The sequence below is a fragment of the Bidens hawaiensis genome, unplaced genomic scaffold, assembly GCF_021521415.1.
Source record: "Bidens hawaiensis isolate Kalapana, Puna unplaced genomic scaffold, B.hawaiensis_p1.1 tig00005588_1, whole genome shotgun sequence".
Classification (NCBI taxonomy): Eukaryota; Viridiplantae; Streptophyta; class Magnoliopsida; order Asterales; family Asteraceae; genus Bidens; species Bidens hawaiensis.
This window is the reverse complement of record NW_027491362.1, coordinates 1317154-1381244: the sequence shown is the minus strand read 5'-3', so window position 1 is coordinate 1381244 and position 64091 is coordinate 1317154. Positions and strand designations below refer to the sequence as shown.

The window sequence follows — 64091 nt, the reverse complement described above, 5'->3', positions numbered from 1 at the left end:
AAGATGGTTAAAGAAACTCCGGTAACCACAACCCCAGCTACTGGGGGGAATACCGGCTACACAGTTTTTACAAACACTACCCCGGTTACCCAAGCCTGGGCAAGTGAAGTAAATTTTACGAACACTACCCCAGTTACCCAAGCTGGGGCAAGTGCAGTATATAATCGCTCACTGGGATTCACCGATACCCAGTTAGAGAAACGAACGAAGCTCCCCCGCCAAACACTCGATGAAATTAAAGCGTGGGCGGAAGCACGTCAAAAGGAATTCCAAGCTGAGTTGGACGAACGCTTGCGTTCCGTCCAACAGGCTGACGAATTTGGAAGCACTCAACAGCTCAACATGAGTAGTGAGTGCGAATACTCGGAGGAATCCGACACCGACGCGAACCCTCGCCATAGGGCAAAAGGGAAGCGTAAGGAAACGGACTCCCAACCGAGAAGGCGTTTTGGAGAAGCCTTCAAACCAAAAAACACAGGTGGAAGTCCACGTGACTTCTCGAAAGCATTTACACCAAATGCTGCAAAGGCGAGAACGTCCAAATTTGCAAAGGACATTGCGGAAGCAATCGTCCCGAAAAGTGCCAAACAGATGTCCAACATCGGCACTTACGATGGTATATCTGATCCAGACGATCATTTGAACAAGTTCATAGCGGGGGCAACCGTCAGTAGTTGGACGGAACCTACGTGGTGTTACATGTTCCAAATGACGCTTGTTGGGGCTGCTAGAGCATGGTTCGATCGTCTACCGGTCCACCACATCTACGGTTGGGAAGACTTCCAGCAAAAGTTTAGCCAACACTTCAGCCAGCAAAGAAAGTATACCGAGGAACAATGGACAATCCTCAAATGCATTCGAGAGGAAGATGAATCTTTGCCAAACTTCATCACTCGCTTCAACTCAAAGAAGCTAAGTTTGGGTAATATTAGCGAAGATCTTGTTCGCGCTGCCTTTATCCAGGGCGCGAACGACCCAGAGCTCATCCGCACCTTAACGGGTAAAGATGGCATGCCATCTGTCACACCCGGCCCTGAGCGGCGGAAACAGCCGGGCGCGCACGAGTGGGGATTGATAATTAAGCACGGGCCATTGCAAAACATTCAAAGATTTTTATTGCGCATGAGAAGTTTAGTACAAACACGTTACATTGTTCAAAGATTACAAAAAAAAACATCCAAGTATAAAACTGAAGATTTCCTCGCCATATCCCCTTGCGCGGCGGGTAACCGTGCGCATCGAGGGGATAAAACCAAAATCTTCCAAAAAGCTTGTTTTAGATGTTCAGCGTGTGGTGCTCTAAGTGTGACTCCATGCGCTACCTAGTTATCTCCTGAAAGACACGTAAAAACATTTGAATCAGTATAAACTGAGTGAGTTCACAAGTTTTAGTAACTTGATAAATCGTATCATAATCATTCTGAAACATAATTCTGTTAGCATCATTAAAACACATGCTTGGTAAAACATAGCTCTATCAACATATTCTGATAAAAATCGTTCCGCGGGTTACGCGCGAACATTTCTGGGAACTGTGCTCGTCTGTGTAAGTGGCGCTGCCACTACGAGCTAAAATAACGTAATACCGTCCCGCGGGTTACGCGCGGACACTTCTGGAAAACTGTGCTCGTCTGTGTAAGTGGCGCTGCCACTACGAGCGAATATATGCTGTAATACCGTCCCGCGGGTTACGCGCGGACGTTGTGCCGGAAAACAAGGCGCTCGTCTGCGTAAGAGGAGCGACCTCTACGAGCGGGCTCAAACCCATAGTACTGCCCCATGACCATACTAGGCACTCGTCTGTGTAAGAGGTGCGACCCCTACGAGTGGGCGGATCAAACCAGCAGTCCCTACCCTTAGAGTTCCAATGGTAAAGTGATCACTTACTCGAATCTGGTGCACTATCATCGAAAAACCATAGATAACTGTTCGCATTGCTCATCATGAAACATAACTTAAACACATAATCGTTTGCTTAGCTTGTAAATATACCATGATAAAACATTATTTAAATACGTGTCCCTCGCCCCGAAAACAGTTTAAAATGGTGAAAACAGTGAAAATAGGGGCTGTGAGACTCACCTGTGGTTCTTGTTAAGGGATTAATCGAGATTCAGGTTTTCTTGGTGTTGGCCTCGGAATCGAAGGTCTAGAATACGATTAAATAACAAGTATATATATTAAGATCAAGATATAGGGGTTGGAAAGTAGATCTCAAGGTTATAATCTCGGCTTACCTAGTAACAGGATCGGAGCTGGAAACAACGGATGCTTGGGAAAGGATTAGTGCAAGTTTGTAGTTCTTTGAAGTGTGTTTTGGGTGATAATTTAGGCTACAAATTTATAGGCAAACTCAAGGGAACATAATCCCTTGCTTTAGGGAATTGTAATCTTTTGAAATGATGATAAAGTATGGAAATTATTATTATTTATTAAAAAGAGTAGAAAAGTAGATTAAAGATTCTGATTTGATATGGACAGGACATGCAGGGCTGTGGCTGGTGAGAGTGGGTGGCTGGCAGTTGACTTTTACAGTTTGCTTTTTCAGTGCTTTAGACAGTGTACAGTAAAAAGTAGAAGTTTTCTGAAACACGCAACCGCCCTCTTTTGGGCGGGGACAATTTCCTTAAATCTGATCATTTTGACTAAGTGTTCTGCGCGTATAACTTGGTGCGCATAGCTTTCTGCGTGTAGAACATTTCTTTGCTGCGGGTAGGTGCGTAACCTTCTCGCAGTTAGGGACATTTGAGTTTCATTTGTAGATTCTCCAGGTGGTTTTGGTATTTCAACATAGTGATCAGTCATGTTGAAGTCAATTCCATCCTGGAGCTTCAGACAAACTAGCTCTCAACGTTCCCGCCATGCGGGTAGGTTAGTTCCCTTCCGCACGCGCATAAACGATGTAGGATGCACCCGCCTTAGCATCATGCGGGATGGTCAACCCATAGACAACATAACGTTTAAGTTACATGAAAACATAAGGCCAAAACGTTCACGCATGGCGCATATAACATATGCTCACGCTGGTTCTTAACATGGTGCGCTCGCGCAGGGCGCACATAACACATGCACGCGCTGACTAACATGGCGCGCTCGCGCAGGGCAAACATAAATGCCCGCGCTGATTCTAACATATGCTCGCGCCGGGCGCACATAATGTGCCCGCGCTGATCCTTAACATAGCGCGCTCGCGCAGGGCGCACATAACAAATGCACGCGCTGACTATCATGGCGCGCATAATATTTACAATCACCTAATTATTAGGTTGATTACTTAGTTTAAGGGGTTGGGAATTTACCGGGTGTCACATTCTCCCCTCGTTAAACGAATTTCGTCCCGAAATTTAGGAGACGTTGCTGGCAGAAGCCATGTTCTGAAAGAGGTGTGGGTATTTTATGCGCATCTGATCTTCTCTTTCCCAAGTGAATTCAGGCCCACGCCTTGAGTTCCATTGAACTTTTACCAACTTGATTCTGCTTCTGCGCAACCTTTGTTCTTTCCAATCGGTTACTGCTATAGGCTTTTCTACGAAGTGCAGCTGTTTGTCAATATGAATTTCTTCCACCGGTAAAATCAACGTTTCGTCAGATAAACATTTCTTGAGGTTGGATACATGAAACGTATCATGAACTCCACTGAGTTCGGCGGGTAGACGGAGTTTATAAGCAACTGGACCGATCCTCTCCAGGATCTCAAAAGGTCCAATGTAGCGCGGATTTAGCTTTCCTCGCTTACCGAAACGGGGGACTCCCTTCCATGGAGAGATTTTCAAAAGTACTTTATCCCCTTCTTGAAACTCCAACGGTTTCCTTCTTATATCAGCATAACTTTTCTGTCTGTCGCGTGCTGCCTTAAGGCGATCCCTTATCTGAAAAATCTTGTCTGTTGTTTCTTGGATCACTTCTGGACCAGTCATTTGCTTGTCGCCCACTTCAGCCCAACACAGTGGGGATCTACACTTGCGCCCATATAAAGCTTCGAACGGCGCAGCCTTAATGCTTGTGTGATAACTGTTATTGTAAGAAAATTCAACCAACGGGAGGTGGGTATCCCAACTACCTCCAAAATCGATCGCGCACGCGCGCAGCATATCTTCCAATGTCTGGATTGTTCGCTCGCTTTGCCCATCCGTTTGAGGATGATAAGCTGTACTCATATCAAGGCGAGTACCTAGAGCTCCTTGTAACGATCTCCAAAACCTTGATGTGAACCGACTATCTCTATCAGAAATGATGGACACTGGGACTCCATGCTTTGAAACTACTTCTCGAATATATAGTCGGGCTAGCTTTTCCATTTTATCAGTTTCTTTAATCGGCAGGAAGTGTGCTGACTTAGTTAGCCGATCTACAATAACCCATAACGTGTCATAACCCCCAGGTGTCCTTGGTAGTTTGGTGATGAAATCCATAGAGATTTGTTCCCACTTCCACATGGGAATTTCTGGCTGCTGAAGCAACCCCGATGGTTTCTGGTATTCAGCCTTTACTTTTGAACACGTCAGGCACTTACTGACATACATCGCGATGGCGCCTTTAAGATTGGGCCACCAATACAGTGTTTTAACATCTTGGTACATCTTGTCTGCGCCAGGATGTACGGAATATCGCGTCTTGTGAGCTTCGTTTAATACCTGCTCGCGCAATCCTCCCTTGAGAGGGACCCATATGCGGTTGGCAAAATATCGAGTGTTGTTCCCTTTAAGTTCCAAATTCTTAATCATACCCCCAAGGCATTCGTTTTTAACAAACTCTGGTTTCAAGGCTTCTTGCTGAGCGTCTCGGATGCGGGTAGAGAGATCTGCGTGAATGGTCAACCTTAGAGCCTTGACTCGTAGCGTTTTTATTCGTTCCTTCCTACTTATCGCGTCTGCTACCACATTCGCTTTCCCCGGATGATACTTGATCTCGCAATCATAATCATTTAACAATTCAACCCATCTTCGTTGCCTCATGTTTAAATCCTTCTGATCGAATATATGTTGAAGGCTCTTATGATCCGTAAAGATTACACATTTCGTACCGTAGAGGTAATGGCGCCAAATCTTTAGCGCGAAGACAACAGCTCCAAGTTCTAAATCATGCGTTGTGTAGTTCTTCTCATTGGTCTTAAGTTGGCGCGAGGCATACGCTATAACTTTGTCTCGCTGCATAAGGACACATCCGAGTCCCTGGTGTGAAGCGTCGCAGCAAACAACGATGTCATCTGTCCCCTCGGGCAGGGATAAGATTGGCGCACTACATAACTTCTGTTTCAACATTTGAAATGCCGCTTCCTGATTCTTGCCCCAAATAAACGCCTTGTCTTTCTGAGTTAGCGCGGTCAGAGGTAGAGCTATCTTGGAGAAGTTCTCAATGAAGCGTCGATAGTAGCCAGCTAGCCCAAGGAATTGCCTCACCTCAGTTGGGGTTTTTGGCGCTTCCCAGTTTTCGATGGCTTTAACCTTAGAAGGATCGACGTGTATTCCTTTCTCGTTTACAACGTGACCGAGAAAATGAACTTCTCTAAGCCAGAACTCGCACTTGGAAAACTTCGCATACAACTTTTCTTTCCTTAACAATTCCAAAATCATTCTCAGGTGTTGCTCATGCTCGGCTTTGGTTCGAGAGTAAATCAAAATATCGTCTATAAACACAATCACAAACTTGTCCAAGTATGGTTTGCACACACGGTTCATCAGATCCATGAATATAGCTGGCGCATTAGTTAGCCCGAAAGGCATCACTAAGAACTCATAATGGCCATATCTGGTTCGGAAGGCTGTCTTTGGTGCGTCTTCCTCATGGACCCTAAGTTGGTGGTATCCTGACCGTAGATCTATCTTCGAATAATAACTGGATCCCTGCAACTGGTCAAATAAGTCGTCAATCCTCGGTAAGGGGTACCGATTTTTGACTGTCAGCTTGTTCAGCTCCCTGTAGTCAATACACATCCGGAACGAACCATCCTTCTTCTTTACAAACAGTACTGGAGCTCCCCAAGGTGAAAAGCTTGGGCGTATGAAACCCTTATCCAATAGTTCCTGTAACTGATTGGATAGCTCTTGCATCTCAGATGGAGCTAAGCGATAAGGCGCTCGAGCTACTGGCGCAGCTCCTGGGACCAAATCAATACGAAACTCGACTTGTCGCGGCGGCGGTAACCCGGGCAAATCTTCAGGAAAAACTTCTGGAAATTCGCGTACTACTGGTAAGTCTTCAATTCTTCGCTCATCTCCTTTCTCTACTACATGCGCCAGGAAGGCGTAGCACCCTTTCCTTAGGCACTTACGCGCCTTTAGGCATGAAATCAGTTTCGTCGCAACCCCCCTTCTTTCCCCTTGAATCATCAAAGTTTCTCCGTTCATCAGTGGAATTCGAACCTGCTTCTCATGACAAACAATCTCCGCGAGATTTTCGACCAACCAATCCATACCTACCACAATATCGAAACTTCCCAAATCTATTGACAACAAGTTTATATTGAACTCATGACCTCCCATGACTAACACACATTGCTCAGTCCTTTCATTCGCGCATAACTGCCTACCATTGGCTAGTTCTATAGTATAAGGTTTGTCTAACCTACTGGTCGCTAAGCCCAGGGAGTTTTTAAACTCATGGGATATAAAACTTAGGTCAGCGCCAGTATCAAATAAGACAGATGCATAATGACCGTTAAGCAAAAACGTACTGGTTACCACATTCGGTTCTTCCTTTGCTTCACCCGCGCCGATCACAAAAGCTCTCCCGCGAGCTTGGTTTCCTTTCTGTGGGCAATCCCGACTGAAGTGTCCAGACTTCCCGCATGCGTAGCAGTTGTCATTGGCTCCAGCTTCTTTAGCACGGCAATTCACCGTCTTGTGTCCTGGTCTGCCACATTTGGCGCACGTGACGTTCGCGCATTCGCCTTCGTGGTGGTACTTGCATTTGTTGCACCATGGGTAAGGCCCGCTGTATCCTTTCCTTGATGGTTCCGCGGCCTGAATCGCGTAAACCCTTGTGCTTTCCTGCTTCTTGGGCGGTGGCTGCTTGAAGTCTGATCCTCGGTGGGAGTTCCATTTCCTCTTGGAGTCAGAGGTTCGCTGCTCGTTCAAGCGAGCAGTCAACATACCCGCACGAACCGTATCCCTTGTAAGGGTGATGGCTCGCGCAACCGCCTCGTCAAAGGTCGGAGGTGCGGCGGCGTTGAGCGGGACCCTAACGACAGGAGGTAACCCAAAGATGTACCTCTCGATTTTCTTTTCTTCTGTGTTTGCCATGTCTGGCACCAGCTGGCAAAGCTCGTTGAAACGATTGGTGTAGGCATCGATATCCGTTCCTACCATGGTGTGGTTCCAGAATTCTTGTTGCAAGCTCTGAATTTCTGCGCGAGAGCAGAACTTTCTCATCAACATTTCTTTCAATTCTTCCCAGGTCTTGTGAAGAGCAACTTCTCGCCCCAAAGTCTTTACTTGGAGCTTCCACCAAGATGAAGCTGCTTCTTGGAACATGCAGGTCGCGTAAAGGACCTTCTGGTTTTCACTACATCCGCTGATGGAGAGAACTGTCTCCATCTTGTCAATCCAATTGTAGAGCCCAATGGCTCCTTCGGTGCCTTTGAACGGCCAAGGCCTACAGGCCATGAATGTTTTATAGGAGCATCCTTTGTCCAAGGCTCCTGATTCGGGTTCTGGGGTCTCGTTCTCTTGGCGACCCTGACTAGATTCGGCCTTGCTGGCCTCATGCGTTGCAATCGCCTGCGCGATTATTTCTGCGAGCTCCTCGGGTGTCATGGTAATTCCCTTGGCTCTGGTTGGAGGCATTCTTTTCATAAAAAGAAAATATAACAAACTTAGCGCATGTACTCAGAGCACATAATGTTCTTATCTCTAGACACTGTGACCCGTGTTCCTAAGTGCGTGTGTGATTTTTCTTTTGAAAATATTCTTTGAAAAATATTTCATGCGATTCCCCAAAGGTTATAGTCTAGGTTAAAAACTTCTTTTCCTAGTTCGCTATAACCAGTGCTCTGATACCAATCTGTCACACCCGGCCCTGAGCGGCGGAAACAGCCGGGCGCGCACGAGTGGGGATTGATAATTAAGCACGGGCCATTGCAAAACATTCAAAGATTTTTATTGCGCATGAGAAGTTTAGTACAAACACGTTACATTGTTCAAAGATTACAAAAAAAAACATCCAAGTATAAAACTGAAGATTTCCTCGCCATATCCCCTTGCGCGGCGGGTAACCGTGCGCATCGAGGGGATAAAACCAAAATCTTCCAAAAAGCTTGTTTTAGATGTTCAGCGTGTGGTGCTCTAAGTGTGACTCCATGCGCTACCTAGTTATCTCCTGAAAGACACGTAAAAACATTTGAATCAGTATAAACTGAGTGAGTTCACAAGTTTTAGTAACTTGATAAATCGTATCATAATCATTCTGAAACATAATTCTGTTAGCATCATTAAAACACATGCTTGGTAAAACATAGCTCTATCAACATATTCTGATAAAAATCGTTCCGCGGGTTACGCGCGAACATTTCTGGGAACTGTGCTCGTCTGTGTAAGTGGCGCTGCCACTACGAGCTAAAATAACGTAATACCGTCCCGCGGGTTACGCGCGGACACTTCTGGAAAACTGTGCTCGTCTGTGTAAGTGGCGCTGCCACTACGAGCGAATATATGCTGTAATACCGTCCCGCGGGTTACGCGCGGACGTTGTGCCGGAAAACAAGGCGCTCGTCTGCGTAAGAGGAGCGACCTCTACGAGCGGGCTCAAACCCATAGTACTGCCCCATGACCATACTAGGCACTCGTCTGTGTAAGAGGTGCGACCCCTACGAGTGGGCGGATCAAACCAGCAGTCCCTACCCTTAGAGTTCCAATGGTAAAGTGATCACTTACTCGAATCTGGTGCACTATCATCGAAAAACCATAGATAACTGTTCGCATTGCTCATCATGAAACATAACTTAAACACATAATCGTTTGCTTAGCTTGTAAATATACCATGATAAAACATTATTTAAATACGTGTCCCTCGCCCCGAAAACAGTTTAAAATGGTGAAAACAGTGAAAATAGGGGCTGTGAGACTCACCTGTGGTTCTTGTTAAGGGATTAATCGAGATTCAGGTTTTCTTGGTGTTGGCCTCGGAATCGAAGGTCTAGAATACGATTAAATAACAAGTATATATATTAAGATCAAGATATAGGGGTTGGAAAGTAGATCTCAAGGTTATAATCTCGGCTTACCTAGTAACAGGATCGGAGCTGGAAACAACGGATGCTTGGGAAAGGATTAGTGCAAGTTTGTAGTTCTTTGAAGTGTGTTTTGGGTGATAATTTAGGCTACAAATTTATAGGCAAACTCAAGGGAACATAATCCCTTGCTTTAGGGAATTGTAATCTTTTGAAATGATGATAAAGTATGGAAATTATTATTATTTATTAAAAAGAGTAGAAAAGTAGATTAAAGATTCTGATTTGATATGGACAGGACATGCAGGGCTGTGGCTGGTGAGAGTGGGTGGCTGGCAGTTGACTTTTACAGTTTGCTTTTTCAGTGCTTTAGACAGTGTACAGTAAAAAGTAGAAGTTTTCTGAAACACGCAACCGCCCTCTTTTGGGCGGGGACAATTTCCTTAAATCTGATCATTTTGACTAAGTGTTCTGCGCGTATAACTTGGTGCGCATAGCTTTCTGCGTGTAGAACATTTCTTTGCTGCGGGTAGGTGCGTAACCTTCTCGCAGTTAGGGACATTTGAGTTTCATTTGTAGATTCTCCAGGTGGTTTTGGTATTTCAACATAGTGATCAGTCATGTTGAAGTCAATTCCATCCTGGAGCTTCAGACAAACTAGCTCTCAACGTTCCCGCCATGCGGGTAGGTTAGTTCCCTTCCGCACGCGCATAAACGATGTAGGATGCACCCGCCTTAGCATCATGCGGGATGGTCAACCCATAGACAACATAACGTTTAAGTTACATGAAAACATAAGGCCAAAACGTTCACGCATGGCGCATATAACATATGCTCACGCTGGTTCTTAACATGGTGCGCTCGCGCAGGGCGCACATAACACATGCACGCGCTGACTAACATGGCGCGCTCGCGCAGGGCAAACATAAATGCCCGCGCTGATTCTAACATATGCTCGCGCCGGGCGCACATAATGTGCCCGCGCTGATCCTTAACATAGCGCGCTCGCGCAGGGCGCACATAACAAATGCACGCGCTGACTATCATGGCGCGCATAATATTTACAATCACCTAATTATTAGGTTGATTACTTAGTTTAAGGGGTTGGGAATTTACCGGGTGTCACACCATCCACATGCGATGCCATCATGACAGCAGCTAAACGCTTTGCGGAAACGGAGAAGCAACTGGGTAGAGATCTCCCCCAGAGCACAAACCTCTACACCTAGAAAACAAGAGAAGACAACGTCCTTACCGCCCGACTAAACAAAAAGCGGAAGCTAGGCATTTGGCAGTCAAGGGTAAACTTTGACACCTCATCCGGCTTGCAACATCGGTTAGGCGGAAGGGATAACGTACAGTCAAACAAGAACTCCAGATGGACGCCACTCACCAAAAGCGTCACCGAGATATTCGCCACTGAGGAGCTCCCATGGCCAAAGGCTCCAATAATCCGACATCGTCACAATGCTGATCGGAGCAAATACTGTGACTTTCACAGGACAAAAGGCCACAACACTGAAGAATGCATAGACGTAAAGGACATGGTTGAAGCATTTGTCAGAGATGGGACGCTCGCGCACCTCGTGGCGCAATGAACGCTGAGCGGGCTGATGCGTGTAGAACCCCAGCTGGGGAAAACACGAATAAAATTGCAGCTTCAATGTGGATACTACATGCTGCGTAAAGAACGAGATCTCGAACCAGGTATCGGCTCGATGGCACTCCCATCCCAACATGGAAGGGAGCTCAATTACACAGTTTGCATGTAGATCAATTCCAAATTTGTAAAGGAAAGGCCCAGAGCCACTTCTAATGGAAATGATTCTCCTTATAACATCGACGCTGATGATTTTACATTTAATACTTTATAAACTTTCAACACTGATGCCGGTTTTCACCGCATAATTACGTGGAAAGTCGTTGCGTGGGGAAGGCGGCAAAACCCGCATAAACCCAAAAAACGACAAACCTTCACGCAGGTCAGTTGAAGGGTAAAGTTCAGTCATCCCACTAAATGAAAGTGCCGGTCTATCCGCATGAATCATGATAGAGGAAACTGAACACTAACCTATTAACAACCGCGCGTCGAACGGTTAATTTATTCAACACGGATATGCCGGTTTTCACCGCATAATTAAGTGTGAAAGTCGTTGCGTGGGGAAAGCGGCAAAACCCGCATAAACCCAAAAAACGGCAAACCTTCACGCAGGTCAGTCATAGGTAAACTTTGGTCATCCAACTAAATGAAAGTGCCGGTCTTAACCGCACAAATCATGAGAGGAAACCGAACCTATTGAAAATTGCGTGTCGAACGGTTAACTTATTCAAAATACTTTAGAAAATTTCTAACAGAGAGATGAGGAAAACCTCTACGCAGGTCAGATGTAGGTAAAGTTTAGCCATCCTACTAAGTGCAAGTGACGGTCCTACCCGCACAATCACGAAAGAGGAAGCAAAACTTCAACCTATTATCTACCACGTTCAAAGGTTAACTTATCCTAAACACTTAGAAATTTCAAAAAAGATGAGGAAAACCTCCACGCAGGTCAGATGTAGGTAAAGTTTAGCCATCCTACTAAGTGCAAGTGACGGTCCTACCCGCACAATCACGAAAGAGGAAGCAAAACTTCAACCTATTATCTACCACGTTCAAAGGTTAACTTATTCTAAACACTTGGAAAATTGCTAATTTAAACTAAAGTATGCAACTCATAACGTTTATAAAGCAAGGAATCCAGTGAAAATAGCGGTCTTAACCGCACAAAGATTTATATTTCACAATATTCATTACAAGAATGGCCGGGTAACTACCCGCCTACAAGAATATAAATCTATACAAGCTAAACCTATCCTAACAGTGGGAAGGGATCTTCAGGATCAAGCTTCAGGGCCACTTCCACTTGGACCAGCACCATCAGTAGAGCGTGGCGGTTCAAGGAAAGCTTTAAGGATAGCTAGCCCATCATCAGCAGCAGCAGCTTCGTTCACCTTCTCCACCACCGGATGCGGGAAGGCGGCATACTGATTCACTGCTTGGTCGTATACAGCTTCAGTATCCACATCAAATAAAGGGAAGTTGGAAGGCGGGATGCCTTTCTCAACGAACCCTAGACCAAGCAGGAAGCCGGCCTTTTCCCATCCTCATGAGAAGCGTTGAGGGCTGTGCTCATAGCATTATCATAAGACGTCTCCGTGAAGACCCGATGCACAACCTACAAAAAAGAAAATATACAAGTATCAGAACCTTTTCTATTTACAAAGAAAAGCGTAAAGACATGAAAAGCATACCTGAGACAACGCTTCTCGAAGAAGCCATTCCTTGGCAACCAGAGCCTCCTGGAGGGCAGCTTGAGCTTCGTTACGGGCGCGTTCGGCTTCACTCTTGTTGAGGTTGGCAAGCAACACTTCTTTAGCCGCAGCCTCTTCGACGCCCTTTAGCTTCCGCTCAGTGTGGTCAAGCACCCCCCTCTGGTCCAAGATCTCTTGGAGCTTTTTGGCGTCTTCCATCGCCAAGGCATCATGAGCCTGCTGGAGAGCCTCTAATTTGGCTTTAAGCTCCTCATTCTCCACGCGTAGAGGCTCAGCAACAGCTTCAGCCTTGGTGGCCCTCTCGGTTGCGTTCCTTGCAGTTTCCTTAGCCAGCCGAAGCTGTTCGTTAACAGCTTGGGCAGCCTTGGAACGGGCCTCGAGCCGGGCCTGAACTTCAACCTCGAGGGCCTTGAAGGCCTTCTCCTTCTCCGCAGCCACTGCGGTAAGCTTTACGTTCTCCTCCCGGACAGCCCGCGCCCGAGCTACTTCCTGAAGGCGAGCTGCTTTTAACTTGTCGTTTTCACGACAAAGAAGCTCGACGCGCGGCTGCATCCGGGCCAGGAGAACCCGAAGCTCATTGGTTAGCCTACCCTCCTGGTAGCTAGCCATGGCTTCCCCCAACGCACCACTGGGAGCTGCGTGACGAGCCCACTCCACGCACTCCACAGGTGTGCGAAGGGTTGTTCCTCGGCGGATGTTCCATCGTGGAACATACACTTCATTGGAATCCGACACTGCAAAAAACATAAAGCAGTTAGGAAAAGATGATAAAAATATGAAAAGGGCCAAAAGAACCCTACGCACCTGTAGGGTCAACAACAGGCCGATAGCCGCCAAACCCATCACCTGAACCCAAGGGAAATCCATCCAAGAGGTCAGGCAGATGGGAAGGAGGCAGAGGTTGGCGATAAGCCCCATGCATACCTAAAGGATCGGCCGTCGTTGCCGATGACGGAGGAGGCATGGTAAAAGCCGCCGCGGAATCCGCAGCAAAAGTAACCGCCGGCTCAGTGAAAGATGCGGTAAAAATGGCACTGACAGCCGGCGGTGATGTCATCACAGCTGGAACAGTCGGCTCAACGGAGTGAGCAACTGAACCAGCGGAAGCAGGCGCAGGCGCAGCCGCCTGGGTCGTCGCCTCAGGTAGGCTGACCAAGCCCACCGTCATGGGTGGAGGGGTACTCCTCTGGGTTCCACCCTGGAATGCGTCAACATCCACGCCTGCACAAAGAAGTAAAGTGTTAATGATGGAAAGTTAAGTTAAAAATAAAGGAAGTTTGTACTTACGGGTTTTCTTGAGCCTAAAAGTGCGGACAGGCGGGGATGAACCCGATGGAGCCGGCCTCTTCACGCCGCTCACCATTGTCATCTTGGGCTCTCCGGAGGTAACAGTCGTCGCAGCCTCCGGAGCGGTGGTCTTATCACCACCGGGGTTCCCCGCCACCTCCTCGCTCTCGGCCTCTGAGTCAGACCGAGGCACCGGATCGACAGTGGAGGCCACCTTCTCCTTCCCCTTCCCGCCGGCAGCCTTCTTCTTCCGCACCAACGGAGGACCATCTGCGGATTCCTCATCAGAACATAAGATTAGAGGAATTCCAGCAGAGGTTTCAACATTGAGGGGTCGAGGGTTGAATAGCGCCTTACCTGGCCGCCTGGCGCTCAGGATCTCGTGGCCTAGCGGGTAGACCTCCACGAACCGATCCGCCGTTTGTTCTAGGATGGGCAACTCGTTCTCATCTAGAGCACGAGTACCCATCCGAGCGGGACTGTCAGCCTCCCGCGGATACAGGAGCGACTGCAAGTCGTTCCCCTCTGAAATAAACAGGAAAGAAGTTAGAAGAGATTCTAAATCAACAAAAAGTAACAGAGCATACCGTAAGGAACAGAGTTCAAACCGTATTCGAGGACGATCGGGATCTTTCGCGCATCCGCATCCTTCCACACCCGGCTCATCCCGAGCATCACCATCCCGGACTCCGCAAACCGGTAAACCGGAGATTGGACTCGGGATATCTTCGAGAACCATTCCGCCTCCTGGTAGTTGGAGGCGTAAAGGCTTGGGAGAGCTTGCCCATTCTTAAATTTCATGGCAAGGGGGATGGCGCGAGCGGAGATGTAGAAGAACTCCCGCTTCCACGAACGAAGACTGCGCTCGGTTGCGCAAATCTTCAAACCCTTGATCCGGGTTATCAGAGTATACCACCCCTGGATGCACCTCCAAGAGTAGAAGGTCATCAGGCGGTCGACATAGGGCTCAATGCCCAGAATCCGGCACACCCACTCGAAGTGGCGAATCTTGGCGATCGCCATCGGGTGCACCTCGGTCAGGTGTACACCGTGCCTCTCCAGGACACGGTACACAAACTTTGTCAACGGAAACCTAAGATTCCCATAGACAAATAATGCAGCATATACCCCGATCTTGCCTCTGGGGGCATCATACACCGTCTGATGGGGTTCAGGAAACTCAGGCTCGAGAGACTCGAGCATGAACTTCCTGACGATGTACTGATACAGATCGACAGGCAGAGCACACTGGCACTCGCCAGCAGTACTCTTGTCATCGGCGAACACCCCAGCCTCCTGGGCTGTAGCTTCGAGATCGTGAGAAGACATCTTGCAGATGAAAGAAGAAAGCGATTTCAAGAGAATGCTCGACTGAAAAGATGAGTATTCGCCGGAAATCGTCTTGAAGATGAAGAGAAAAGTGAAAGTGTGGATTACAAAGAACCCTCTCCCCCTTTATATACTAATCGCAATTAATGCGATGAATTTAATGCGGAAGAGAGAGAAATCGAAGGTGCAATGAAACTATGACACGTGGCAAAAAGCAAGCTGGCAACAGCTATTGAAAGGACGCGTACCATTAATTTCGCGGCCACGCGCCCGAAAAATCGCGCCCACGCGCCTGAAAAGGCGTCTGGAATGACCATGTACTGTCACGTCACCATAATTTCCTGCACGTCCTGACACAGTCAGAAGAAACCGTCGCACGACGTTTCAGAGGTTTGGACTGTTCTTATCCTTTCACCAACCCTTCGAATTTCAAAAATTCAAAAAAATTTAAAAGTAAGCGGGAAAATACCCCTTACCTTGGCAACAAAGTAACCATAAGACGGGTGCGGGTACAGTGTTAAGGCAAAACCCTTCACATACCTAGCACCCGCAGGGAATTGAAGCCAAGAATACCTTGGCAACCAAGTAACCATAAGACGAATGCGGGTACAGTGTTAAGGCAAAACCCTTCACATACCTAGCACCCGCAGGGAATTGAAGCCAAGAATACCTTGGCAACCAAGTAACCATAAGACAGATGCGAGTACAGTGTTAAGGCAAAACCCTTCACATACCTAGCACCCGCAGGGAATTGAAGCCAAGAATACCTCGGCAACCAAGTAACTATAAGACGGGTGCGGGTACAGTGTTAAGGCAAAACCCTTCACATACCTAGCACCCGCAGGGAATGGACGCCAGGAATACCGTGGAAGTAAAGTAACCGTAAGACGAGCGCGGGTACAGTGTTAAGGCAAAACCCTTCACATACCTAGCGCTCCGCAGGGAATTGAAATCAAGAAGGATCTTCTGGGCAATGCTTGCGGAAACGGGAATAACATCCCCGCATAGCGGGAACGTCGAGAACTACATTGTTTGAAGCTCCAGGATGGAATTGGTGGTTTTAACATAATTGATCACTATGTTCAAAACTACCAAAACCTCATGGAGAATCCACACAAGTGGGACTCAACGCTCCTGACTTGCGAGGAGGTTACAGACCTACCCGCATCATACCCAAAGATCAAGCAGGAAAGTCGGGAATTTCTGCAAGTGACATAAGGACTTCCGCGGGAAGAATCCCCATGGAAAACCTTTAAACTAAACCCTTTTCAAAACCCTTTGCTTAAGTCCAAAAGTTCACCTCACTTTATTAAACATTCATGAGAAGAACATTGGACTGGGGGGACTTGAAGAGGTAGGTCCCAGCAGAGCCCAGTTGGACCCGCAAGACTCACCTTGAAGAGAGACGTCTGCGCAGAAACCAACTGGATCCGCAGGACCCACCATGCTCAGAGACGTGACGTCCTTACGCGCAGTACGCAAGCTGTTCCCGCAGGAAATGCCTCCCAATGGTGAAGTACTCTGCCTATTCCCGCAGCTGCGGATACAAGCCATCAGGGAAGGCCACCCGCGCAGCAAGGCTACACGCACAAGGCACTTAGCTCTCACTCAGTTGTCACCTGAAGGAATGAGCAAAGCCGGGAACAATCCCGCACAAAGGCGGGAGGGGGAATACTCCCGCCCAAAAGCCAGTCCGTACGATACGGGAAGATCTTTTGTACTGTACCTGACGAGGTATGGGCAAAAGATCTGACTAAAGATACGACAGCTTATTGACAACAGTATGGCGAGCAGCATGCTCTTGTACTGTATGTCACTATTAGCCGTTGCCTACTCACCAACTCCTGTCATACCACGTGCATAGCCGGCAGTTGGTGGAAAAGGAATAGTACACAGCAGGCCTGGTCACTATCAGCCGCTGCCTACCCACCAACTACTAGCAGGGCACGTGCGTAGGCCACAGTTGGTAGAACAGGAATACTATTCAGCCGGCCACACCTCCTTGGAAACCTACATTCGGCTATAAACACCCCAAATGGTATGATCATCTCATCTTATCACATTATCATCATATTATACCTGATATCTGCTCTAGCAATCTCTTAATATACATTTATATTTAAAGAGCAATCTAGTCTGATTCTCACGCCGGAGGGTGGTCACAAGGAGGAACCCCCCCCCCCTTCTCAGTGACGAGCTCACGGTGTCTGTTTTGCAGGTTATCAGAAGAACCATCTTTGCCGGGTCTAACCCATCGTGGGAAACATCTATCTAACCCCCAGGTTACCCGTAATCTGCCCGGGGTCCGGTTAGTGTTTCTTCAGTGCTGAATAAATAAGGTGGAAGAATAAGGTAACATTTATGCCATTTAATTGAAGAAGTGGTACAATGATGCAATTTAAATAAAAAAGTTGGAGTGAGTTTTCTTAGATTCTTTTCTCATTAGTGAAAAGGAGGGAGGATAGAAACCAAGAGAATCATGGAGGAAGAACAGCATGGAAAATGGTGGGGGGTTTTCTATGATTCCTATCTAATCGTATATATGTTGGAATTATTCTTATGGTGGACCATGATGTGTTATTATTAACAACTATGAGACAAAACTATATATATCATCAATAGTGGATGGATTCATCGAATAAAAGTATATCATCAACATTCAATATGAATAGAAATTGTCAGTGTAATAACCTCTTGACTAAAAGTAGAAGTTGTTGACGTTATTTTCATGATTAAGCTCGAGTAACATGACTAAGGTAGATATCCTTCACGTAGTTTAATTCCATGTACTTTGATACTTGTTTTAACTTTGTTATCAAGCGTTTTGTTTGTTTAGTAATGCAACAAGAAAGCTAACTTTTAACACATATCATATATGGATGAGTAGTTGCAAAATAAGTTATGAAGTCATGTCGTATATGTATTTTATTGTATTAAAAATAACACAGTTAAAGAATTATTCACAATATCAACGTCCCACCATGCATAGTTAGGTTGAATAGTGTCATCGGTAGATGAACGACATCGATCTAATATATTTGTAGAATCAAGAACTTGTCAAAACATGTTGATAGATCCGCATGACGCATTGCATACGTGGTAATATGTTGTTTTTCAGTTTTAACATTTGTTTAAGAGAAAAGTAATCAAACAAATTCATAAGGCATGGTATCCTCACGATATTAGAAGTTCGATGATTTGGCCGCCCACGCTTTATTGTGCATCGGATGTTTACTGAAATGTATTTTAGGATGATGGAAGATGAAGCTTAGTTGATATGTGCCTTTTGTGTTGTCTTTGCATTTTCAAATGGGTCCTCGTATCCATTGGCATCACATGTTTGATTGATGATCATCGTCATCCTACGGATACATTGTTTAAGATCCCAAAACGTTGTTGCATGCCCAAATTAATAATCGGTACATGATAAAATACTTATAAAAGCCGTCTAACAATGTTTTGACATTGATTAGTCAGTTAATATCTACTTGAATAATATATTACAGAAATTTGAAGACATGTGAAAAGATAAGGAACATGAAAAATATATGAAACATGAAAAGATAAGGAACATGAAAAATATATGGAAGAAAAACCTTAACCTTAAGATATAAAGTAGATTTATAAAAATGCAGTTACTGCATCATTTTGTGACATTTATTATTATTATATAAAGAATTTGTCTATACTACACTAGAGTGCTGCCACACTATATTGCGGTAATCACAGACACTTCACATCAGTAATCATGTAGCATGTTATTTTTTATTATCTAATCGCCTTAACATTTTTTTGTTTACATATATTTTCTTAACTACAAAAACGGTAGGACGTGCAATTCATTTAATAAGATACAAAAATAAAATAGCACTAAAAAGATTTATTTTAATAAATTAAGATGTAAGAAAGCATTTGTATACACTTTAGAACAACTTCCTAACTGGTTTATATCTACATTTTGCTCTTTCGTTTTTATTTACTTGCTTAGACGCCTCCAACGCTACGTTTGTAACCCATCTGTGGCTGATGTGGCCACTGCATCTGGGAGGGCAGTGTTAAGGGGTAGCTGCACTTGGGGTTCCGTTCATAGCTACGTGCGGTCTTAGTAATTAAGTCAGTAGAATATATAGACCAAACTAACTAGTTCTTATACTATACTAGATAACATTATACAAAACCATGTGTCAAATGGTCAATGGTATAAAAGCTGAAGGCCATACAAATTAAGTGTTGGAGATGCACGAAGTAAATGCAAGCAGAGATTACCTAACTGGTCCAGGTTCAAGCGCACAGCCGTTTTGAAGCCTGATTGCCTGACCCAAAACTATTTAGGAAACCCCTTGAGTGTAAGAGGCTTAAGACTGGTCACAGCCGGAGCTCGGTCCTGAACCACAATCGATTAGCTTTGTGGTGATGAACAATCAGGCTGCATTGTATTTGAAGTGATGACGATGAATAAAGTTTATAAGCATCAAATAACAAAATCAGCAAACAATAGCTTCAAGTCTCGGGATTTGAATAATCTCCTAGCACCATGGGATTTGAATATAGTAAATAAACACTAAAACATTCACTAAAACATTTTTTTTTCATAAATCTAGTGACAAGTTCACCTCTAGAAGTCTGCCAAGTATCTTTTATCTAATTTCCAGATGTGGCCAATTAATGTTCAAAATTTCTAGGTTCGAGCAAGCACTCAAAAACTGACTCATGATTTTGATGAAGTTCGTGAATATCTCCAGATGCAGAAAGCCAAAACAATCAGACCAGCAAATCCAAATTGAACCTGCAACCGCAAAATGAATTGCTTGTTAATAAAGTTTAAATAAATGGAGCCACAATTCAGCCCACCAAGAGGCATTTTCTGATATTTTAAGCTTGCTACCGTATTAAGCCAATATTTTTTTTTAGCTTATAGATTTCCTTAGCTAAAATATCTTTTCATTTTTACGATAAAAATAACCTCAAATTAAATAGGTTTAAATTTCCCCTTCTAGTTCTACATTATTAATAGATTAAAAAACCGAATGACTGCATACGAAGTTTAATAAAACTTGGTCTATAGACACGTAACATAGTTAGTATGGTAACATTTTATAACTGACCTTTGCATTGGAGACGATTGACTTTAGCAATGGAAAACGAGAATCCTGAGGCATCAAAATTACTACTGTGTACTGTCTTTTGCAAGGGAAGGGTAAAGTCTTCTGCAGTGCTTGCTGAGCTGTTGATGGTGTTAAGATTTTCCTAACATCTGACCGACTGACATCTTGAACCTGCATAACAAAATATCACTAATTATTAGTATAAAATCTTGATTTCAAACTACCCAAAACAGGACGGAACTTGTTTAACAAATTATTATGCCAGACACTGGATATATAATTGCAACTTTATGTTATATTCGAATATGAAAAGTTGAATCTGTAATATGCATGCAATATCTTTCGGGAACTTGTAATGAAAATTCATTCAAAACAAGACACATGCAGTCATGCGAGAACACATTCCTCAACCAACCAGGCTTAAAACTAGAAAATATAAACCTTATGAAGTAAATTCATACAGATTAATCATTTAAGTGTCAACTGCAATTCGATAAATTGCAATAAGTCATAAGCAAATTCATTTTATCTAAACATTTAAGTTCAAAATGACAACTTGTCACTTTTTAGCAAGTAGCAAGCAATGAACTTGTGGAACATTTCAGCGATAAAAATGCAGGCTTGTTTCAAATTAGATAAACAAGAAACAAACAAAATATTTCAAGCGATAAGCAACAGTGATTAGACAGTGTAAACACAAACTCACAGCAAAAGAGGCACCAACATCCCCAGAATAGATCCTAGATTGATAACTGTGCAATATCCGATCAAGCCACCAATAGTTCTCCTGAACAAACACATTATTAGCAATGCAAATATTCAGTTTTCACAACCATAATAGGAAAGTGATTTTCTGTACTTGAGGAAACAAGCAAAAGTTCTAGAACCCATGACTGCTTAGGTTTAAAATTGATAATATAGGGGTGGCAAAATGGGCGGGCCAGATTGCATACAATTTAGTACATGTCAGGGTTGGTTGGGCAGGGCAAACATCGTCTTATTATTATTATTATTATTATTATTATTATTATAATTATTATCAATTGTACAAATATATAACATGTTAAATATGATTATACAAGTTTAGAACTGTAATTTTGTATAATTTTAATCTACACATTTTACAATAAAGCATACTAAAAAATCTATGCATTTGAGATGACTTCCAATCTGTTTTGACACACGAGATCCATATCCTTTTTAGGTTGATCTTTAACCTTAACCCAATTGATTCATTACAAATAGAATATTTCCCAGCTCGACTCATCTGTTTATAATGGGTTAAAACTGGCACATCTACTAATAACCTAGTTTGTCATCCTCTTGTTTTCCTTTTAATCTACTTTTAGAAGATGAAAAACATCAAGTTTGCTTGTGGTTTTTGTTAGGTTTAATGTAAATGTCATAATGATATCTTCTATTCAAGTCAAAGGTAAATCCAGTTGACCAAAAACAGTTCTGCCATTTCTTCTTGTGAAATGAAGATAGTATCAGTAGCAGCAATTTGAATTAGAATCACCTGTAATCCGTTTTCATGGGCTCGCTGTTCAATCTCAAGTACTGTTGAAATATCCGAATCCGAGGGCCCTTCCTCTTGAAGGCGTAGTATCTCATCTAAAGAAAGATCAACCTGCAGAAAAATTTGCAGCATCTTAAAAAAAATCACAATGATTTTTAGCAACCTAGATGTCAACAAACATACCAGTGCTTGAGCGACGTCTGGATCGCAAGAAAAGTTCACACTAATATCACCACGAGCATTACCAACACGTGAAGGTTTGTTACCACCAAGAAAAACAGAAACACCAGCTGAGTATATCTGGTAGCCAGGCATCATAGCAGAAATCAATCTATGGAATTAATTTGACTATGGCCAAGGAATATTACAAATGAATCATAGGCACAAACCTGTCCATGTTTGAAACGGAGAACCTGAATTATTTTTGCTTCTATGAGTTTGCTCAAAAACCCAATGAAGTGAACGTCCTCCATCTATCATGGAAAATGATATCACAACATTTAACAACAGAAGTCAGAAGTAAGGTGTAAAGTGGGTGGGTCAAACCGTTGGGTAACGAGTCTAAAATCAAAACAGGTAAGTTTTGGACCAGATCAGGTTAGGTTGGGTTGACCTAAAACACTTTTGTCCAAATTTTTTGATTTTTTTTACTTATAACTAGTGTGTTAATTGTCAAATATAATTTTACAAAAGTGCATTATTTCAAGTAATTTTATAACTTAATGTAATCATCATCATCATCATCGTACTCAGTATATCCCACCAATAGCAATGCTATGGTAGGGTCTGAGGAGGGTAAGATGTAGACAGCCTTACCTCTATCCCATAGGGATAGAGAGGCTGCTTCCGGTGAGACCCCCGGCTCGATAGTAGTTTTGCATCAAGCCTTGGACATAAGGCACATAGCACTCAATCATCGGGACACCGGCTGATCGGTGCATGTGCCCTTGTCTTTCGGCTATCAACGCCACCACATGATGCCTGATTAACCTTCCGCCACTTTTAACGTTATTTTCACGAGATTAGTAAAATAACGTCAAAATTAGTGCAATTTTACTTTTGCCCACCCGAGGGTTCACACATATATACATTATATGCGCGCACCGCAAGCAGGGCGTGTATAACTTAATGTAATAAATGATGTAAATACTTTTGTGCATTAAAAATACACGCTAGCTTTCTTTTATGTCATTTAACCTATTTGGCCTGTTTTCTTTTAAGTTTCTCTTTAATGTCACCCGTTGGACCCATATAAGCATAACCAAAATCGACTCGTCGTAAACAAATGGGTCAAAATCGCCACAATATCTAATAAAAGGTAAATAAGGCAAGTACCATTTTCTCATTCTTTAACTCGACAGGGAAGCATAACTGGACAGAACACTGTGCTTCCACCATGGGGCTACGAACAACTTCTCTACAAACAAAACCATACACTAAATTAACATTTTGTTGTTATTAAAGGGGAAAAATAAACATTACGAGTGCATATTTTTAGAAGAAAAAAACCTAATTATGGTAGTGGGGAAAGTAAATGGCAAGCCTTTGAGGTCATCACGGTTGTATTTTAGAATTGGTTCAGATGGTCTTGGAATTCCACCCTGCATAAGAAGTCCAGAAAACATTCACATTGACATAATCATATGTTCTAAGTAAAGAATAAAAATGTTATCCAACATTTCAACTTACCAAATATTGTAATATCAATGGTCTTGCAATAGTAGGATCAATATTCCCAACTATCACAACACTGAATGTTGAAGGGTCCTTGAAACATTTGTTGAAATATTCACAGGCTTTAAACGGGTCGACTTTTCGAAGGTCACTAATTCTTGTTGGCTGTGGGAAAAGAAAGAATCATTAGATGTACTTGACAAACCATAACTTAAATAAAAACTAAAACTTACTCTGAAAAAGTAAGAATTCCCATAATTAAGCTCCCTCACACGATTTGCAAAGACTGCATATGGGTCTCTTTCCTGAGCATTAACAGACTCTTCTGACATTTGCATCACAATTTTTATGTCTTCTTCACCCGGTATTACTTCTGTTGCAAAAAGTTGGTAGACCAGCTGGCAGGAAGCATAAAGAAAAGGTTAATAATTTTTTTTTATAATGATGATCTTATTATAACAGGAGAATTCATTAACTAGTAGCATTTGTGATTATTATAACAAACCTCCAAAGCAGTTTCCAAGTCTGTCGGTGAGCAATCACCATAGAAAGTCCGCATGTATGCTCCAAGCTTTGTACCAATTTCAGCTCTCTTACCAGCAAGCATATCCATCAGTATTGATGGTCTATAACCGAATACACCAATTTCTCCAGCAATGGTGGATCCCATTGAACATGAGATGTATTCACTTTCTGGAAGTTCAGATAAACCGCCATATGCGTATCCTGTAAATAAAACCTGTTCAAATCGAACAAATCAATCACATAAACACCATCATGAATGAAGGCAGTCTAACATGTTAATCAGTGATGTAAATCTAATTTGAAGCTAAAATGTGTGAGTGTTTCAGAAAGCAGAGATTTAATAGTTGATGCATATTTTATGGATATAACTTTCATAAAGAGCTTAAGATCAACACTAGTCATTGTCCTATATTTGAAACAAGTGATCACAATACTCTAGTAGCAAGAGGCAAATCACAAAACAACTTTATAAGCACTGAAGCACTGGATATAACTTTTTGAAAATGTTGAAAACTATCATACAAATGAACATGACTATATACAATTGTTATTAACTATCATATCGTTAAGATCTGGTTATATATGGTTGGTTAATTTTAAAGAGCTAAATACAGGTGCCAGTCCATCAACAAAAGTAAACATAACAAACATGTCACAACTGACCAATATATGTCACTTGAACGGAGTAATAACAAATAGCATCCAGCTAATACAAAGTACCAACATGTAGTACCTTAAGAAAGAAAAATCTAAGACTACCGACGTGGTTCAAAAGTATAATGTATTCACTGTCTCAATTAATAACAAATGTGCAGATAGTAAGTCTTACAACTAATATTGGGAGCATGAAAACAGACCTGGTCTTCAAGGAAGTCTGTGCACTTATAGCAGACACGCATGCCATTTGACAGGATCAGCTCAGTTGCTCCAATATTAGGATATTCAGACTCTTCCACTACATTCCTGCAACAGGAAAAAGATGGAGGATGTTAAGTTACCATAAAATATCATTAATGACAGACAAACATCGACCTGAACCAAGCGCTTAGCAAATAAATTAAGACGTATTCTGCATGAATACCCAGGGTTTGGCTTTAAAGTAACAATCTCTTCAGGAATATGATCTTCATCCCAAGGAGAAATACTGCCATCTTCTTCTAGTGGATTTATCTTTAACACAACACTTTTGAGATTGTCCACCGTTGCAGCAGCTCGAGGCTCGATTGCCTTTATAACACAACTGTGTGTAGTATGAAAATTCTCTAAATATTTGGATACTTCAGATGCAGATATATCTACAACATCAAAAAGTAATAAAGTAAAGCCATCATTTTTTACTAATCTCTACAACTATATAGCAAGAACATTCAAAACCAGAAATTAATGACATTTAACAACTTACGAGGTAATATAGTTTTCTGAAGCTGTGCCTCGTACTCAATCCCAACAACAGGTTCCTTACGAAGAAAATGCTAAAAAGTAGAAGACAAGAATTAGACAATGGAAAAAGATAACCAAATATGAAGATAATGATTCAAAGGTACTGCTGAAATACATGTAGGTATTCCTCCCGTAAACTGGTTGATTGCACTTGGTCACGCTCCAAATAAGCAGATTCAATTTCAGACATCATAGTTGCACGCGCAACAGATATTTCCCGCTCAGAAAAGCCATGTAACCGAACCCTGGCAATCTGAAAGAAAATACATCAGTGAATCAAAAAGAAGGAAAAAAAACACTAGTGAAAAGACACTTGAAGATGAAAATGAAAATCAAACCTCTGTTAGCATTGATTCCAAGGCAATAAGAGTTCCTTTTTCTTTACAAGATGAAGTCATTATAAAGGCCTTAATTGGCTGAACAACAACATCTGCAGCAACAGAGCATGAAAAGTAAGGTGGGTCCTTCTTGCGTGATATTTTAAAGAACCGTTGGTTCATTGCGTGATAAAACATGGCTTCAACAAGTAAATCCCTGTAATCCTTTACGGTTCTTAGTTCAGTTACTGGTGATTTGCAGCTGATCATGACTGCTGACTGCAACAAGTAGAACAAGGAATTATGTTTACATAAAATGGTGCTACTCATACACCAATAACCATAATCTATATTAGCTATATACAGATTTATTACATTGGAGACTGTAGAACACTAACCCCAGCAGCTTCAGATTCCACAAAACATGAAATACGAGGCTCCTCGTGAGATGGGACTAGAAATCTAGGTATATCCAGGTCATTAGTGGCTGAAACTTTACTACCAAAGTGGGTCTTTATTAATTCAACAACACTCTGCTAGAAAGAAAGAGAGAAAGGGATTAACTGTTGATATCATATGGCGATAATTGTAGGCAAGCATTTATATTATTCTGACCTTCGTATCAGAAAAGTCTCCAACAGCAATAACAGCCATGTTCTGCAAATGGTACCATTTTTTGTAGAATCGTTTTACAATCTCAGGAGAAACTGTCCGGATCACTTTCTCCAATCCAATTGGTAAGCGCTCAGCATACTGCAATTGATAAATTTAAAAATGTATAATGAACCTAAAACAGCACTTGGAGCAAGAAATACATGTAACTATGACCAATTACTAATTTACTACCATATAATGAAAAAAATACTAAAACTCCCAGCAGTAACAAGCATGTCTATAAAGTATATTAGCTCTATAAGAGATGGCAGGAAAAATGCTCATACATGAAAAAATCTATTAATCTGTCTACATACATATGTGTGCATCTCAATATTTTAAAGTATATCTGAGCCCATGAGATTATGAGAAGCTATTGCCGAAAGTGCTTTAGTGCATACCACTGTGAGGTTTGTCCATCATTTTAAACATCAAATTAGTGATAAATAATGTGAGGAAAAAGATGAATATGTGGTTGTGTAATCTCATTGCAGATTATTAAAAATAGAAAAAGATTAAAAGACTTCTTCAGTTAATAGTACAGACCTTTGAGCCTTCCATCATCAAAAGCCAATGTGCATCCTGCAACCTGCCATTGGCGTTTCTGTTTGCTCTATACTCTTCCATAACAGCACCTCTTTCCTTTTCCAAATCCTCTGCTGATACTCGAATCTGCACACAGTGAAAAATGAGGCACTGAAAAACAAGAACAATGATTTAATAATCTAAATCACATATATGTATTCTTATAATCAACCAAAGATTTGTATATGTTTGTATTATTGTAAAGACTAGAGTTGCAGATAGAAGATACAAATAGAGTAAAATGTTATACCCTCTAGTCGAGTATAATATTGTAAAGTACATATAGTCTAATATCTTACCTCAGAACTAAACTCTGCCAAGACTGAAATAGCTTGAGATAAGAGCTCAGGTTTGTCAACAGGAACAAACAACTCATAAACTGTCTCATCAGCTGATGTAACTGCATTCTGACAAGCACCAAACTCAGCTCCAATGCTTTCAAGAAATTTGACAATATCATGATTTGTGTATTTCTTAGTGGCACTGAAAGCAAGATGTTCAACAATGTGGGCAACTCCTCGTTCTTCTTCCTCTTCCAAAACTGAACTGTCATTGTATTAAGATAATCGGTTATTAAAAAAAAATCTAATAAGAAATCATGATGTGGACGATCTAAATCAAGTTGATAACCAATACATAAAAAATTAATAATTAGTGCTAATTTTAACACTTCATGTTGGATGTGACGCCGAAGAGAAGTTTAATATGCCATGACACTAATAAACATTATTTTTCATAATAATAATAATAGGAGTTAAACGAGTTTGTTCATATCATGTGGTTTGTGTTTGATTTTGGGGCCTGATTTCCAACACGCAATAAAGTAATATGTCAACCAGCATCATTTGATTTTTGTAGCAGTTCATATTCTGTTTCTTTAAATAGCCTAATCACTGTAGGTGATAATGTGTTGAGAATCTATCAAGTCATAGCTATATACAGAGTTTAGACTAAAGCAGCTAAGAACAGCCTTTTTTTTCAAGCCATAAATTATAAGTGCATGTGACATGCATCTTTTCCCTATTTAGATGCCTTTAAAATTTTCCATACTTTTGACCATTTATTTGACAGCTACTGTCCATCAACCAAAGCAGCTAGTCTGCTAACTGTCATCCTCACACTTTTCCAACCAACGCATTAAATTATCACAGTTTACTTGTAACTTAAACAGCAACTAACAACATTGTTTTCAAATGCATAAAAAGCTATGGTAGAATAAGGCCTTTAACTGAATCATTCACCAGAGAAAATCAACAACGAAATCTTACACGATAGACACCAAAAAAAAAAGTCAAAACGCAACTTTTAGGCTACAAAAGAAGATACAAACTGCATAACTATATGAAATAGGCTTGCAGGTATAACAATTTCAGCAAATGCATAACCAAATCTTATAAGATACAAACTGAAACCAAAAGTTAAATAATAACATTATGCTGCATCCTTATTCCCTTGAAAATCCACATTAGTAACTTATACTTAACTAAGAGAAAAACACAAATTGCTAGTGAAATTAAGGTATATAATCAGTACTTAGTTCTGATAAACGCAGATGCTATGTTACAATTATTATAACTAATATTACTGGAAACAAATTGAAACTAATACAATAAGTAAATCACTTAAGGTATATAATCAGTACTTAGTTCTGATAAACGCAGATGCTATGTTACAATTATTATAACTAATATTACTGGAAACAAATTGAAACTAATACAATAAGTAAATCACTTAGGGGGTGTTTGGTACAGAGAAAAAGAATGGGAAGAAATGGAAATAGAAATGGGAGAGAAATGGAATTGGAGAGAAATAGAAATGGGTGGAGAATTGACAATCATTTCCTTTGTTTGGTACAATAGAGAAATGGGTGGAGAAACGGGAGCAGAGACGTGATTAGGGTTCTGCCTCGGCATCATCATGGTGGAGAAATGGTGGCTCAGAGACGCGTCGCAACACCGCGAACGGAGTAGAGCGTCATCATCATCGCCGCGCAACATCAACACCGCGATTTAGGGTTCCGCCTCACAACACCGCCTCGCGATTTAGGGTTTCGTTTTGGCTCAGAGACGCGAACGGACGTGGCTGCGGCGTCGGCCGCCGTGCCGGACGTCGGCATCATCATCACCATCGCCGGTCGGAGCATCATCATCATCATACGCGAACGGAGTAGAGCAGAGACGCGATTTAGAAGCAGAGAGAATTCCATTTCTCTTCCAAATGGAGAGAATTGGATTTCTCTACTTTTTGCCTACACCCAATTCTCAGAGAAAACCAATTCTCCGCCCAATTCTCCGCCTAATTCTCCCAAACAAGAGAAACCTAATTCTCCACCCTCAAATCTCTCTACCAAACACCCCCTTAAGGTATATAATCAGTACTTAGTTCTGATAAACGCAGATGCTATGTTACAATTATTATAACTAATATTACTGGAAACAAATTGAAACTAATACAATAAGTAAATCAATCAGATATGCACCAAATTATGCAGAAACCTCACAATTCTACACTACAATTGGCCAATTAACAAAATTAAGATATAACAAGTAATGCGAATAATAATGTTAATAATAATTTACCCGACTTTGACGGCGAGTGCGAGCGCGGCTCTCATTTTAGGTTTGGAATTCAATCGGACGTAGTAATTGAGTCCGTTGTCGAGCTTGCCGTAGTCCGCTCCGTAGGGAACGTCCGAAAGCAGTTGTTCGTAATTTAAGTCCACCGTTTTGAGTGACCTAAATCTGTGCTTCTTCAATATCTCAGATGACGTCTCTGCCGGTAACAAATCCATCACTAATTAATTTATTTCACGCACAATTACAGTTTCAATTTCTATCAGAGCAGAAGAAGAAGATCCCTTTGGTTTGGGTTTTTATATGGCTGTCAAGTATGGGCACGTCACACTCTGCTTTTTCGTTTTGGTCAAGCAATTAACAATATATCCGTCAAGTCATCACTTAAATGATATTTTTGAGGCCTTTGTCACGGGCATGAGTTGTCTCGTGCCTCGCGGTGCTTATAATATTATGGAACGCGTGATTTGTCGTTATAATGTTTTATACTATTTTAGAAAATTCATTATTTCTAGGTATACGGCATGTGTATGACTCGTTATCGTCATGGATACATCATATGTGATTATACGATTCTGTATGATATGTAAGTGGTGTGTGGTTATCATGTCACTAGTGTGTATTTACGCACTTCGTTAAGACCCGCAAAATGAAAAATGTTAAGCGTGAAGTCTTGACTTGACGGTCACCCTAATACCTCGTTGTAAAGATGGAACATGTAAGACCTTTTTTTCGTCGAGTCAGACCGTGTTTTGTTCGTCGGGTCGAAGCTGCTGTTGAAATGTGGTGCCCAACGTGTCAACCTAATCATCAAAATGTGGTGCTCAACCTAATCATCAAAATGTGGTGCTCGACGTGCCAGCCCCGACATAAACATTATTAATAAAAAAAGATTAATTATTATTTTAATTATTTATTTATTAATTACTATTTTTAGTTATTTATTTTCAAAAATATTAATTAGTATTTTTATGTATTTGTTTTAAGAAAAAAATAATTTATAAAAAAAACTTCTATATGCCGCATATCACACTATATGTGGCATATAAAGGATTTTTGTCTTCTCCGATTTGTATATCATATGCTGCATAGACTCTCTTGTTTGTATTTTATATCTCGCATATAACCCTACATGTGGCAAACATAGGACACGCCTTGATTTCGAGTATACAAAGAGTAAAGTATCAAAATCATCTATGAGGTTTGGTTAGTAATTCGAATTCCGTCCCAAAAGTGTTTTGTTTTGTTTTTTTTTACATATGAACCATTGAGGTTTCCTATTTCTTGTCAATCACGTCCAAATTGATAACTTTGTTGTTTTCATTGTTAACTAAAGGGTATAGTTTTTTTTTCACCAATGTATGAAGGGTTATTTTGGGATAAGGGTGTTCAAAATTTGATTCAAATTCGAAATATTTGAAATTCGACTCGATTCGAATTCGAATATGAGGATTCGAATTCGATTTCAAAATATTCGAATTCGATTCGATTCGTATTCGAGTATGGAAATCCAATACGAATCGAATACGAATTCATGATATTTTATTCTATTCGATTGAAATTCGAATTCAAATTATATAATATATATATAATTTATTAATTTGGGTCAAATCCTTAATGTCAAAACATAACAATAAATCCCAATAACTCATACTGATATTTCTTAATTTTGCTAATACTTAATTTTCAACTTATTTTCATGTGATATTGTAGCTACTTTAAACTTATATTTATGTGTTTTACATTGATGATTATGATTTTTGAAGTTTTTGACATATATATGTGAACTTGAATCAATTCAAATTTATTCGAATTCAATTCGAATTCGAGTTTCAAATACAAATATAATCGAATTTCGAATATGGGATGTAATACGAATACGAATCGAATAATTCAACTTTTAAACGAATACGGATCGAATACAAATATCATCAAAAAATAAATTATTCGATTCGATTAACTTGAAAATTCGTTATTCGATTCGATGAACACCCATGTTTTGAGAGATAATTACCAAATTGGTCATTCTATCAATTGAGGTAAAGGTTTTGTTAGTAAAATATTTTCTTCTCAAATTGTCCATCAAAAAACAGTGTTCTAACATTGTAACACCAACTCCAAACTTAAGTGACGACGAATTCGTTTGAATATTAAATCAATATAAACTCTTTGAAAGCTGAAGATTAAATTTATGGTAACACTTATTCAATAATTTATTTATGCATGAATTTGTTGCTTAAATTTATTATGTTTTGATGATCTTCTAAACTCTTTGAAATCTGAAGATTAAATTTAAGGTCATGGGGTATACTATAACCCATCTTAATTCCACATAAGCTCCACATCACTTATTTTTTTCTTTTACACTCTATGTCATCCAAAGGAAATGGTTTAAATCATTTAACACATAATTAATATAACAAGTCAATTAGTAAATAATACATATTGTTCATTTTAACCCGTTAAAAGCATAACCCATGGACCATTTTAACACACTTAACATAAGTGGGGAGTGGTTTAATCCATCTTTAAAGTGCCATGTCACTTTAACCTATGTAGGGGTTAGAGTATACCCCATGGCCTAAGGTAACACTTATTCAATAATTTAGTTATGCATGAATTTGTTGTTTAAATTTATTATGTTTGTTGACATGTTTTTCTACCCGTGTGTAACACGGACTATACCCTAGTTAATATTTTAAATCAACATAATTAACAATACTCTTATTTTTGTTTCTCTTTTCTTAACTTTTAAAATATATAGTTTTATAAAAGTTCAAATATATCATTACGATGTGCTTGTTTTAATTAACGTTTCAACATAGGTTTTACTCAATACCGAGCCGAATCAAATTTATATCAAACGTTTAGATATCTCCGATTTAAGCAAAACTTTGTTGACGTGTTGATAAAAATAATCATACTGCAATGGTATATTTATAAATATATAAAACTATGAACTTTAAAAAATTAGAAAAGAACAACAAAAATAATACTAATATTAATTATATTAATACTCAAGTTAGAAGTTTTACACTTAAAATTGGCCCGATATATAAAGTCGGTCTTACATATCTTAAGTCAACCCTACATGTATAAAGTCTGGTCTCACACATAAACTTATTTAAAAGACATATGACTTCTATCGCTTAACAATAAATAAGGGAAAAGCCGACAATATATCGATGATGGGCAGTTTGGGAAAACTTTGATCAAATGTTCAAAACCTTAATACCTTTTGGAAATTTCCCTTGTTTTGGTTTTTTTTCCCCTTGAAGTATAAACTAATGTTAAAATTTTTTTTTTATAAATATTATATTGCCTCTCAAGGCTCACACCAGCCCCCAACATCGCCTGTACCACCGTCGCCCGTCGCCGCCGTCCTCCACCACCACCACCACCTACACCATCGAATCTCTCCCTCTCTCACGCACACACACTCTCTGTCTCTCTTTGCAGCCACCAGATAACATATCCATCTTCGCCTGGCCTAAAACCTTTTCCCGCCAATTCTCATTAGTTTATAGTTTCCCCGTTGATGATTTGTAAGCAAACAATGGCCACTGATCAATCGGTATTAGCGCTAATTAGGGCTCCAAAACCTAATTTTACGAGCTCAGCTGATAAGATTGCGTTTGCCGTACACTCGACTTTCCTAGCAGCAGGCTTCAGTTTCTACGCCACCGGTCCCACTGCGTTCTCCGACGACGCCATTACGGCTTCCTTCTCTGGTACCGGTTCTAACTTTTTTATTTATTTTTTACATAATTATTAGGCAGAAAGCTTATTATAGAATTTTAGGTTATGGAATTTGAATTGATGTTTCGTTTCTACGTGTTTAGACGAAGTGGATATCGACGGTTGGAATGAAGTTAAAGCCAATTATGCGTTTGTGTACTCAATTCCTAACGATAGTTCGAAGAAAGTACTTGTGAAGTGCCTTGTTATGAACCAGAACAACCAGTTGCTTATTGATGCTTTAGCTTCTGGCTCGTCTGATCCGGTTCACCTCGAGATCAAGTAATTGTTCATTCGTTCGATCTCTTTGTGTGTGGACATGCGTATATTATTATTAGCATGTTATTACTTGAATGTTTTGACAGCTTATGGTAGCTGGTGTTTTTGTATGCAGTATTGATGATTTTGCTGTAGAAAGTGGTGATAGCAAATATAGGTCGCAATATAAAAACTTGGGTGAGCTTGTAGATTCCATTAATAAAGGCGTGTTAGCTGATGTGCTTGGATCTTCTACTGCAAGCGATATCAATGCCAAAAGGTGATGTCCCTTGAACATAATAACAGTGTTATCTTTTTTCAGTTTTTAGCATATCGAGCTTAGTGTTTTTAAAATGAAGTAAACAATTATTATGTTATAATGTAATATGTCTATGGAAAGTTTTATCACTGTTTTCTGAATGAGAAACATGAATGCGTATGAGTTGCTAATTACTTAAATGGTGGCTCAGAGCTGAAGAAATGAGGGAAGCAGAGTTGATTGAGAAATCGAAATCAGTGGTATTTCAGCAATCGGAGAGTTTAGAAGGCATTAAAATTGAAGGTTATGATTTCGGCAAAGGGCTTAACATTTCACAGATTCTTAAATCCCTAGGTCCCACCGGCATCCAAGCTTCTAATCTTGGTGACGCCATTGAAATCGTTATTTAGGAAGGAGCCATCGTAACTGCTCGCCATCGGAATAGGCTTTCAAGGCAGCTGCCAAGTCAGCCAGTAAGTCCTGCCAATATCAGGGAAAGAATAGCTCCCGAAGGGCTTCCTTTTTTATCTAAGCGACTAATAGGCTTGGGTGGCTAGGGCACATGCTATCGAGGTTACACGCCTGGTCTGATTCATTTACTACAAGAAAGCCACTATTCCCTCCAAGCGTAGGTCGAGATTGAAAGGCAAGAAGGAGTGTTCAAGCCGTAGATGGTTCCCGGTTATGCCTGTTTCCTCTCTTCCATTGCTTTACTTCATAATCATAAGGAGACTAGGTTATTCTCATTCCTGCTTCAGTCCCCCCGATCCCTATAGAGCGAAAGAGCTGCCTGGTGATCCCTAGGTTGCAGCGCGTTCGGTCGTTAACTCCTCGCGCCGCTGCCGCCGTTTCTAGGACCGACCGACGCCTCACCTGCACAGGTACCTACCTAGTGTCGGTCGCACATTCAACATAGCGTTCGGACTCATTTGCCTTCCAGAACCAGGGGTCTTCGAGCCTGCTGCGTACGATTAGAAACAAATGGTAAGTGAATCTCAGACTCTTATCATACTTAGTTTAACATATTTGATGAACTGGCTGACTGATTAGATTAATAGCGAACTTGATTATTCATTAGGCAAAGGAAACGTGTATGAATTTGAACATTGAATTAGTTATTTTGCATGATTTTGAGAGTTTTAATTTGATGATTGAAGATAGAGTGGAGGCTTTCTCATGTGCAAGCAACAAAAGATTGCAGTGAGGAGGAGAAGAGCCCAACCTACAGAGAGTCTGTCAAATGCAAAATCTTTCTAGGCTTCACTTCAAACATCCTTTCCCCTGGTGTTAGAGACAATATTCTCCATCTTGTTAAACATAATCTGGTTAGTATTTGAAGGCTTTATGACCATGAACATATGTATCACTTTGAGTCTTTAATTCACATGATAATCAAGTTTTAATTGAAAATTTATAATTATTATTATGATTTAGACTTTAGACATAAGCCAACTTTAAGTAGTTTAGATATCATTCTGATTCTTTAGAACCTTTTTTTATTAATATGAGGTTGACGTGCTCATGACAAAAAGCGGTGGAATTGAGGAAGAAATCTTAAAGTATCTTGCAGACAAATCCAAAGGCGATTTGCACTCAAAAAGAGACAATAACCTTGAAGATTGGATCGTCCCGATACTTGACAAAATGTTGGAAGAACAAAATACAAAGGTATTATGAGATAAGTTGGATCTTTTGTGTTGTGTTTTGATGAATTTCTGAACTTTCATTAATAATCTTCTTTGAGCAAGTTGTGCAGTAGAAATTTATACTGTATCCTCTTTGTGCAACAGCATTTGTTATGGACGCCATCAAGAGTTATAGCACGTTTGGGGAAGGAAATCAATAACGAGAGTTCGTTTCTTTATTGGGCATATAAGGTATTCACATCTTCACTCAAATCTCAAGTGCTTTACATTTCTTTCATAATCGTTTTTCATTTAAATATTTAACAAAGCTATGACTTCTGTTTTTTTTTTCTTGTAAAACAATATTCCTGTCTATTGTCCTGCCTTCTTCTGCACTGCCTTAAATGGCCCTCTTCGAAAAACGTTACATTCGTATTCCATTCGCAATCCTAGTCTTCTTGTTGACTCAATGCAAGGTGAGCAGATTCTCTCATTCATTTATGAAAAAGATAAATTTTTTGATATCTTGTGTGAAAGATGAATAAAATTGAGCGCCTAAAATCTATTATAAATACATCTACTTTCCCTTTTCACGATAATCCAACCCCATAAAATCTGTATTCACTCGAAAATGACTCTCTTTTTGCTAAAGGGGAAGAACCTGGAAAGCTATAATTTTATAATCAAAAGCTACAAAAGAAAAGGGTTACATAATCCAGTTTGGGACATGTCCCCAAGTAAAATCAACAACCTGAACTACTAAAAAGGAATCCTAAACAAATTAAAATACCTTATCTATCTCACATACACCCTAAATTCACACTCAATACAAATCAAATTGACAACTCTATTAACAAAAGCCCAACACCGGATTAGCTCGGCGAAAATAATTATAGCCCAACTCTTAATATAACTCTTATCTTCGCATTCTTTATAACCCAATATAGTATTCAATTCCAACTTCACGATTATTCTCCTTATTCATCATCTGACCCCTTTAGGACTTTGTAGTTAATAGCATCCAAAGCTCATACCGAAACTGATTTCCTATTCTAAGCGTGATCCCAAATCATGCCACCAACATGATTCAAATGTACCCTGCACACAATGATTGAAAAACAACTTGTTTTGACCCAACATAATAGATACATTAAAATCAACTCATTTTGATCCGAACTCATTATGTTCAAACCTGTTTTAACCCTAACCCAATTTGACACGTTAACCCGTCCAACCTGACTCGCTTGTTTTGCCAGGCTTATATATGACCATCGAGTACCACAAGCAGATAAAACTTTTTCGTTCTACAATTCTAATAGCATTAGCAATAATTAGTGTATTAATTTAAAATAAAACAGAAAAAATATCCTTGTTTTAGAGAATTTCTTTAAATAGTACTTGTGAATACGATTATACGAACCACAGAACTGTCATTCGGGCATAAATCCACCTGGTAATAATGTACACAAAAGACTCTTTTTAGTCTTGAAATATGTTAATAAAAAGTTCTTGAAGCTTTTAAAAAACGTTTTTCTGCATTTTTATAAACTATATCACCATGGTCCATTTTGATATCTTAATTTTAATCTGACTAATTTGAACCCAGGTCCATATTGTTCACAACCTGTTTTGACCTGAACTCATTTTGGACCAAACCCGTTTTAACCCAAACCAAATTGATACATTTTATGATACATTTTAAAAACAACTTGTTTAGACTGAACTGTACAATCTGACACAACCGCAACCCGAAAATCGTGTCAAACATGTGAACCCGATGACACGCATATTTGCAGTTTGACCCGATTATTTTATTTTTTATTCTCAGATATTTATATTTTAAAAATTAGATTTTAGAAACAATAGAATATAAATTAATATATAAAACAATTACACTGTAATTATGAAATCTTATGTAAATTCTACTTTTTAGCTTTAAAACTTGGCATATATTACTTAACAGTTTGATTTGTTACATATAACTTTAAAATTAAATTAAAAATTAAATGGGTTAAACTGATCAGGTTGATCCAACTCATCCAGGCACGACTCGTATAGCCAACTCAGGGTCACAAGTTTAAGCCGAAACTAACCCAAAAGATCCATATATAGACTAATGGAAGTTGGAAAAAAAGCCCGTATGAACTTACGAGAACGTCTATGATCATTTCCTTTTATGATTTCTCCTAAACGGCCAATGGTCCTGAGTTCCATGCATTTGCCTCCTGGAATTGCAGCTCATAGGTGGGCTAAGGTACTCCAAATTCTTTAATGTTATTTCCGTATGAATATACAAAAAAATAAAATAAAAAATCAATTAAGTTTTAACAACTCAGCATATAAAACATGAATTACCTTGAAAACCACATCATCTGGATGGCTTGATATCTAATTTCTACTTTTATCATAATATCAATTAAATCTAGCAGAAATAAGAATTTTCCACCTAAGGAAAATGCATAAAATTGAAGTGTAGTATCTCCCATGGTGCAGCTCATTTCCTGTTGGTTCGTTTGAGTTTTGACTACAATGGCTGTTTGTTTGATATATTGTGAACCAAAGTGCGTGTTTGCATGTAGGATGGTTAATTGGAGCGAGAGTCTTATTATTTGAGCAAAAGAGTCATTTAGCATCAATATTATAAAGCATTATTGTATAAAGAATGCAGCTTATGGTGTGCTTTGTTGCATGTATGTGGCAATACTTGTTATATCAATAAATTAGAGAACGCACCCCAGCATCAACATTTTTACTAATCCCTCCAGAAGTTGTTTTCACATCCTCAGAGCCTAACATAGATGAGAACAGATTATCCAACTTAGCATAGTAAATTATATCCTTATGAATAAATTCAAAGATAACAAATTGCTAATTATTGATTTTACCTACCAAAATGAACAGAACTGAATCAACTGATGAAGACCATCATGCAGACAAGTGTTGTGACTGAGCATTAGACTGCACTAATTGAGATTTATAACTATCATCAAGCAAATAGATTAATTCAATAACATGAATGACTAGAGGCAGATGAGATTACTTGCACCTGGTCAGATTCTTGAACGAAACCATAGAATCCCTAAAATGTACAAGATATCAAAATCAACCGAAATATATAATGAAATAGAAACAAAAGAGTATTGTGGTTCCCTAGCTACTGCCTTAACAATTAAAAAATGAAACTTACAACAACTGAAGATGACTTACTTATATATATAATTATTCAGATGGCTGAGATCTATTTACACTCTTCTGTAACCTATATATATAATTATTATTATTGTTATTATTATTATTATTACTGTCATGACTTTGTGTGAATAAGCTGTTAATTTTTTAAACAGAACACGCAATGTTGCACAATGAATCTTTGCATTCAAACCCTAGGAAGACAGGAATGATAATTCTAGGAGGAGATGCAAATATGATGTGTGATGGTGCTGATTTTAAAGTCATCATCAACACTCTCGAGGAATTTGATGGTAGAGATTCTAGTGCTCGTTCCGATGATGTCTCATGGGGCAAAACACGTGCTTCTGACAAATTTGTCAAGGTATATGCATGGGTTTTTTCTGGTTATGCTCTTGATATCCCAAAATAAACGCAATGATTTCTTTTAGTAAAGTGTCTATCTAAAATGACCTCTTTGGTCGTATAACATTGTTGTCGTGTTATGTGATATATTTTAGGTGTTGCCCAACCAAGTGTTTTCATTTAAATGTGTTTCTTACAAAGATTGCATTTCTTATGTTTTGACATAGTTAGCGAAAAGGGTTGACTATTAGTCCATTGTGACAAAATAAAAGAATATTGTGGACTCAAACCAATGATATCAATATTTCTCTAGTAGTAAAAATATTCGACTAATAGACATTTGTTGAAACTTTAATAAAGGTGACTACTTTGACCAAGAAAGAAACCTTGCTTTTTTAAGGTTTTGGAATCAATAAAGTATACTTGTACTCTTATCAACGATGTAATCATTTATATTGGTTGTTTTGATCAGGTACACTATGATGCCACAGTTCCATTTCCATTACTTGTTAGAGAGACGTTTGGTAAAATCAAAGGCTATGAATACAACCAAGGGCTTAGCTTGTCACAGATTCTTAATCCCGTACCTTCTACCGGCTTCCTAGTTTCTTATCTTGGTGAAGCCATTGACATCGTTAATCAAATGGTAAGTAGATCAGTTTGATTAAGGTATATATGTATGATACTGAGAGTTCCTGTTTAATTACTAAAGCTAGAATGGAGGCTTTCTCATGATCAAGTTGCAGAAGATTGCAGTGAGGAGGAAAAGGACCCGACTTACAGAGAGCAGAGAGTCTGTCAGATGCTAGATCTTCCTAGGATTCACTTCAAACATCATTTCGTCTGGTGTTAGAGATATTATTCGGTATCTAGCTGAACATCGTATGGTTAGTATTTTAAGGCTTTGTGACCACTTCAAACTGTTTTTAATTATTAAGCTGACTCTTCGTAACTTATGCTTAATTATATCTAGGTTGATGTGATTGTGACAACCACCGGTGGCATTGAGGAAGATCTCATAAAATGCTTTGCAAACACATACAGAGGTGATTTTTCTCTACCTGGTGCTGACTTGCACTCAAAGGGACTGAATCGGATTGGTAACATGGTGATTCCTAATGATAACTATTGTAAGTTTCAAGACTGGGTCCTCCCAATACTTGACCAAATGTTGGAAGAACAAAAGAAAATGTTTGAAGAACAACAGAAACTGTTTGAAGACGAAAAACAATTTGATACCCAGGTATTATACATGCTTCGGAATTAAATAGTAACTTTTGAGTTTAGTTTTGAATCTTTTGATCCATGTTGAACTTTCATCAATATTGTTCCAGATTGAACAAGTTGTGTAATAGAAGCTTATTATACTTTATTTCCTTTGTATTCAACAGCATGTGTTTTGGACACCATCAAAAGTAATAGCGCATTTGGGGGAGAAGATCGATAACGAGAGTTCATATCTATATTGGGCATATAAGGTAATCACATTTTAACCTTTTATTCTACAACATTATAACCTCTTTTATTCTTTCAAAGTTCTAGCATTGATTCTTTTACATTTATGTGGTATAAAGTATCTTTTGATATGAACATTTCAATTATAAAACTGAAAAATAATTTAAATGTTATATTATTTCTTTTTTTATTGCAGAACAAGATTCCTGTCTATTGCCCTGGCTTGACAGATGGGTCTCTTGGAGACATGTTATATTACCACCCCTTTCACTATCGCAATCGACAAGAGTCACGAGACCCTGGCTCGAAAGATGGGCCTCTTAAAAACGTGTTATCTCATTATCCCAGTCTTGTTGCTGACGTAGAACAAGGTGAGCAGATTTCTCATTTTGATTTTGTTGATTAAACTAACACTTTTTTAGTTGATAAACGAAGTTTATATAATTAAATTCTGCACAGGATTCAATTTTTTTGATATCTTATCACTAAAACTGTATATAACTGAAAAAGGAATGATATCTTATCACTAAAACTGTATAAAACTGTAGACACACACACACACACACACACAAGTCACCAATGACAAAAAAGGAATCATGGAAATATTTAATGGATTTTTAACAATATTGCAAGGTAAAAAAGGAGAAACATAACCATCATTTTCTTGCTTTCTTTTAAAACAAAGTACATGTCAGTTCCTGCATTTTCTTCTAATAATCAATCTTCATCTGCATATTCTAAAATTTAACACTAAAGAACTGATAAAACAACAATAATAGTAATAGTAATAATCATATTATTATTACTAGAGTTAATTACACAATAGTCTGTAATTTGTCAAAATATTTGGGGTCTACATTTAATAACATATTTGGGACATGTGGTTGTCAATTTGTAATAAGTTTGGGTTTAACACTGACTTTGGCCTTTCTAAACAGATATCATGGCAATGAACGGCGAGGCTGTGCATGCAACCCCTAGGAAGACAGGGATGATTATTTTAGGAGGAGGGTTGCCAAAACATCACATATGCAATGCAAATTTGATGCGTAATGGTGCGGATTATGCGGTCTTTATCAACACTGCCCAGGAATTTGATGCTAGTGATTCTGGTGCTCATCCCGATGAAGCTGTCTCATGGGGCAAAATAAGTGCTTCTGCTAAATCTGTCAAGGTAAATACATTGATTTTGTTAATTGTTTTGCTCTTGACCTCCCAAAATAAATGCAATGTTTTTAGTTTTGGTAAATGTTGTAATCTGCTATGTCCTTTTTGTGTTTGGTTCTTGTCATGTTTTGTTAGATATTTTAGCTCAAGCACAAACATATACTCTTTTTAATTTGGTTTTTGACCGAAAAAAGTCAGAGGGTATTTCTCATGTTTGTACATAGTTTATGATAAGGGCTTACTGTAATAGTCTAAACTCCAAAGTGGTAAAATAACATAATAATATAGACTGACATCAATATTCCCCTTGTGGTAAATGTATTGAACCAACATTAGTTAAGACTTTACTAAAAGAAAGACTTGCATTTTTGTGGTTATAGAAATGACTATTTTGACCTTAAAAACTAACTTGTATTTGAAAGTTTTGGAACCGATGGAGCTTTACTTTATTGCATTCTTATCACCATGGTTCTAATATTAGTTACTCATGTTGATTGTTTTGATTCAGGTTCAATGCGAGGCCTCGATTGCATTCCTGGTGCTTGTTGCAGAAACGTTTGCTGCAAAGAGGGAGAAAGAGAAAAAAGCAAAGAGAAAGAAACACTTGCTTGAGAGAAAGGAAGAAACAAATGATTCAAAGCGAAGTTGCAAATAAATTCATATTGGAGCAACTTTATCCGATCAATGATCTATGTCAGTGAGATCAAATGTTGTTTGATCCAATTATAACAGTATATACATAGTTTTTTTTTTCAAATTGATAGATTTGAGCGTTTGGTAACGGTGAAATTTAGGATTTATTGCATATTATGCAACGACTCGTTCTCATATTATGTATTCAAGCCTTCTCACGTGATCCTAATTTTTTTGGAATATTAAAGTTCTGTTATTGTTATTCAGTGCTAATTGCTGAGACCAATTTTTAGTGCAATTAGGTGTTTGATGTCATAGGCCTTTCTGGAGTTTTTTCCAAAATGGGATGGGACGAAAACGTATTTATCAAAATGGGTGATTTAAAAAATATTTACCAAAATAAGTTTTTTATAAAGTTATTTTTATCTCTGCTATATAATATATGAGTTAGGGATCTCTTAAATTTTAAGAGATACCTAACTCATTGCAACAAGTACAAGTGTTAAAGCATCTATGTTTGAATTTTAAGGGGTAAAAGTGTCTTTTCATCAACACATCCTATATAACAATTGATTTGGTATTATATAATTACACTATCTCCCCTTTATCTTTGCATTTTTTTTATAAATTTAACCAGTATTTATATTTCAACCCCTTTATCTTTCTCCACATATTCCTCAAATCTAATTCTTTTACTATTTCTTGTATACCCTTGAGTATACTGTGTTATAAATATATATTATATGGTGGTTATCAATACCTAATATAGATTAGGCTTATTGTCCAAGTTATCTTCTTTTATATATACATCTTATTATACCTCATTGTAAGACACACCTTATTAATAATATCTCTCCTTTTTCTCCATACATCTTTTTGTCATATTACTTGGCTATTAGGCTTGTTTCACAACACGTTATCAGGACGAGTTGCTGTTAGGGTCAGATCACATCATCAAGAGGTAAGTATCGTCTAATTAACTTTGACTTGTTTTTTTTATGATTCTCTTAGACATAAACCATATTGTAATTAATACAATTTTGGGTTAAACCGAGATTCATTTTTGTTATTCTAATACAATATTGAATTGAGTATTGTTTAACTGATCAAACAGTTTAATTTTGATTTCGTAAGATTTAAAGTTTCATTACTAATTTTGATAAATCATGAAACCTTACGATAGTATCTCAATTAGTTTAAAGTAAATAATACTTCTAATAAAAAATTAATTAGTTTGAATGTTTGCGGTAAAAGATTTCCGATACTATATTAAAATCAATTTGTTTATGGTAATTATTATGTGTTTGCTCTTATATTATCAAGTTAATTGGTAAGATGTTTTTATATTGATAAATAAATAAATAAAAAATACGGTGTATATATTTTAGAATTTATATAAAATTTTAATGTGCCATATAATTTGGGTAAAGTCAATATAGTGTAACTAAAGTTTTATTTAGATAATCATGAAGATATGATTAAATTTTGAATATGGTGTATCATCATTTAAAACATTATTCTAAATTCTTAAACAGCTCTAATTTGAATGAACATTGTATTTGAATTTTATGTGTAATGGTTTATATACGGTTCAATTTTTGTTTTTATTAATCTGATTCTACATTATCACTTCTCCGAAAATTTTGTTAGTATATGTATATATATTCATAATTATTTATATGAAAATGATAACTAAATTCTAACAATTTATTTTGGCTCAATTTATATTTCTTAACTATACATAAAGACGTGAGACTTATAATTCATGGATATTCGTTTTTCTTTGCTCTTTCCATATAAGAAATTAAATTAAATCTTTACAATATATAAAAAATCTAATTACTTTTTTGGTTATCTATATGATTCTATCATTTTTTTTTATTTACGATGATATTTATGGATGTTATTATGTGTTATATATTCATGTTTATAACTTTTTATTATCGTATAAGATTTGACCATATGTTTATATGAAATATCTATGTGACAGAAAATACTATTGTAAATTATTGGGGTGTTGATAATTATTTATTTTTTCATAATCTTTAAATTCAGTAAATATACTTGGGTTGTCTTTATTCCAAATATATATGAAAATTTTAATTCATCTGAGATTCAACATGCACCAAGCTAAAATATGGTTTAATTTTATAATAGATGTTGTATTAAATATTTATTAATAGAAATCATGTCCTTGATTTGATGAATAATTATTATTTTGCATGTTGGTTATATTGTTAGATCAATCGAAAAACAAAGTTGCGTAAATCGTTCAATTTTATGTGTTAATTAATATCCTGATACATGCTTATATTTATATGTGGTAGTTCTCATTGCATACTGTAATTTGAGATGGATTTTGAACCTAACATAAAACTTTTACAATCTTATTGATAAAGTAATTGCAATCGACATAATTGTTTTATGTTTAAAAATTGAGTGGCATGTATTTGTATGTAGATATACTTGTGATTTGTTACACCATGATTGGTTTATACGTAGTCTATATATTTGTTTGTAACAGATAAAAACAAAGAACACTTTGTTTCATAAAGTTTTTAAAACTTGTTTTATATGGTAACATGTATAACGTCGTGTGTATTGTATACTTTATTTACATTTTATACATTATATTCTATATGCTATCATTTGTAATGTAACAAATAAACCAAATGTGTGGTTTATCATTACTATCATGAAAGAGTATTAATATGTTCAAATATGAGATTTGAAGTATCATTCTTTCTAAATCTTATTATTGAAGGTTATAAAATATAGCATGATAAAGCTTTACATTACTTCTCATCACTGTTATATGAAGAGAAGATTATTTATGAGGAAAAACCGGATAAGACCATTTTTCATTTGTCAAACCTCAAATATGCTCCTGAAGTAGCATATCATTAAACCGTATGAAGGGTTTGAAGTGATTTTGTATCTATGTCCAAGAAAATTATGAATAAACCATGATAAGTGTTTGGTTTTATATCATTCCCCGAAGTGAATGTGAATACATACTGATTGTTGCGATCATGGACATAATAGAAAATTTGTAACAATGATTATATTAATAATGAGATAGGCTATTGAAATTATAACTTGTATTTCATGCTAATAATGAGATCGACCACCACATGTGGCAAAGAGATTGATCATATATGAGAACAAAATCCGGAAATACAAAAGTGAAATCACATGATCGTTTGAAACGATAATACATTGTTCACTAATATTTACAATCTTGTACAAAAGAAGCATGATACATATACGATCATAAACCTGAAGTTTATGGATAATGATTATTTTATGCCGTGACGGTTAGACCACACCGAGTTAATGATGTGAAATTTATTGAGGAACCAAAAGATTCTTCATAATAATTATACATGTAATCAATGTTGCAAAAGTCGTTAGGCGGTCCCTAGGCGGCCGACCCCTTTGGAGGGAGTACTCGGAGTACTCGGGGAGTACTCGGAGAGTACTCGGACATGATAAATATAAAGAAAATTAGATTTTGGGTAATATATATATTTCAAATATCATAAGTTTATTAATATTTATAACAAAATAAATGAATATCAATACAAATAAGAGAAATACATTTTTAAACACTAAATTTTTTAAAAAATGTTAATCATTAATTAAAAATAATGATATTCGTTCTTTAATATTATAGAAATACGAATTATGTTGTATTTTTTAAGTCAAAATAGACCTAAGTTAACCGACTAGATGTGATTCAGGCTAATGTAGACCACCTTTGACCATTTTTTAGTAACTAGGCGGAGTTAAAGAAACTCCCCTCGACACCATACCTTGTAGCGAGTACTCGGAGAGTACTCGGCCTTGTAGACCTACTTTTACAACATTGCATGTAATATTGCTCTCAAGGGAAATCATTTATTTACCAACTGAAGGAGGGTGTGAATCCCTCGATGTTATAGAATTAATAAAATGATACACATATCCTAACATGATACCATTTAGTGTTATGAAAATCGATGCATCGTCTAAATGGTTATCAAAATCGCAACTTCATGTTTGCATGATCTATGGCTTAGCTAATAAGATAGCAAACATCTTATTCTAGATTGGTAAATTTACATTCGGTTATAATAATGAATTTGATTACCAAGTTATAATGATCATTGGAATAAATGCTGAACATCATAACAAATTATGTTCTTACATAAATTATTTTGTTAAAAACGATTACTCAACATCTATAATTGGTTGCAAAGGCAATTATCACGAGAGCAAATGTTCATGTTTGTATATGAATACATATGATTTTACATGTCTTACAATTAATTCACATCAAGCCAACATGTTATAACATTTACTCTCCACTAAAGTTGGTTTTGGTCAGAACCATATACCTCTCGTCGAATATATTGGTTGTGTGACATGTAATGAAATTAATCCACCAAAACACATAATGATGAAACCTTAAAGGAGGTTGAGAATTTATGTTGGGAATGAAACATTGATATACTATTAAATACAAAGAGCCATTAATGAAAATATGTTTATGACTCATTGGTTTTCACTATAAGAGAATTAACATTCCCAACAATAGGGGAAGATATAAAGCAGTTGAAAAAAGAAATGAGCTAGAATGAATTATCATTGATCCTCAAACTAAATTATATGAACTAAAATTTCAAAGGATAATTCATTTAAAAAGATTGTCGAATCAGTTACCAGACAAGTTTACTGACCTAAATAGAGTGACTAATTAAGTCAAATAAATCAACTGCTTATGCTCCAATTAATATTATTGTCTAAGAAAGACAATCACGTATTAATAAGAGTCTAACGTACGCATGAAGCGTGGTAGACTAATCGGTTCCAAAGATAAAATTTCCTCGAAAATTGGAGCAAGTGATGAAGATGGTCAAGTCGAGGTGCAGTAAAAGGTCTCTTGAAAGAGATTAGACATGATGATTCTTGAATTAGGTACCTGAAAACAAAGAGCTCTCAATAAATTATATTGTATCATGTCTATAAAGATATATGGAATCGAAATAAAGTCGACGTTGTTATACTTATATATATATATATATATATGTATAATTAGCGCTTTTAATGATGATGAGGATCAAGATTCTAAATCTGCCTATAAAATGATTGGCCAAAAGCGGAAAGACGCAAACAGGGCAGAGTTGAATTCTCTAAATAACGGAAAGTTTTGGACTAGCAGTCCGTACTACTAAAGTTGTAAAATGTGTTAGATACAAACAGGTCTTGTATATGAGTTATGAAAAAATTTCATCAAGTGATATAAGGCAAAATTGATAGCATAAGAATTTTGCAAAGACCCATGATTAATTATGAGGATTGAGGAGACACATTCTCCAATGGTGGAAGCAATGACTTTCCGATAACTAAAAAGTCTGGTAATATAAAGAGAGAATTGATATGCGTCCAATAAATATTGTGATACTAAAAGTTTACAAGAAAGTTTTTGAACGATTTGAATTAACAAATCATGTAAAGTAAGTTCTCGAGAACACAATGATTTTTGTGTATAGAGTCATATTTGAATATGTTGCGGTTATTGAAAGTTGAACATAAATAGAACTCCTAAAGAGTTTCATAAGGTAGTTGAATACCTGAACGGTTAACTAATACATCTTAATGATGGAATTCTTGTGCATTAATAAGCATACACATAGAAGAGAATCTATATGATGAGTACAATATCTCAATACAATATGGATTTTTGATATGTGATACAATATTGATGTGTTAAATGATGAGTACACACCTTATTAATAATATCTCTCCCTTTTCTCCATACATCTCTTTGTCATATTACTTAGCTATTAGGCTTGTTTCACAACATATTGTATTTTTTAAAAATATTCAAACATACGGTTGCAAAGTTCTTATTTTTATCTACAATTTGATATAAATTTTATTTAAAACCGAGTTGCGGATTATAAAATACAAGTCATAGTTGCATCAATTTACAAGTATTTATAGCATAAAAGTTTTAACTTAAATTTATATAATTTTGGCAATTCTAATTTTTATATTATTACAGTTTTGTCCCCTTAACAGCTTAACTTGACTTAACTTTAATAAATATATGAATTAGTTTCAACTTTGGTCATTTATCCATCCATATAATTGGCAAATTTATATATTTTTTTTTCATTCTATATTTTTAAATATATTATATTGAAAAAACAAACTTATCATTACGACATGTTTATTTTTACTGACATTTCGTTACGCGGATGATATAGTATATATATACCGGGTTGCTCACATTTAGGTATTGTGTGATGCGCTTACTGACACCTGTTATACGTCTGATGCCACGTTAAACGCATACCAACGTCGGGTTACGCACATACCGAGGTTACGAGTGTACTAACATTGGTCGCGTACACCGTTGCATCGCGCGGGCGCCTGGCTAGTTAGTCCTAATTATTGACTAATAATAATTTTTCATTTTTTAAACAACTCGGTGTGCCTTTTTTTTTCAATCAACTTTTTATGTTTGTGTTTGCAATGTTATTTTAAATTTTATTTTTTTATTTTAAACAATTTTATTAGTTGATTCTTATCCATAGTTACGAGTTGTTTTTTTAAATTGTTTTCTTTCAATCGACTCGTTGTGCAACTTTATATATCTGTTTTTTTTTTCGCTTTTTAATTTTTAATCAACTTATATATCTTTTTTATTTGATTGTTATCTATAACTATGAATAGTTTATTTTTTGGGTATATTATTTTTTATATACCTGTGTTCCTTTACTTTTTGTTATTTTAACATTTTTAATATCAACTTGTATTTCATTAAAACAAAAAAGATGAAAATAATCCAATCTTACAAATACCTAAATAATTATTTAGTTTTACAATGAATGTTTAGTTTTTATTTGGCACCAATCCACCATTGGAATAATAAAAGTGATTGTGCTTGAACTTACCAGAACACAATGTTAAAAATTTAGAAATTTAATATTTTAAAATAGGTAAAGCTTTTTTTAAAGAAAAATTAAGTTTTAATTTTCAGTTACTTTTTTATCTATGATAAAAGTAACTTTGAAAAAAAAATACTTATTTTGACAAATATTTTTAAAATCACTTATTTTGATAAATACTTTTTCCTCCCACATTTTGATAACAAAAAAACTAGGCATTTCTATTGTTGCAAACCATAAACCAACCTTCTCCATTTGCAATTTATAAAATATAAGCTTTGTGTATTGATTGTTTGTATAATGTAGTCTACACCATATAGACCATGATAGAGTGATGGTGAGCTTGCAACTTGCAAGCAGTTAAAGCTATTGTTGCAAACAACTTGGAAATGCGATGAATTAAAGGTAGAAAAAAAATGAAGAAATACTAATAACAAAATGATACAAACGAATACAAAATAGTCTCCAAAAAAAGGATGAGTATACCATTTATTTTATACTAAATGACTCAAAACCCTATTGTAACCGATTTAAACAAAGGTTCAAACCAAAATCACTCACATAACAAAGGTAAAGTAACAAGTCTCATTTATATACCAGTAACCACACAAAGCAGTATTATATAAACTTACTGCCGATCATTTCTCAAGAACTGTAAACGAGCAGCTAAAGAGTCATACTCGGGAAGGTTTGGATGAACATGACTTGGTTTCTTAACTCCCGACACCTTTTCAGATCCTAAATTCTGCGTTTTATTTTCATCCTTCAATTTACCTGATTCAACCTCAATTCTTGAAGACACGCGTTCATTCACTGGCTTCTTAGACTCTGACATTGTCTTAAAAGGTTCGTGTTTGGTATGTCCAAACTGGTTGACTTGAGGCTCGGATGTTGTTGACCTGGTTTTACTGGTTTCTACAGTTTTCCTAAAATAGCTTAAGGGTTCGGGTTCGGGTACAGGCTTGGGCTCAACATGAGTCTTTGAGTAAGCAACTGAAGGAGATCCTCTTGTCCTTCTAGAAAGACCCGCACCCAACCGAACCTTACTCGGTGCTTGTTTTGGGACATCATCCTCAGAGTCAGTTTCACCATCGTTAAAGAATGAAGAATCAGAAACTGGTATAGAAACCTTTGGTTTTTTATCTTCTATTCTGCTCACTCTTGAATCTAAAGAACCTTGAAAAGATGTTTGACTTCTTGTTACGGGAGGCTCCTCTGTTGACTTTTCAATTGTTGCACTTTTTGTATAAGGCGGCGGGTACCTAAGACCACCTTTGTTTTTAAGGCCACCCGTCAATGTTCCAAAGTTTAAACCTTGGTTCAAGGAATCATTGTGATCTTCATATGTCTCGAATGATTCTTGGTCTAAACTATGCTTCTTTAACTCATATTTCTCTTCATCATCAAAAGATGGGCCCGCTTCAACCAAATCATCCAACTCAATTCTGGATTTTCTTGAATTATAAGTTTGTGAAGACTCGGCAACATACGACGGCTTAGGATTTATAGACAAAGGCTCGTTTTCACTATCAGAATCTGGACCATCAGAATGATCAAAACTTGCAGGCTCATGATTATCTGTTTCTGAGCGCTCCACAGATTTTATAGACTGATCACCAAAAGATTTACTCTCTGAAAATATATGTGATTGAGAAATCGGTTGATCAACTTTGTTCAAATTAGGGTTCCACATGTATGGATCTTCTAGAGAATGAGTGGCCTCAATTTCATCATAGTCAAATCCTGTATCAAACCTAGGACCACCATCATCATAATTATCATCATTGTCATCATCAGACATAGCTTTATCATTAATATTGGAGTTCGTCTTCATCGTTTCTTTGAAAGGGCTTTCTTGATCAACAACAGCAAAAGGATTCCCAACAACACTTTTCTTGCCAATATTAAGTTCTTCACTAGAAGTGCTTGAATGATGATGATATGAATGAATGATTGGTTGCTTTTCAGTAGCAAAAAAATTAGTATTTTCATCTTCAATGCTTTCTTTCTGACCACTAACCACCTCGGTTTTGGATTCCCTTTCAGGAGAGGAAGGAGCCTCTTCGTCTGCATGCAAGGACTCTTCAAAATAACCATCCTCAATTGAATCATTATCGGACCCATCATATCTTTCAGTAGCTTTTTGTGAAGCATCATATCGACTTTGACCAATGTTTGGTTTTCTATCATCTGATGAGCTTTGACCACTAAATCCTGAAGGATCAGAAACATGAGGTTTGTCTCTGCTGTTATCAACGTGGGGTCCAACAAATCTTTCAGTAGCATTTTGTGAAGTCTCATGTTGACTTTGACCAAAGTCTTGATTTGGTATCTTAGCTTTTCTATCATTCAATAAGCTTTCACCACTAGATACTGAAGGAGCAGAAACATACGGAGGTTTGTCCCCAATATTACCCACGTGGGGTCCACTTGGCTGGCGATTGGCAAATTTTTCCTGGCTTGAGAACTGGGCAGCAGCTCGAGCAGCCATAGCTGCCCGTTCAGCAGACTCAGCCGCTGCTTGTGCTGCAGAAGTAGCATCTTTGAATTCCATGTTCCAATTCTGCCTCATTTCCTTCCATTCATTAGTTACTCCTGATCAATGTAAAAAAATAAGACTTAGTCATATTATTAACATAAAAAATACGATAATCGACAATTAATAATATATACCTGAAGATGATGTTTCACCACCATCAGTAGAAGTTACATTCTGAGTACTTTGTGTGTATCGTTTGTTTTGCTCAGAAAAGTCAACCGGTGCACTCTGCTTCTCTTCATGACTATGCACCGGTTGAATCTTTGGAGGCTCAACATTTGCCACACTGGCATTCTCAAAACTAGCAGATCCATTCTGCTCAAATTAATCAAGTCAGATCACTTTTTACACATAAAGGTACTAACAACTAGTTTCAAAAACAAAAACCTCACCAACAAGTCACTTTGAGGCTTAGACTCTTTCTCCTCAAACGTAGTTGGATCCCAATCGATGTTATAATCTTTCGCCACATCAGTCAACACTTTAATCTTCGTCTGCAAGTCAGGAGCTACCGCAGATAACTTCTCAACCAACTGAAAACAAAACGTTGCAAAAACATAGTAAACAATACTATTTCCACAATGTAAAAACTTCAAAACATTTATGTAGACATTAGCCAAACTTACCATACGACTCACGCCACAGTTAGGATGTAACTCAATAGCTGCAGTAACAAATTCCTTCCCGTATTTTGCAGTCAACTGCTTTTTGACATCAGCGAGTTCAGTTATGTCGGAACATCTAGGAGCTGCAAATATCACACTCGTAACGGCTTCCTTCAAGTCAACTGGACAAGTCCTACAATATTATAACAAAATATCATACAGAATTGATCAGAATAACATTAGATTATGCTTATATTATATTCTAAATTATAACTTATAATGAGTTAGCTTACTTTTGGGAATCGATAATCGGCAAACGAGCTACGACAAGTTCACAGTATATCTCAATCAAATCATATGCAGCAACTATCTTCTCTTCCCTAATTACATGCTCTACCTAATATAACATCAATAATAATAACAATAAGTAATTCAATTTATACTTAAATTAGGTCATAGAAACGGTAACTATCAATTAGACAACATACTCGAATTCGGGCGGTACGGTCCTGTCCGGTCTCGAGCAGCTGAGCGAGTTCCTTCTTCATCTGATTAATCTGTACTCCTTTCTTATTCTTCATCAGTTTGATCCGAGACGTAGCGAGTTTTAACGCCGTTTTACTGAATCAATCAATTAAAAAATATACATATATATATCAACGATGCGTGTATATAATTAATATTTGCAGAAACAACAATCTATATGAAGGTTTAGTTACCATTTGGCGGACTTGAATCGTTTGTGAAGCATTGCTGCTGTTGATGTGTCTGATCGATCGACGATGTGTGTTGTAAAAAATTAGGGCTTGGTTGATTGATTAATTACACGGGAAAATATGAAATGAAATTGAAATTGAAATTGAAATTGACATTGAAATTGAAATTGAAATGGGAATTATTATTATTATTATTATTATTATTATTATTATTATTTACGTTATAGGATATATATATCGTGTATTGGAAGGAAGGATCGGATTGTTCGTGGAAATTGAATGGAAATGACTTGCAGTACGGGACAGTGTCGGTTAAAGAAAGGTGTTAAGGAATTGAATTTTATTTGTGTGTTTGTTTCAAATTCAAAATTGAAAATTGAAAGATTGGATCAATATTAAGAATAAGAAATACGTGTTTAGTGTATACTCCATACAATTAGTATTCGTGTATGATGTTAAGTTAAAATGAGTTTGGGCCGGTTTATACTTGTTGGTAAAACTTTTGAGTCGTAAATTCAATAGCAAACATTATAAGCAAGTTTAGTGTGGTTTGCTTTTGGTGTGGATCACTTTGGTTGGGTTGTGGTTAGGTTTTGGATTTGGGCAAAATCATAACCATTGCCTATATTAATTCTTTGGTTTTTAAAAGAAAACAAGACTAGATCGACGGTTATTAGTTTGGGTTGGTTTTTCAATTACGTTTATAGATTTTTTCCATCCCTTTTAACATGTATGTGATAGGTATGGTATATGATTCTAGAATTGGATATGTGATTAAGATTAATTTATCCATACGTGATGCATTACCGTCCCATACTAATCTAAGACATGATAACCAGATACTCAAAATAGTTATTTGACACACCTTATACCTAAAAACCTCTTTTTTAAGACAATATAATTATCCCTAAACTCAAAACGATTGCAATAAAGTGGTAGTGAAACGGGCAACAAATTGCGTCGCACCCCCTTTAAATATCAAAGCCAATCCTACTAAAAACGAAGTTTTGAATAGCAAAGCCAAACCTCTTTTAGGAGCAATATTCGTGTAGTAAAAATTTTTAGTTTTATTTGCCATGTTGTTGCTCATAACGACTTTAGTGTATTACTTGGATTTGTCTCCAGAAAATAGTGATAATTTAGAACTGATGTGATATAATAAAACATGTAGCATAATTTGTGCGTCTCTTAATACGAATAAGATGCTAAATTCTAATCAGATATGCTGAATGTGACGAGCTAGTGAGTAGTGATGGGTGGCCTTCAGACCATAATCTTCATAAAAAGGCAAACGAAAACTAATGAACTACAATTCTCATAGAATTTAAATTAAGAACTTTGATCCTGTCAAGAGTGAGTCGATGGCTTTGACCTTCACAGGTATGAGTTGAGAACTATGAGTCTATGACTCTTATAAAGTATTAAACAGAAAACATTTGGTTCATCATTCATGAAGACTAAGATCTTCACAAACGATACTCACTAAAATTGTAATTGTCATTGAGAACCACGATTCTTACCAAATTACATAGAAATTGATTGTTACCGTTGCCCTGTTGCTTAAAAACTTAGTATATACGCACTGAACCAGGCTGTTCTACTCTTACGCTGAAAAAGAGCTACAGACCCACCGTAACCTAAACATTTGGCGACCACAATGCCAACTCACCGATTTTAGTACGCTAATCATTATCACATTCACATATTATGGATGCTCTTAGCAGGATGAATTAGACAAATACAGAAAAAGATATCATTACTCAAATCAAAACTCATATCAAGATATCGAGTGATATTGATTCGACCCACAGTCCCACACTATTAATTTGATATCGGTTATATTGCATTTTGGATTATTGGAGACACACACACTGAGACACATATAAAATCCACCCAAACTCAACTTCAAGATAAATGCAAACCAAGTTACCGAATCATCATAATGCAAACAATCTAATGATGTATAAGATCAATAAAGTGTGATTACATGACATATTCTGGATGTAAAATTGAATTTCTGATGTAACTTTTACAAAAAAAAATAAAATAAAAAATGCCATGGACAGGCAATAAGAGATAATGATCAGCTGTATAGGAATTTAATGTCTAATCTTAAGCAATCAGTACTACACTAGCCAATTAAAGTTCAAGCTTGGAGTTGCCAAACTGGCTAAACAAAATGGCCATATCCATACCCTGTTGCATTGTAGGCACTGCAGTGTCGTACGGGCAGTCATTAGAAAACCCGGCCTTCCCTGATTTCTGAACCTTTTTTATGCAGCGTTTGAACTTCTCGTGACACTTAACATTAGTCATTCCTAGACAATGTAGATCACGCAAATCAACTAGAGTTCATAAATAAAAGACATCTTTATTTCATAATATGTGATGGCTCATTAGCCGAAAAAGCTCAGAAAACACATCTTCATTTGCTACTAGTTTTAACATTGAAAGAATAAACTTTGCCATATCCTCTATTGAGTAAGAGTGCAAAGAAAACGGGCCGGTAGCGAGCTACTCGAGATCGAATCGATAAAAAGCTAGGAACGGGCCGAGCTTTTTTTAGGTTGAGCCTCAAATAAAAGCACGTTTAGTTATCGAGCCCAAGCTCAAGTCTTGTATGGGAAGCTCGTTTAGGCTTGTTGATCCTTAACAAGCCTTGTGTAATTTTAAGTTTCACCTCTTTTGGGCTTCTATGTATTAAAATCACAATGCCCAGCTGAGCTCAAGACGAGGTTAGGCTCGTTTAAGGTTTTACTCAAAACATGTATAAACAATTAATAATGTATATAAATTAGCAAATAAACGAGCTTGAAAAAACAACTCATGAGCCGAGCTTGAGCCTTAGAAAATAGCTTGAAATGAAGTCAAAACAGCTCGGGCTCGGCTCGGCTCAATTTGAGATTTCTGTACCTGATTGCAAATGCACTTATCATTCAAGCAGATTGAGTTTAAAACAACTTATTGTTTTTTTTAAAAAGTAATAAGTTAAAAAAGTGTTTGGCAATCAAAAAAATATTTCTTATATTAGCTTTTTGAAAGGGTTAAAAAACCGTTTTCTAAAAGCCACAAATCCGGCTTTTCGAAAAAGTCAATAAGCTGTTTTGAAACTCAATCCCAAACATTTACAACATATACAAACAATGCAAGCTTCTAAAGTTATTATGTTTAGATAATATCTGCTCAATTTTCCCTTAAATGAAGATTGGTAGGGCTTAATTGAAACTATTCATGTCATGTCACTAAATCATCATTAAATTAAGTCTTATTTGATCTGAAGAAACAGATAAAAAGGCACATCAACAGGTAATGAATCTTCCATTAATATGTAACTGAGTTCACAAAGCATACCTTTCTTCTCAACGCATTCGTCATGAATCTGACAGCAAGCATCAAGGTCATCACACGGCTTTTCACCTGGACACCCGGTCCATCCAACGCCGCAATACTTTCCGTATCTTATTCCAAGCGCTGATCACAAATAACAATTGATAAATTAAGACATGCAATATTCAGACACAAAGATGTTATATCCAGACACTGTCTAGCATCTATACGGCTTGTATAGGCCTATACGGGTTGTATAGAAGGCAGATGCTGACCAATACAATATAAGCCTCATATAGTATAGCTGTATACGAGTCATTATAAGCATCCGTACAAAATGCACCTATACGAGTCATATAGAGACCAAAACAACGCATCTAAACTACTTGTATAGGCCTGAGGCTCTATACGAGACATCGGGCCTATATGAGGTACGCCTTGTAACATCCCTAAATCAATCAAACAACCAAATCGAATGACTTGGAAAAGGATAAAAAGAGCATTATAGACTTACAGTTGCAGTTTTCTGCAACGCATCTACTGCTGCATCTGACCTGTCAATTGGCAATTGATATAATTAATTCACAAAATAATTACAACAATAATAATAAATGATTTAATATTTGTGCATGATTACAGTTTACAAGATAGAGATGATGTATGTATAAAATAAAGCTACCTGGGAATCATTGGAAGATTGTGCAATCGGAATGGTAATTATTAGGAATAGGAAGCACGAGATTGTCTTCCAGATCATTCTCTATTGGATATAGATACAGAATTTGACCGGCTGAAGTTGAGTCTGTACAGGTATTGATTCATTTCACCGGTTGGATTGATTTACGTGTTTCCTTCCTTCTCATTGGTCCTCGTTGCTGTCTGGCCCCACAGAAGATTATATTGGCTAACTTCTTATTGGTCCTTAGCTTCTAGTTAGTTTGCAACTTTCTGGCCCAACAAGCAATCACTATGAAATTTCTTAAAAAGGAAATAAAAATTTATAGTGAAACAGTATATGTATATTTTTTTTTATGTTAAATGCTTTATCTTTTAAAATAGTTTTAGACTTTTAGTGGTGGGAGTGATGAGGAAAATGAGTATTTTCATGGTTTAGAGATGGTTAGAGATAAAACTGAAAAAGATACCTTAATAAGAAAGAGATAATGAGTTAGAGACGGAACCTTATTTCATAATACAAACGCCGTTACGACATTGTGTAAGGAAAGAGTACTCTCTATTCGCCTAGATCTACAACAAGCGCCCATCGTCGATTTCTAGTCAGCTTGTATAGGTTGAGCTGTAAATGAGCTAATTTCGTGCTCAAATTTTCAGCATAATGAAACATATCAAGTAAAGGCGAGTTGCTTTGCACATTTTGAGCTTAAATTTTCTTTTTTAGTTTCTTAGCTTATAATGTGATTTCGTTTACCTTTTTATGTTAAAGGTATTTTTGTAACGTGTTTAAGAGAAACTCTAATTAGGGATGAGTGTTTTTGGTACCAAGTTTTGAATATCGGTATCGGTATTTCCCGAAATTTGCATGAAATACCGGTACAGTACCAGGGTAATGAACATTTCGGTACCGGTACCTTTCTGAGCTCATCCTAACTCCAATTATTTTTTTGAGAATATTGCAAACTCACACCAAAATGAAAAAGTAGTTTCGCATATTTAAAAGTGATCTTAACCGGATCAAACCAGTGCATTTTTAAAAGTACTCTTTTCGGCATCAAGAAAAGAGTACCCTTTGATAAAAAAGTTATGGATAAAAGCAGGTGTTGCATAGAATTTGTTTTTTAAAATAAAAGCTAGGGTTGGCCGCCGCACCGGTCTCACCTCATGAGGCACGAGGAGTTTGACTAAACTCCATTGCTTGCGTTTTGCCCATCTCCATCAATCACTCCTTAACATATTAACAACCATCTCCCAATCATTCTTCTTTGCCTTTATATGCCTCGTGATAATGATTTCCACGTTTTTTAATTATTAAACTTGACCTAAACCTTTTTTATAATGAGTCAGGTAAGCTTTCTTCGATCTACAATCACCATACGTTGGAGTTTGATTTATATATATTTTTATTATAATTCATTAATTTGGCATAAAGTCAATATTTGATCCGGTATATGACTTGATAAAGATATATTTACTACTGATCAAATAAAATAAATATCTTTAGACGGGGACAAAGTTTAAGAAAATCTATTAATCATCATTACTATGATCAAACATGTTACGATTAATTGATAAACGGCAATGCAACCAAAAATTGGGTAACTTTTAAACTCTATTAACCAAGAAATATTACTCAAAAAACTTAATTTCAAGGTAAACAATAACGTGGTTTATATAGACAACCTAAACTTGTTAGACTATGATATGATATGCTAACTAATTATAGATATAACCAACTTGTTATTATCCATTTTCCCCACCTTTAACTATCGGTATCTTGCTTATGGCGCAAAGTCGATTATTTGCAAACAGATAAAGCCATCATAAATAACCTTGTTTTACTAATTATATCTTATATGAAAATGTTTAACCATGTTGGCTAAAATATGATTTTGTTTGACCAACTATTTTCGTCAATGCTCATCATATTGGTGGTTCAACTAACATGGAAATCACAATCTTGTTCTTCATATGTGGAGCATTGAATAATTTTGCAAAAAAAAAAACAGAAAGCATATAGAAAATGTGTGTGCTAGACTGCTAGTGAGAGAAGGCAAACATTGATCAACTAATAATGTTATTTGTAAGTATGTGGTATCCTTCCACTTATAACTAACATTTTAGAAAATCATATGTTAAACCATGTTTTTACATATCGAACATTAGCAATGGATATGCGACAATATAAAGTCTGTTCCAAAGCATAACGATCAATAAGTTCTATAGCAACATTAATGACAACTTGCAACCGACTTAATTTGTAATTAATATTCATGATGTCATTAGCATATAATTAACCATCGTATGGCTATCATTTCTTTAAATAAAAATAGACTAAAATTTTGTAATTTACCTTTTTAATAAATTTGACCAAATTAAACAAATAATTGAAACCAATAAAGTCAAATCTATAAACACCCAATTACAAAGGCCATATGCCACAATATCAGATCATCCGTAGCTTATGAGTGTCTGTAAAGTTAATTGCTATCATGCCTTTCGTCTAATTTTAAATTAAATAGTAATAAATGTGTTCATCGTTGATTTAAGCAACACTTTTTTTATGTGGATTACGTTGTAAATTGACCAAGCCCGTGGATGAGCTATCAGTAGGTGCGCCAACTAACAACGTTTTTGAACTTCTCGTCTATTCTATTTTCTCGTATTCTTACCGATTAACCACTCTTATAGGAAAAAAAATCAAATTTGGATCCATGGTTATGAGTTATGACTTCGTTACACATACCTTTATGCTTGCAACGAAGTCCCTCCGTTACATAAACGAATAAAAAACATATTTACATGGGTTATCTACACTTGAACACATACACACCAACATACAATTATTTGTTACAAGAAAATACTTGAAAATTCAATTTGTCTACACCTCATATATTTTCATGTAATTTAGTTGTTAAAAAAAGGTAACCTTTGATAACAATTATATTTTTTTACAACGTCTTTCTTGTGTGTTAGGTCACCGCACTCTCTAATTTGAAGAGCCCCGTTTCTCAACTCTGGTCTTGTTATCTTAACTAGACTTACGCTAGCTACAGAGTTTTGTTTGGGTAAACTACTAGATATTAATATATTATATATACTGGGTTAGTTACCCGTATAACACACGAGTTAGAATAAATAAATAAATTTATTTAAATAATAACCCAATATAAAATTTAAAAAAATATGTTCAACAAATATAAAGATATATTATATGATAGAATAAATTACACAATACACAATATGGAAATAAAAGGTTGTTACAAAATTCATGAATCTCAAAAACATTTCTTTATACACAGTATTTGTAGTTTTATTTGCAACTTTACTTTTTATGTAAAAACTTAGTAGTTTCTTATTATTTATGCTTTTAACTATGAATAATACAACACATAACTGATCATAAACTAAAATAAACTGCTTAAAAAAGAAACCAACTATCTATAATGATTGACCTTAGCTTTTATTAATCTTCATTACAAAACAAAAATAAAGTGAATTTTCATTCTTTGAAATTAATTATTTTATCAAAAGGTGTAGGATTATTTTTAAGAATGAAAATATGAGTTCCAATAATTACTTCTGGATATGATTTCGGCTTCTATTGCACGGTTATCATATTGTATTTTCATATGTAGTTTAGTTTCATTGCATAGACTAATTTTCTAGATAATATTTTAAGCAACATCGACTTGACTTTTAGGACTAACATATGGCTTGACAAACTTAGATTTTAAGGCAATTTAAAACATCAGGAAACTAATACCTTCTTGTCACGTATCATTTAATGTCTGGATAACTAACGTTTGCTAATTTCTTAAACGACCTATTTTTTGGTGCATGTACAACTCGTTTTACTAAAGAAATCTATATTTTTGAAATCTCCAATAGTAGAAGGATATACATTGTCAATTTATCATTTGATTAACAGTATGCTAATGTCTAACATTTATATTCCAAATATAAAAAGTTGTATTATCCACCTGAAAACCAAAACATGTAGTCTAGTGTTTATATTTTTGTAAATTTTTAAGATGATAAACGTAACATAAATGATGAGTTGTTTAAACAATCAATTAAAAAAAGAAGTTGTAAATGGTTACTTTCCAACCCGTGATCGAAACATTCTAATCATAAATATTTTTTACTTGAACCATGTTTAATACTTTAACCCGTTAAAAATACGCTCGTTTAAATTAATATAAACACTGAGAATACATCGATAATGAATTTGCCTTTTAAGAGTTTGAAAGAAAAAAACTTGTAATTTAGTAAACAATCATATATTTAATAAGTTAAAGTTTATTGAAATTTTAAATTTATGTTAATCTTGCCTCTTCATCCAATAATATCTTTATTAAAAAGAGAAAATTAAAGATTAAAAAGCGAAAAATGAAGTGCAAAACTATCAATAAGAAAGATAAATGTATTTAATATTTGAGAGATGAGAGTGAAAATTTTGTATTTAATAGGAGATAGAGGAGAGAAAATTTTGTAAGGAATACTCTGGTGATGACATATGACAATAAAAACCTTTAATTATTATATAATATAGATTGTTATTAATAAAGGTCAATCAGTTTACTTAGCTTATTTTATATAATGTCAACCTTAAAATTAAATAATATACTTATAATTACTAGTGGCTAATTCAGGTGTGCCAATCAACTACCGTCGACCAACAATTGTAGTTTACTACTTTATTTATTTTGTGTACTTGATTAAAAACTCTTCTTTGGCTACACCTATTGGAAACACATCGCCGGCAAAGTTTTGAGAAGACGTTGGCGTCGACGAGAACGACGGTGTCAGATATGGCAGCCTGGCGTGGTCGACTCGAACGTAAATAACATGTTGATATATAATACAACATTATTACTTTCTTAATGAATAACCTACTGGATATTATACATATTGTAATCAAGGTCAAATCAGTTTACTAAGCTTATTTTATATAATGTCAACCTTAAATTTAAATAATTTACTAATTACTAGTGGCTAATTAAGGCGAGGCAATTAACAACCGTGGACCAACTTTAGTGTACTTGATTAAAAACCGGTTTGTAGTTGCCTTTCTAGTCCAATGACATTGAGATAATGGTTAATGTTAGGGATTTAAGGTATAAGATTTGAACTTGACTCAAAGGAGTTTTCCCATATTTGTAAGTTCCTTCTTGACGGTGTTTAGTTAGTTAGACCTAGAGTGTCAAAATTAGTATGGACGATTGACGTCCCATCTCAGGAATGATCACTTGGGTATTGTGGCTGATGTGTAGTTCCAAATGTTGTTAAAAAGAAATTATAAATATGGATTGGAATTCTGTATAAGTAAGTATTTTAAGTATAAAATCATTATGAAACTGTTACCGATTAGGTTAATAATATGGGCAGCAAATGAACAAAATTATAATTATAATGAAATGAATCAAAAATCATGATTTGGTTCTGTTATGATTGTTTGATAATTGTAAAATACATGTTCGTCCATTTAAATCATTTTAACAGAATACTTGTCCATCGGTTCTAAGGCTATCTCTAATGGGCTCTTGGAAGATAAATCATTGGAAGCTCTTGAATGCCTTTAGCATTTGGAGGGTACTGCTCTTAGAAGAATTGCTCTTATACAAGGGCATGTGCCCTTAACAAAAAAGTGAGTTCAAAGTAAAAATAAATAAAGTTTATATAAATATTGTGTTTAATGAGTAGGTGATTAGGTGAAAATTGATGAAGGTAATGATATTTTTAGGGTTGGAGATGAAATTGAGGTTTTTAAAAATTTGTAAGAATATTATGTGACAACTAACGTGATAGTCAAGGGCGCCTAAGAACGCAATTAGCATTGAAGATAATAAAAAATACAGGTTATTTTCCACATATGGATGATTCACACCTTGATCTTGTAGTAATCTTTTAACACATCAACTTTGCTAAATGAAAGAGATCTTTTTGAATATTAATCTGAGGACGTGAAGAAAAAAATAGTGATGAACAAGTTATGAATAAAATATTTTAAAAAATATGTATTTTGGTCCCTGTTACGCGAACAATCATCAAATAAACAAATAAGTAATCATAAAAAAGCTCATAGTTGATTATATTCGTTGTTTAGATAAAACTTATGTGAAGGACAAACATTTTTAGAACTTTTTTACCCATCCTTTTCGAGCTTAATTTCTTAACATTTGGTTAGTTGGTTTGATACATATTATATTTTATAAATAGATCTATAATAAAGGGATTGCATATTGAAAGTAACCTTAATAATACCGACTTATAGTATTTTTTTTTATGTTTTTGTTTCACAGTACTGAACTATTTTTTTTCTTGTTTATGTGATAATTTTTATTGTTATATACAAAACTCAATCAAGTTAAGGTGGGAAATCAGAGTGCAACAAATTTAGTTGTTCAAAAGGAAAAAAAGTTAAAAAAACACAAGAATGCATACAAGGCAACTTAATTAAAAAAAGAATATTAAATTTTAATAATCTAAATTTCAACCTATTGGGCGGTGCTAGAAATGTACCAGGACAATTACAATGTACTTTCAACCTATTTTTCTCCATAAAGTTTTTTTCTAGTGGCACTAAACCCAACTTAAGAAGTGTCGGCACCATATCGCTACCATACACTGATTCTGACTGAATAACATCAGGCTCGGTATCAGTATTATCGAGTCGGCTAGAGGTGTTCGTCAAATCGAATTCACGTTATTTGAAACTGAATCTTGAAAACTAAATTGGAATTCGATAAAAATTTGAATAAACCGGTTAGAATAAGCGTATTCGAAGTCAAGTCGGAATTGAATCTATTCGAATAACCAAATTTGGGAGAAAAAACACTCAAAATTATATAAAAGATTAAACATTTCTATACGAATATCTCATTCATACACAAGTATTTAGGTACTTTCATTTAGAACGGTTTTAACTCCTAACTAGTTATAAAATTAACAAACAACATAACAAAAGAAAAAAAAAACAAAATGTACAAGAACGTTAAAATAAATACTAATATAAATAATTATACAGCTTATAAAATAATAATGCAACCTATATATTCTCAACTTATGTATATAATTATGCACAACACATCGACGCTTTCTAAGTCCATTTTACTAATACGTATAATAAAACT

General features: G+C 36.8%; 3 protein-coding genes and 1 pseudogene across 4 annotated transcripts; 1 reads left to right on the top strand and 3 right to left on the bottom strand.

Moving 5' to 3' along the window:
- Window positions 1-19541: 19541 nt before the first annotated feature.
- LOC143630251 (zinc protease PQQL-like) lies at window positions 19542-29843 on the bottom strand. The gene is made up of 21 exons (XM_077099319.1): window positions 29493-29843; window positions 27213-27459; window positions 26875-27000; window positions 26290-26427; window positions 26073-26207; window positions 25696-25953; window positions 25473-25610; window positions 25320-25389; window positions 24999-25212; window positions 24775-24880; window positions 23898-24131; window positions 23626-23790; window positions 23408-23557; window positions 23228-23319; window positions 23054-23135; window positions 22108-22191; window positions 21902-22018; window positions 21719-21829; window positions 20906-20986; window positions 20200-20370; window positions 19542-19880 (listed from the first exon to the last, which is right to left on the bottom strand). The coding sequence occupies exons 1-21, from the start codon at window positions 29702-29704 to the stop codon at window positions 19803-19805; spliced, it is 3009 nt and encodes a 1002-aa protein (XP_076955434.1). The 5' UTR covers window positions 29705-29843; the 3' UTR covers window positions 19542-19802.
- A 3037-nt stretch (window positions 29844-32880) lies between these two features.
- Window positions 32881-41727, top strand: LOC143630250 (uncharacterized; annotated as a pseudogene). Its single transcript, XR_013153134.1, has 15 exons — window positions 32881-33217; window positions 33329-33506; window positions 33619-33762; window positions 33953-34163; window positions 34899-35066; window positions 35251-35409; window positions 35532-35616; window positions 35723-35842; window positions 38711-38919; window positions 39373-39546; window positions 39613-39787; window positions 39874-40143; window positions 40292-40378; window positions 40552-40726; window positions 41294-41727. The product of XR_013153134.1 is annotated as an uncharacterized LOC143630250 (transcript).
- A 7823-nt stretch (window positions 41728-49550) lies between these two features.
- LOC143630249 (uncharacterized) lies at window positions 49551-53080 on the bottom strand. Its single transcript, XM_077099318.1, has 7 exons — window positions 52957-53080; window positions 52726-52858; window positions 52531-52634; window positions 52259-52430; window positions 52025-52165; window positions 51767-51947; window positions 49551-51688 (listed from the first exon to the last, which is right to left on the bottom strand). Exons 1-7 carry the CDS (start codon window positions 52986-52988, stop codon window positions 49722-49724), a joined length of 2730 nt encoding a protein of 909 aa, XP_076955433.1. The 5' UTR covers window positions 52989-53080; the 3' UTR covers window positions 49551-49721.
- Window positions 53081-54789: 1709 nt separating this feature from the next.
- LOC143630193 (putative phospholipase A2 homolog 1) lies at window positions 54790-57060 on the bottom strand. Its single transcript, XM_077099269.1, has 4 exons — window positions 56960-57060; window positions 56795-56834; window positions 56305-56424; window positions 54790-55271 (listed from the first exon to the last, which is right to left on the bottom strand). The coding sequence occupies exons 1-4, from the start codon at window positions 57035-57037 to the stop codon at window positions 55093-55095; spliced, it is 417 nt and encodes a 138-aa protein (XP_076955384.1). The 5' UTR covers window positions 57038-57060; the 3' UTR covers window positions 54790-55092.
- Window positions 57061-64091: the final 7031 nt, after the last annotated feature.

Excerpts from the sequence above, each read along its gene's own strand:
- LOC143630251 (XM_077099319.1), bottom strand. The coding sequence starts at position 29,704 with ATGGATTTGTTACCGGCAGAGACGTCATCTGAGATATTGAAGAAGCAC. Across the intron at positions 24,132-24,774 it reads CAGACTTCCTTGAAGACCAG|GTTTTATTTACAGGATACGC; the intron begins GTCTGTTTTCAT and ends CGATTTGAACAG. Across the intron at positions 23,558-23,625 it reads GGAATTCTTACTTTTTCAGA|CCAACAAGAATTAGTGACCT; the intron begins GTAAGTTTTAGT and ends CTTTTCCCACAG.
- LOC143630249 (XM_077099318.1), bottom strand. The coding sequence starts at position 52,988 with ATGCTTCACAAACGATTCAAGTCCGCCAAATG. Across the intron at positions 52,635-52,725 it reads ACCGTACCGCCCGAATTCGA|GTAGAGCATGTAATTAGGGA; the intron begins GTATGTTGTCTA and ends ATGTTATATTAG. Across the intron at positions 51,689-51,766 it reads TGGTGAAACATCATCTTCAG|GAGTAACTAATGAATGGAAG; the intron begins GTATATATTATT and ends TACATTGATCAG.
- LOC143630193 (XM_077099269.1), bottom strand. The coding sequence starts at position 57,037 with ATGATCTGGAAGACAATCTCGTGCTTCCTATTCCTAATAATTACCATT. Across the intron at positions 56,835-56,959 it reads AATCTTCCAATGATTCCCAG|GTCAGATGCAGCAGTAGATG; the intron begins GTAGCTTTATTT and ends GCCAATTGACAG. Across the intron at positions 56,425-56,794 it reads CGTTGCAGAAAACTGCAACT|CGCTTGGAATAAGATACGGA; the intron begins GTAAGTCTATAA and ends ATTTGTGATCAG.